The sequence below is a fragment of the Epinephelus lanceolatus genome, chromosome 7 (assembly GCF_041903045.1).
Source record: "Epinephelus lanceolatus isolate andai-2023 chromosome 7, ASM4190304v1, whole genome shotgun sequence".
NCBI lineage: Eukaryota > Metazoa > Chordata > Actinopteri > Perciformes > Serranidae > Epinephelus > Epinephelus lanceolatus.
In genome coordinates this window covers 931,214-1,003,302 of record NC_135740.1, presented here as the reverse complement: position 1 = coordinate 1,003,302, position 72,089 = coordinate 931,214, and the positions used below count along the sequence as shown (strand labels likewise).

General features: G+C 42.6%; 1 protein-coding gene and 1 long non-coding RNA gene across 2 annotated transcripts; both read left to right on the top strand.

The window, feature by feature from the left end:
- Positions 1-606: 606 nt before the first annotated feature.
- LOC144463916 (uncharacterized) lies at positions 607-1,959 on the top strand. The gene is made up of 3 exons (XM_078169670.1): positions 607-1,402; positions 1,540-1,708; positions 1,824-1,959. Exons 1-3 carry the CDS (start codon positions 634-636, stop codon positions 1,957-1,959), a joined length of 1,074 nt encoding a protein of 357 aa, XP_078025796.1. The 5' UTR covers positions 607-633.
- A 52,185-nt stretch (positions 1,960-54,144) lies between these two features.
- LOC144463769 (uncharacterized) lies at positions 54,145-64,125 on the top strand. Its single transcript, XR_013491772.1, has 3 exons — positions 54,145-54,619; positions 61,879-62,585; positions 63,473-64,125. It is a non-coding gene; the product is annotated as an uncharacterized LOC144463769 (long non-coding RNA).
- Positions 64,126-72,089: the final 7,964 nt, after the last annotated feature.

The following is a 72,089-nucleotide window of genomic DNA, read 5'->3' as shown; positions in this document are numbered from 1 at the left end:
AGTTAACTGAGCTTTATGCATTTTTTTTATACGCAGAAATGGATGATGCACATCATAGCAGCATACGCAGTGCCATTACCAGAGTGCTGCCAGAACTCCCAACCTCAATTCTAGATATTTTAGAGGAGACCCTACAATCACTGGGGGTGGAGACAGCTGAGGATTTTACCTTTATCCAGGAAAGTGATCTGCTGTCAGTACTCAGACCAGTTCAAGCAAGGAAATTGGTGGCTGCCTGGAAACAAACCAGTGAGTACATTTTGACAAAGTTTACTTTTTATCATAATCAAGGACAAAACATCATTCAGTACATTTTGTTAATGTCATTATTTCTGTTTTACAGCACAGAACACTGAAATCCACAGCCAGTCACCATTATCCTCTCCAGCTTCCTCGACGTGCTCCTCATTCTCTGCCTCTCCTTCACCCAGCAGCATGATTGCTGGTCCAGACTGGACTGACTGCTTTGAGATTCCATGGAAGAATTTTCCTGAAGAACTGATTCAGTGTTTTGAGAGAGAGAAAAGGCCAAAACCACAGTTGCGTAGAGAAATGATTCGGATTGTCGTTTCTGAGATGATGAAGGTCTGCCCGTCTCCTTGCAAGAAAGCCTCTGTAGAAGTTGCCAAGAAAATGTTGGCAAAGTATCCGAAGTCACTGCAAGATGTCATCGAAGGTGATGTGGTGGGACCAGGCTATCACTCCCTGGTTAAGCAGTTACAAACCAGGATTGAGAATGTAAAGCGGTCCTCAACACCAATGATGATGAAACGACAAAAGGGGTCAGATGAGTATGACACGGAGGAGATCCCAGCTGAGAAAAGAGCAGCAGTTCAAGACACTTATGGCTGCGTTAAATGGAACATGAAATTTCTTCCAGTCAGTGAAACTGCAGAAACCCAGCAAAAGAAGAAAGATGAAATGAAGATGCTTAGTGAGCAGTTAAACCCCAGTCCCGACGAGGTGAGAAGTCTCATGAAGAGCACTTACTACTCCCAACGGAAAGAAATAAACAAGGGGACCGATCTGCAAACCCTCTTGGAAGAGTGGCCCTTCTTGTTCCAGGAGATTGGCATGGGAGTCCACTTTGAGGAGCTAACTGGAGTACCACTGAAGGAAACTTTCCTCAGTAATGTCGAAAAAAAGGGAGACCGACTTCTGAACTTCATGAAAACCGTTTGCGCAGACAAGAGCAAAAAAATTCTGCAGCTTGTCACAAACCTGCAAGTTTTGAGAGGACGAAAGGAGGGCTGCTCAGAAGATCTAAAAGACATGTTGCTCCTTCTTCTTTGCTACTTTGATGAAAAAGAAGAGAATCTCTTTCATTATGTGGAAGAAACATGTCTGCCAAAAGAAGTACATGTGGAAAGCCTGCCAGTGACACCATGCATCATTGTATGCGGTAAGACGATTTTGAGTTTTATGGTAAGAAACAAAGCTAAATATGATATGGAATGCACTGTCTTGTTTTTAAGACCACTTTTGGATGGTAATGGCTGGTGTGCTGTTAAGTATTTTCTACTTGTATTTTCTTTGCAGGAAACTCCTGCTATGCCGCAAAGCAGTTCATGCTGAGTGTAGACCACAAGGTTGTGATTGACCAAATCCCCACCTTCGTCTCTGCCATTTGTTTGATGCTTGGAAGCTATTACTGCCTTAATATACATTATCCCGTGGAACTGGGCTCCACACTTGAGTTCCTTCAGAGGTACGGGGAAATACACACGCACACACACACACACACACACACACAATTTTCTCCCCTATAACAAACTACTGTATTTAGATTTAGTGGTTGAATATAAATTCTTGTGTTCATAAAGGTGTTTCCTCAACATCAATCCAGAGAAGGGCACAAAAGTTGAAAAAAAGAAAAACAAGAAGCAACTACCAGTGAACCCAAGAGTCCTCACCCTCATCGCAGATCTCTCCAATCACGAGTGGAGAGAGACATGTTAAAGATGGACTTGATCATCTGAACTGGTAATGGGGACATTTGCCTTTCTTTATTTTACATCCTATGGGCGTACATAATTTCACAATTTTGGATGTTCATATTATGTATGTTTTAAATGACTGGCTGTCATTTGTATCTGTCATTGTATGGAATGCTAGGTTTCCATTTTTTTTTCTGTTTTGAGCCCAAGCTGATGTCAGCAGATTTTTATACATGTTCATCGACTCTGTATGCAGCACCACCCCCACCTACCTCAGTCTGCCTTGGCATTGCCACTGCTCAGGAGTTTGTTCCAAGTATTTTCATGTCATTTAATTTTTTCTCTGAGAAAGTGTTTTGTGGTTATAGAGGCAAGTTAAAGTGTTTGCCTTTCCTTTTTCCTTTCTTTTCTTTTTTTGGAGGTGATGTTTGTTGTTCATGGTCAACTGTTAGCCATTTTTATTCAGAACAATATACTTTGATACGCTTTGATGTTATAAGCTTATAATGTCATAAGCTTTTTTGTTTTACGTTGAACTGGCTAAAAAATGTGAACTGGCTTTTTGTAGCAATTTGCTGCAATTATGAATGGTTAAGTTAATAAAACTGCCTGTTAAGAACATCTAAGCTTTTGTTTCAGTGCTATTGTAACACTTCAGTAGGTTGAAGGCTCTTGGCATCACTAAGATCTAGAATCTCTTTCAAGGTAAGTAAGCTAAACAGATATCTAACAAATATTTTAATGTGTTTAGAGTAAATGTCCTAATTATCTGTACACACTGCTCTTATAGAAATTATTTTTATAACAATTGTAAAACTTGATGTCTTTTGCTCCTACCACCTTTCAAGCATTGCATTCAAATTCCTGAGTGGTCACCGAACAACTTGCTGGCCTTTGTGATGGTGAGATTAGAATCCATGTTAATGCCATAAGCAAGCTTTTATTTTTGTATTTTTTTTTAACTTTTAAGAGTGTTTTTCTTTTAATATTTTTTTCAGAGACAGCAGAGAAAGAGGGACAGGAAAGACAGGGAAGAGAGAGGAGATGACATGCAGCAAAGGACCCGAAGTCTGGCTTGAACCCAGGTCACCATCACAAGGACCCAGCCCCAGGTACGTGCCATGTGCTCCACCAGTCAACCTTTATTAAACATTCAGGGCATGTACATGGTCTGAATAAAATGATCAAGTCAAAAAGATACTTAAGTGGGTTGGATATACAAGAGCTATAAAAATCACAATAACAAATGAGCATTTTGTGACATAATGCTCAGTATCGAAATAAGTACATGAGAGAGCCAGTATAGATGAACAAGTCTTTGAGGATGTTCACTCAGGCCTACAGCTAAACTATTAATGTATCAAGGATAGTCCAAGGACTGCACAGACGACAATACCTTAGAACTGTGATAGTAGACAGCACTTAAACAGGTCAGCCGGGCCTGGAAGAAGTACTTTGCTACATATTATTATTATATTATTGTTGCTGTTATTAATATTATTGTCATTATTATTGCTGTCATTAGTAGTAGTAGCAGTGGTTGTAGTGGTAATGTTTTTTTTCACAGTTGTTTTTTTTTCTGGCTGCAGAGAGGTTCTTGCCTGTCCACAGTGGACACTGATGACAACTCTTCAGGCAGAGGTTACAACACCAGTTCAAAGTTCCAGTTCCCTAAACATCGTACCATGTCTGAGACTGTCCTAACTGTCTTCAGTCAAGTCTGGACCCAGTGACTTGGACACCAGTCTTGTAAAGCCCAATTAGAGGTAAGCAGTGGTACAGCTCAAAGGGTTGGGTGGCATCCAGTTTTTTAATACAGTTTTACAGTTTACAGTTTAACCCTCCCCAGATTTTCCCAGGGTATATGGTTTTACCAGCCGTGTAGTTACTGCTGTACACTTCTCTGCCACAAGGTGTCAGTGCACTATGATTCAACTCAGAATTTAGATGCAATGGCTGCTGCTCCAACTGTCTTGCTATGTTAATTTTAATGGGGATATCCATCCTCCTCATCAAATGTCTATGCTCCAAGTGCAGGCTGCCATCTTAGGAAACAAACTTGCCCAGGTGCCAAAGAGCACCTGTGCTATGGTAGTAAATTAATATTTCACACAGACTGATTTTTTTGGTATTCACACTGTAGAGCCTTCTCTGGCATGTCAGCCAAACAGAATATGGAATTAATAACAAGTTGTCTGTGGGCATTTACCACATCAGTACAGTTTTTTCACCCCACAGTTTCCTTTTTTTAATATTTCCAACAATGCATCAGTTATTAATGCTGGTTGTATAGAAGTAGTGATGGTCCTGCTTGGGCAAACATAACAGCAGCAGCAGGGGCTGGTGAACTTGAGGTCCCTAACCTGGCAGCAGTTGGTGTGTGATTGATTTTGAAATATTTGTAGATCCTTTTATAATTAGTAGACATATAGAAAGTGATGTGTTTCAGCACTGAGCCACTAAACACCCCGTCAACTTGCAACATAATTAGTCAGAGGCCTCAATTCAGTTAATCAGACAGTCAACACGCTTGTTACAACACTGACCACAATTCAATAACTGAACATCTGGTAGATTGCCACCAATTTCTTGCCATTGGATTTTACATAAATATATTAAAATTTATGAATAACCCTCTGGCTACATTAGAAATCCACTACTGATTACAACATTAACCCTTATACCCTACTAGGGACAAAAGTGTCCTTTGCAAGTTCTGTTTTCTTTATATCTTTGCAGTGGTTATGTTTTTAGCCATGATATTTATTATTATTATTATTATTATTATTATTATTATTATTATTATTATCATTATTTATACTTATTTTGGAATTTCAAAGACAAACCCTATATTCTACTTTTCTGCACTGTGTAGCAAAAATAGTCACACTCTTCCTGTTAAGGGACATAAGTGTCCTCTTCCAAAACAGCATAAAAATATCATACGTTAATATTTTTTTCCACTTTTTTTTCATAAATCTTTGAATCAACTTCAGTCCTAATCATAACTACCAAATATTCAATTATTTTCTGAATTTTAACCCTTTAAATGCCAGTGTTTATGATGACATCGCAGATTTTTGTAAAAAAAAGAAAAAACACACAAAAATTGAAATATTTTCAGTATTTCAAATGCAAAGTGGAATTTTCTTTGGGGGATTATTACAGGCTAGGATATGTCAATGATCAGTAGCAACACTGATTTTGATGGAATTTTAATTTTTTTGCAGTGTCAGTTTTAAAAAAAAAAACTCACTCTTACTATTGAGGGACAAATGTGTTCTCTCCAAAAACATTATATTATTATTATAATATTATATGTTAATATTTTTTTCCACTTTTTTTTTCATAAATCTTTGAATCAACTTCAGTCCTGATCATAACCACCAAATATTCAGAATTTCTTAACCCTTTAGATGCCAGTTTGTAGTGCAGAGTCATATTACCTTATTTTGCACTAGAAATGAATACAACCACTTAATGTGTTTATTTTCAGCGTTCAAGAAAGCAAAAATGTGTGTGTGTGACTGTGTGCGTGCATCCCTGTGTGTGTGTGTGTGTGTGTACGTGAGTTCAGTTCTGTTTTATGCACAGGAGCTGCAGCACAGGGATGTGTGGGCTTTGCAAACATACTTTCCACACTTGCAGCAGGTGTTAGAGGCCCTCTTTTGCTGGCCAGTGTACTGCACACACAGTCACCTTTTTGGGGATCTGGAGGGCACTGGATCCAGTACTGGCACTGGCACTGTCCTTACCTCGCTGTGGCCCTCGTGATTCGGCCACCCTGGCAGCGGAGCTTGGTTGCGTGGGGGAGGCGCTGTCGTTGCTGCATCTGCGGAGTCACCAGTGCTATTCCCAGCTCCTCCAGGAACAAGTGGCGCTTGTGCAGTTTACCCTGCATCCAGGTTGGATCCACAGCCATCCACAGCACAAAGGAATTGAAAGCAGAGGTGTTGTGGACAACCTGGATAAGGTATGTGTCACTATGCATCAACTACGCACAAACTTTATTACTGAATTTCTTTGCTTGTCTACAGAAAGACCTGCTGGTGGCCACTGACATTTTACAAGACCTTGGAGTCTCTGCTTTCAGTTCCTTTGTGCTGTGGATGGCTGTGGATCCAACCTGGATGCAGGGCAAGCTGCATTAGTGCTGCCTGTTCAGCCAACCACAGCACAAAGGAACTGAAAGCACAAAGGTCCAGGATGTTGAAAAACAACGTCAGTGGCCAATGGCAGGTTTTTCGGCAACAGCTGTAGGTGCCTACACACTGCAAAAAAAGAAGACAAAAAAAAATGAATACACACAGGCTATTTTTTCTTACCACATCCAAATATATCATTCATTATATAAATGCAAGAATACTGAATAATAAAAACACTAAATGCATCTCAGACAAGCAAAGAAATTCAGTAATAAAGTTTGTGCATAGTTGATGCATAGTGACACATACCTTATCCAGGTTGTCCACAGCACCTCTGCTTTCAATTCCTTTGTGTTGTGGATGGCTGTGGATCCAACCTGGATGCAGGGTAAACTGCACAAGCGCCACTTGTTCCTGGAGGAGCTGGGAATAGCACTGGTGACTCTGCAGATGCAGCAACGACAGCGCCTCCCCCGCGCAACCAAGCTCCGCTGCCAGGGTGGCTGAATCATGAGGGCCACAGCGAGGTAAGGACAGTGCCAGTGCCAGTACAGGATCCAGGGCCTTCCAGAACCCCAAAAAGGTGACTGTGTGTGCAGTACACTGGCCAGCAAAAGAGGGCCTCTAACACCTGCTGCAAGTGTGGAAAGTATGCATCCCTGTGCTGCAGCTCCTGTGCATAAAACGGAACTGAATTCACACACACACACACGCACACACACACACACAGGGATGCACGCACACAGACACACATACACACAAAAAAAACACACACCAGTAATAATCCCCCCAAGAAAATTCTACCTAGCATTTGAAATATTGAAAATATTTCAATTTTTGTGTTTTTTTGTTTTTTTACAAAAATTTGCGATGCCATTATAAACACTAGCATTTAAAGTTAAAATTCTGAAAATAATTGAATATTTGGTAGTTATGATTAGGACTGGAGTTGATTCAAAGATTTATGAAAAAAAATTGGAAAAAAATAAAAACGTATGATATTTTTATGGCATTTTGGAAGAGGACACTTTTGTCCCTTAACAGGAAGAGTGTGAGTTTTTTTTAAAACTGACACTGCAAAAAAACTAAAAATCCATCAAAATCAGTGTTGCTACTGATCATTGACATATCCTAGCCTGTAATAATCCCTCCAAGAAAATTCCACCTAGCATTTGAAATATTGAAAATATTTCAATTTTTGTGTTTTTTTTTACAAAAATCTGCGATGCCATCATAAACACTGGCATTTAAAGGGTTAAAATTCAGAAAATAATTGAATATTTGGTAGTTATGATTAGGACTGAAGTTGATTCAAAGATTTATGAAAAAAAATCGGAAAAAAATATTAACGTATGATATTTTTATGGCGTTTTGGAAGAGGACACTTTTGTCCCTTAATAGTAAGAACGTAACTTTTTTTAAAAGGTGATACAAGGGTTAAGGACCAACATTTAGTAACATAAAAAATGTTACTAAAAATTAATAAAAATATAAATTAATGATTTTTTTATGTGCGTGTGTGTGTATACATATATATATATATATATATATATATGTATATGTGTGTGCATGTTTTATTTAGCTTCTTAGCTTTCATTTTTTGGCTTTTTTGCTGTTTTGGCCTCTTTTAGTTATTTTACTGTCATTTTGGCATGGAATGTCTTTGCTTCTACACAACCGATTTCTTTCAGTCAAAGACTGGTATGTCTAGTAAATATTGGATTACAAATACAAGCAAGCTGTTTTTGTGTTTCTTGAAGATTTTGGTTCAGGAAACCGGGGCAGCTCAGCACTAGAGTATGAAAAAGCCCCATTTCATACAAAAATCATCCAGTAATACAGAAACAACTTCCAGATAAAATGAATAATGGACTGCAAGCTACACATTAGTCTTTGTTAGAACGAAATCAGTCAAGCAGAAGCATGTTGTAGAAGTGACCTGCAGAACTATATTCCAGATGGCTGGTTCTATGGTTAGCTCATTGGAGCTCAGTTAAAAAAACAGAAGGCAGAGTTTTTCTCTGTGTAGTCATGATGCTCAAACACTGCATCAATCTAACTTTTGCTTTGTTTCTATTTTCTGGCTGCAGAAATGATCATGCCAAGTCCACAGTGAAGACCTGATGGACAACATGAGACTCTACAATCAGAGCTGGTGACTGGTGAATGCTGAGTGACTCTTTACCCTTGATCAACCCAGGTCAAGTGGCTCATTTTTTTATGTTTATTCATGGACTATCCCTCATATGGACACATGATGCTTTGTGAGTACACTTGACATGTTGGATCAGTTCCATCTTTTTTTCAGAGAATGTGTTAATGCAAGAACAGTTTCTTCAGGTTTGTCAATGATAGCTGGCACAATGGGCTTTATTTGTTATTTTGTTTACAATCACTATAAGGTTTTAGGCTGTTGCTGACTGGAAAATCTGTGCCAGCCAACTGTAATTCCTCATGTGTTGTACTGTATCTTTTACAGTGAAATTCTGGCAACCACAGCTGCCAGTAATTTACCGTAAATTTGGAAAACCAACTGTAATTGCTAATATGTTGTACTGTATTTTTTACAGTGAAATTTTGGCAACCACAGCTGCCAGTAATTTACCGTAAATTTGAACTAGCTGCAATAAAGTACCGTAATATATCATACAGTTTCTCTCGTGTTTATTACTGAGATAGACTGTAATTTTGACAGATTATCGTAAACAGGTTTATGTTGTAACTGTTATTTTTACAGCAAACTACCGTAAACAAATAACAGTTATGTTCTGCAAAATTTACCGTCGCCAAAACAGCATACCGTAAAGTCCTCTACATTGTCACCGTAATTTTTACAGTGAATTTCTGGCAACCACAGCTGCCAGTATTTCACCGTAAATTCTACAGATTTTTTCTTACAGTGTAGTAAGTCCTTAAAAACTCTCCAGCTAATTCAGAATGCAGCAGCACATGTACTAACAGGAACTAAGAAAAAAAGATCATATTTCTCCTGTTTTAGCTTCTCTGCACTGGCTCCCTGTAAAATCCAGAATTGAATTTAAAATCCTACTGTTAACTTATAAAGCTCTAAATGGTCAAGCTCCGTCATATGTTAGAGAGCTCATAGTGCCATATTATCCCCCCAGAACACTGCGCTCTGAGAACGCAGGGTTACTCGTGGTCCCTAAAGTCTCCAAAAGTAGATCAGGAGCCAGAGCCTTCAGCTATCAGGCTCCTCTCCTGTGGAATCATCTTCCTGTTATGGTCCAGGAGGCAGACACCGTCTCCACATTTAAGAATAGACTTAAGACTTTCCTCTTTGATAAAGCTTATAGTTAGGGCCGGCTCAGGCTTGCCCTGTACCAGCCCCTAGTTAGGCTGACTTAGGCCTAGTCTACCGGAGGACCCCCTATAATACACCGGGCACCTTCTCTCCTTCTCTCTCTCTCTCTTGTATCCTATTACTGCATCTTGCTAACTCGGCCATTCTGGATGTCACTAACTCGGCTTCTTCTCTGGAGCCTTTGTGCTCCACTGTCTCTCAGGTTAACTCATATCGCAGCGGTGCCTGGATAGCGTGACGTGTGTGGTTGTGCTGCTGCCGTGGTCCTGCCAGATGCCTCCTGCTGCTGCTGCTGCTGCTGCCATCATTAGTCATACTTCTACTGTTATTATACACATATGATTATTATCACACATGTATACTGCCAGATACTAATATATCCTTTCAACATATTGTACCACAGTAGCCAGAACTATAACGATAATATTATTAATTTCATTAATGTTGTTGTAAGCTACTGTCATTACCGTCTGTCCTGCATCTCTCTCTGTCTCTGTCTCTCTCTCTCTCTCTCTCTCTCTCTCTCTCTCTCTTTCTGTCTCATTGTGTCATACGGATTACTGTTTTACTGTTAATTTATTATGCTGATCTGTTCTGTACAACATCTATTGCACGTCTGTCCGTCCTGGAAGAGGGATCCCTCCTCAGTTGCTCTTCCTGAGGTTTCTACCGTTTTTTTTTTCCCTGTTAAAGGGGTTTTTTTGGGGGAGTTTTTCCTTATCCGCTGTGAGGGTCCAAAGGACAGAGGGGATGTTGTATGCTGTAAAGCCCTGTGAGGCAAATTGTGATTTGTGATATTGGGCTTTATAAATAAAATTGATTGATTGATTGATTGATCTTTTGTTGTAATTAAGTTAGACCTAACCATTTTAAATAGGTGTAAACATTAAATATTTAGAATTATTAAATAAATAATTTTAGAAAATGTTTCTTCTGCAAAAAAGTTGGCTTTTGTGTGTATTGCCTGATGTGTGGTCTACTGGGTCTTAAATTTTGATCTTACCTAAGAACAAGTGGGAAGTACGCAATATTGATAAATACCACAATTTAAAATCAAAGCTGTGTGTGTGCATGATTCATGCATGAGGCCAATTATGTTCTAAGAACATCAAAACGTGCCCCAACATCAGCTCCTGACATCAATGATACACCTTTACTTCACTGTGCTGTACATGGACCTAGGGAGATTACTAGGAGTTTAAAATCAAGCAAGCAGACTGGAGCTGCCCTCGTCCATTTACATCCACATCACCTATGCAACTCACCCTTTTGCCTATTTAAAGGGGAACTCTGCCAATTTTATAGTTTTCGAGTCTTGAGTCATACACCATGTGTCAAAGAAGCCTTTTGTGTCTCCAGAGGGAGCTGTGTGAAGATAAATTTCCTCAAGTGACAGTAGCTCTGGTTCTGCTTCACTGACTTTTGCAATTTTTTAAAACTGTTCATCACTAGTCTAACAATGTTGTAGGGGTGTAATGCGAAATCTGTGGAGAACTCTTTAAAGCTTCCCCTCTGGCCAGCTCTCCCCCTGTTCTGCCAAAGCTGCTGCTGCCCATTTCGTTAAAAATATCTATCCTCTGCATAATTCAACCACAGCACCACTATCTCAGCACCCACCTGCAGGCTCCAACTTTAGTCCTGGGGGAAAATATCTCCTATTGTCACTACCAAATCCATCTCTGTGCAAGTGTATGTGGCAAGGAGTGATGAGGTCATAGCCAAGACCAACTTGATCTCACAGAAATACGTGAAATGACCACGACCTCTTAACACCGCATTCCGTGGTGGCAGCACGTAATGGGTTGAAATTATGTGCCGGTACCACAGAAACAATGCCAATGTAAAGTCAATTAGGATCCTTTGTCCTGGGGCCTGTATCACGAAGCAAGATCAACCTTTCCTGGGTTACCCAGACCTATCCTGGGTTGACTAACCCTAACAATGGCAATCAGGATAATCGGTATCACGACGCTGGATATCAACTTGGTAACTCAACCCAGGGTTGCTTTATCAAGAGCCGTGAATGCGCACGCAGCAGACCAATCACAATCATGAGAGAAGCGCAGCATCACTGAGCGTCCTCACAGAGTGCCGTATGTGAGGGGAAAAAAAGTATTTCTCATGTGAGGATCAGAGATTAATTCTACTAAAATATGAGGAGGAGAAAAGCAACATTACAGAAAAGGCCAACACCGTGGCAGCTGCAGGAGGAGTAAACATGTGTGGCAACGCATAACGGGATGAATAATGTTTAGTTTTAGTTTAGATTAGTTTATTTGCCCATAATGTTAAAAACAGACAGTATAACATTTACAAGATTAAAAAAAGAAAAGTGCCGGAGAGGTCAGAAGCCACTAAAAGCTTATCAAAGAAATTCCCCTGTCAAAACATCAATGAAATCACATAATAGACAAGAAAAAAAGAAAAATGGGTGAGGAAAGAAGAAATAGAGGAGGAGAGAGGGAAAAATCAAGACAAAACAAGGTAGCAAATAAAATGATGTGTAGGTTAAATTACTCATCACTGGTTCAAGTAGCTGCAGTACCTGTACCTGTACATCTGACACTGATCACACCCTTGAATCCCATGAAATCAATGCTGCGCAGATGAACTGCGTGTATTACAATTATCGTCTAACATCATTGCGTCTGATAAATTGGTCTTCTTTGTCATAACGTTATATATGCTACAATAAAGCTTAAAGCTGACGCCACAATTAAATCATATCAACACCAAATTGATAGTCTCAATAAAATCATCCTGATATTGAGCTGTGTTAGAAATTAACAGCTGCGCAGAAATATACCTAGTCTCCCTCTTTAAAAAACAACCCTAACCCTCAAACACCATGAAGTGTAGACATAATAGGCTACTTTCCACATTTCCAGCAGCAAAGCTGTCAATTCGGCCCATTATCTTTAACAGGGATCATTTCCTCCAACAACAACAAAATGTTGGCACTAATTAATGGTGCTATTAAGTGTCCCAAAATTATCAGTTTCTTTCTTATGAAGGGGTGGGATGAAAGTTCGACTTCTTTCCACTGCTTTTTGAACAATCTTTTCATTGTCTGTTGTTGCTTTCTTTTCTTTTTTAATGTTCAAAATAAACTTTCAAATCAAAATCAATCAAATGAATTAAACTTCCCGTCATGACTGGGCTGCATTTCTGTCAGCGGAGTTATTTTTTTCCGAACAGCTAATTGGCCAGTGGATGGTGCTTTTTATAGGATCAGATTCAGCCCTGAACTTACCCTGCTCCAGAGCAGGATAGCCGTTCAGAGTGAGTTACCATGGTGATCTACCCCGATAAGAACTGAACCGGCTTCTTGAGACCGAAAACCCAGGGTTAACCCTGAAGTTACCTTGCTAAGACATTAATCCTGCTTCGTGATACAGGCCCCCAGTGTACACACGAATTCCCTGATTCAACAACATCACGTCAACCTCGTTCTCCTCAATGATATCTTTAACATTTTTGTATACACACAAAAACACTAAAGTGTTCTTGCTATTAAAATGGCAAATATATTCCTCTGTCATAATTTCCCCTCAATAATAATAATAACATGACACTCTTTGACAACTGGAAGATCTACCATCCCAAAAATGCAGTTTCTAGAGCACTAGCTAAAATATCTGAAATTAACCAACATCCTTACTTTTTCTTAACATAGTTCATCTAGCTGTAGTGTAATTACTAGTTCGGCTTTACTAGATATGAGATATATTCAGTAGATATATTTTTTTACAACTCTATTTTACAACTCTATTTTACAAGCCGCAAAAAATTACTGTCCCAAAAATGCTGTTTCAAGAGTACTAGCGAAAATATCTTAAATTAAACAACATCCTTACTTTTTCTTAACATAGTTCATCTAGGTGCAGTGTAATTACTAGTTCGGCTTTACTAGATATTTGATATATTCAGCAGCATATATCTTTTTATGAGCCTCTTTAGAACCCTACTTTGCAAATCAGAAGAACTACAACTATGTTGCTGACATGGTTGAAACTGCATTATGAAGTTGTTAAAACTGAATTGAGAGTACACTGTGGACTTTAAGGGGATGGTAAACACATTTGTCTTATCTTATCTTCAACTCCAACGTTAAATCAGTCTTACTATATGGGGCAGAAACATGGAGAACTACAAAAGCATCATCAAACAAGCTCCAAACATTCATTAACAGATGCTTACGACACACCCTGGGAATTTACTGGCCTAACACCATTGCAAACAAAGAGTTCTGGCAAACCACACAACAAGATCAAATTGAAACCCAAGTCAAACGCAGGAAATGGGGCTGGATCGGGCACACCTTGAGCAAGCCATCCTCCAACACAACCAGACAGGCCTTAACCTGGAACCCACAAGGGAAAAGAAAGCCAGGAAGTCCAAGAAACAGCTGGAAAAGGTCTGTTGAGGCGGAACTCAAGGAAACAAGAACATCCTGGAAGGAAGCAGAGAAGACCACCCAACACCGAACTAGTTGGAGGAAGTTCATGAATGACCTATGCTCCCCAAAGAGGAAAACGGTTTAAGTAAGTAAACAGATCAATTTTATCAGAGAAATATTTCAAAGCAGGAGCCATGTAGAAGCTTCATACTGACATAATCAAGTTGAGACCTTTCCAACGATGTATTTGGTTTAGCGCTACGACAAAGTTTTGGAGCCATGCCAGGTCTAGTTTCAGAGAGCACTTTGAAGGCCCAGTGTATAAAATGATTTTTTGTTTTTGTTTGTTTATTTGCTTGTTTTTTTCTTTTTTAAAGTAAATAGTTACTAAAATGAGTCATCCTCAGAGAATACAATACTACTAAAAAGTAAACCAATAATGAAATAAGCAAAAATAATATTAAAATTGTATTGAAATTTTATTTACAGAGTGGAATGGTAGCCTAATAGATAACTTAGATAGGCCTACTGTTTATCATTGATTAGATACTAATTATTATTTCGGCTCTTTATTATTGCTTAGATACTAAGCTATCTATTATTGTTTAGGCACTATTAATGCTGAGATACTATTTAGGGTCCAAGCGAGGACGACAGTTGTCCGCAGGATCCTATTGAAATTGCATTGTTTATTATTATAAGGGCCTGAGCAGCTGGCGGTGTGAGGACCCTATTGTATTGTTATTCTTTACCCGACTTCGTGCCCCAATTTCGCCCCTTTCCCAAATTTCAAAATGCTTCTAACTTTCCACATTCGTCCGGCCACATCCGAAATTCAATATTTTTGGGGCGGTTGCACATGGTTGACGCAAAATGCCGAAATAGCGCCCCCTACAAATTTTCAAAAACCCCTCCCCATTGGGGTTAGTTTGTCGTAGGCCAACGAAATTTGGTACGCACATGTATCATACCGAGACGCACAAAAAGTCTCTTGACGTCATGGTAAAATCCCAACAGGAAGTTGGCCATTTTGTTTTGAATTTTTTCGTTACGGCGATTTCCACAATTTGAAGGAACTCCTCCTAGGGATTTCGTCCGATCGACTTCAAATTGGCTACAGATCATTCTGAGAACATGCTGATCAAAAGTTACTAAAAGCTTTTCTCTATGTCAAGGGGCATGGCTGCTAAGGCATGACACATTTTGGCGACTTTTTGTTTTCTTGTCATCAAATTTCGAACGGCTCACCCGCCCACATACTTGATTTCAGCAGCTTCAAACTTCCTGGACATGATTATGGCTCCGCCCCGAACGCCCCGATATGTTAATATCCCACCTTACTCATAGCGCCCCCCGGTGGTAACAAGAAGTGACCAGTTTTTACTTTAACATGTACTAATGCCACAAAGTTGACAGCATCAACTTCATTCCACTTGTAATGCATGCAGAACAAGTTGGTAAAGCTACCATTTGGACGCTGTGAAGCTACGTCTCATGGTGTCCATGTGGTGGTGTGGCGACTATCAATCCCTCGCCACTAAATACATTTGGCATTTTGATGGCTTCAACGACCTCATATCCTCATGAAAATTGATACACAGGTCAAGAATGACGAGCTCTTGCATCTGATAGGGGCGTCACCCATGGGGGTGACAAAATGCCTCTATAGCGCCTCCTTGAAATTTTCAAAAACACCTCCCCATAGGGTTTTTTTTTGGAGCTGGAACATGAAAATTGGTACACATGTGTATGTTGTCCAGACGCACATAAACGTCTCTGGCACCAATGGTATACTCCAAACAGGAAGTCGGCCATTTTGATTTTGACATGTCATTTTGGCGTGATTTCCACATGTTGTATTTTAACCCTATGGGCCCGTACAACACATAGTCCGTCCAAATTCACACCTGTTCTTCTCTGTGGATTTTCTCCGTGACCGTGCATCATAGTGAGAAGCCATGCATATCACGTGAAACAGCGGCATCATAGCTTTCCACCAAGCACTTGTCAGTAGTCCAATGTTTTCACAGCGAAAAACAATGATAAAGTTACACTAAAATGATGTATAACAGCTTTCGTACAGCTTTGCACACACATTACTCTTGGATGGATTACTCGCGAATGCAGGCTCGCACAGAAATGCCACGCATATCACATGAAAGTGCAGGAGCAGAGCTTTCCAATGACACCACACACATCATTGTGCTGTTATCCCATCATGCTATAAATCCAGATTGTCTACAAAATAAAAACCTGATGAATTTCTTTACAATCCATTATACAGATCTTGTTATCAGTCACTTCATATAGTGAGGAATATCGTATCTTACCACGTTTTAGGCCTGTCTATCCACATTTGTAGTCCGGCTTTCAAGATGCAAATATCTCCATATTGTCCAGTTGACACCATCAAACTTTGTATGACAAGACCAGCCACTTCACCTTTGCACACCCAGACAACTGTAGCCTAATTATGCATGCATGACAGGGCCGTAGTCACCATGTACATTGAGGGGGACATGTGTCCCCCCAATACCCAAAATGCCTCCCAATATGTACCTGAAACTGAAAAACAACAAACTTTGTTTACTGCAAACAAAGTGGCAAATATTATCTTGGAGGACATCACTGCACTTGGGTGACTATTTTTCTGTTATCTTAGATCTTATCTTAAATATTGCATGTTTCTTTCAGATAAAACACATTTTTGACTTGTGAATGAGTCAATGGACTTTCTCGCAATAATGAAAAAATACTGGTAATCATGTCCGCCTGGCACAAACCACATGTTTTGGACAACTGTGAAGTGACAGAATGTCCCACCATCATCGTTCTTATATTGCCAGATTCCAGAGAGTCTCCCCTCTGCATATATGGCAGAATATGTCTTCTTCCAACTTGCTATGGTGAGATGCATGTAAAAATGTAAGAATTTAGTAACACGGATTTGTTTTTTTCATTGATATAAAAAATAACATAAAATACAGGCACATAGAAGGACATGAAATGATGGCAAATCTGGTTAGCCCAGATTGTCCTGAAAAAAAACAAGATATAGCATGTGTATCCAGCCTTTATAATGACTGTGATATGAGCTTAAAAGTAAAGGCAGTAAAAATACCCCCCAAAATGCCTAGGGCCCATAGGGTTAACGAACTAGTCCTAGGGATTTCATCCAATCGACTTCAAATTTTTTCCAGATCATCCAGAGACCATGCTGATCAAAAGTTATTAAAAGCTTTTCTCTATGTCAAGGGGCGTGGCTGCTATGGCGCCTCCCTCTCCACCAAATACGTTTGGCTTTTTGATGGCTTCAGCGACCTCATATCCTCATGAAAATTGATACACAGGTCAAGAATGGTGACCTCTTACATCTGATAGGGGCGTTGCGCATGGGGGGGGACAAAATGCCTCTATAGCGCCTCCTTGAAATTTTCAAAAACCCCTCCCCATAGGGGTTTTTTTGGAGTAGGAACATGAAAATTGGTACACATGTGTATGTTGTCCAGACGCACATAAAAGTCTCTGGCACCAATGGTCTACTCCAAACAGGAAGTCGGCCAATTTGATTTTGACTTGTCATTTTGACATGATTTCCACATGTTGTATTTTAACGAACTAGTCCTAGGGATTTCATCCAATCGACTTCAGATTTTTTACAGATTATCCAGAGACCACGCTGATTAAAAGTTGTGCTCTGCATGTCTGTAGGTCAAAGGGCATGGCTGCTATAGCGCTGCCACCTTTGATGCATCGCCATGCATATTCAAGCAGCTCTCTCCCACATAATTCATCCAAACTGCTTCAAAATTTCTGTACATAAGAGCCCCGCCCTCAACGCCTCCATATGCTCATTGGCAATCTTGCTCATGCCGCCCCCTTGTGGAAACAGGAAGTGCCATCTTTTACACTGACAAACACCAACCTCAAGCTCCTGACCTGATCAACTAGATTTTGTGGCCACATGACGATCAAGTTGATGAATCTCCACAGTGACACACGTGTCCTGTCATGTTGCAGACTGCCGCGGTGGCCTCTTTTCATCCTTCGCCACGGAACATCAACTTGGTATAAATCCTTCATGCATTGTCCGATTTGCTCAAAATGTCACATGTGTGATGAGGGTCAAACCCCTGAATGCATCTGGCCACATGTGGTTACGCTCGTAGCGCCACCTGGCAGATGAACAGAATATTGCGTTTTTTTGCTCCTGCCAGGTTTTTTCTCCCTTCTCGCCCCCACGTCCCTCAGGCCCCCACGGTTGCATGGGGGAGCGAGGGCCTGATCACAGCTGCTTGCAGCTTTAATTAGGGCCCGAGCGACGACGAAGTCGTCCGAGGACCCTATTGTAATCGCGTTGTTTATTATTATTATTATTCCGACATTTCGTGTCCCAATTTCACCCCCTTTCCCAAATTTCAAAATGCTTCTAACTTTCCACATTCGTCCGGCCACATCCGAAATTTGATATTTTTAGGCAGTTGCACATGGTAGACGCGAAATGCCGAAATAGAGCCCCCTACAAATATTCAAAAACCCCTCCCCATTGGGGTTAGTTTGTCGTAGGCAAACGAAATTTGGTACATACATGTATCATACCCAGACACACAGAAAAGTCTCCTAATGTCATGGTAAAATCCCAACAGGAAGTCGGCCATTTTGTTTTGAATTTTTTTGTTCCGGCGATTTGCACAACTTAAATTTTAACAAGCTCCTCCTAGGGATTTCGTCTGATCGACTTCAAATTGGCTACAGATCATCCTGAGAACATGCTGATCAAAAGTTACTAAAAGCTTTTCTCTCAGTCAAGGGGCGTGGCCGCAAGGGCGTGACAAATTTTGGCGACTTTTCGTTTTCTTGCCATCGGATTTCGAACAGCTCTCCCGCCCACATTCTTAATCTCAGCAGCTTCAAACTTGCTGGACATGATGATGGCTCCGCCCCGAACGCCCTGATATGTTAATATCCCACCTTACTCATAGCGCCACCTGGTGGTAACAGGAAGTGACCAGTTTTTACTTTAACATGTACTAATGCCACAAAGTTGACCGCATCAACTTCATACCACTTCAGATGCATGCAGAACAAGTTGGTGAAGCTCCCTTATGAACGCTGTGAAGCTACATCTAATGGTGTCCATGTGGCGGCGTGGTGACTATCGATCCCTCAGCACTAAACACGTTTGGCTTTTTGATGGCTTCAGCAACCTCATCTCCTCATGAAAATTGATACACAGGTCAAGAATGGCGAGCTCTTGCATCTGATAGGGGTCTCGCCCATGGGGGAGACAAAATGCCTCTATAGCGCCTCCTTGAAATTTTCAAAGACCCCTTCTCCATTGTTTTTTTTTGGAGTAGGAAGATGAAAATGTGTACATATGTGTAAGTTGCCCAGACGCACAAAAAAGTCTCTGGCACCAATGGTCTAACTCCAAACAGGAAGTCGGCCATTTTGATTTAAACTTTTCATTTTGGTGGCAATTTTGTGATTTCCAAGTTTGTATTTTAACGAACTCCTCCTACAGATTTTGTCGAATCAACTTCAGATTTGGTACAGATCATCCTGAAACCATGGTGATCAAAAGTTATTAAAAGCTTTTCTCTATGTCAAGGGGCGTGGCCGCTATCAATCAATCAATCAATTTTATTTATAAAGCCCAATATCACAAATCACAATTTGCCTCACAGGGCTTTACAGCATACGACATCCCTCTGTCCTTATGACCCTTGCAGCGGATAAGGAAAAACTCCCCAAAAAAAACCCTTTAATGGGGAAAAAAAACGGTAGAAACCTCAGGAAGAGCAACTGAGGAGGGATCCCTCTTCCAGGACGGACAGACGTGCAATGGATGTTGTACAGAACAGATCAGCATAACAAATTAACAGTAATCCACATGACACAATGAGACAGATAGAGAGAGAGAGAGAGAGAGATGCAGGTAATGACAGTAGCTTACAGCAACATTATTGAAAGTAATAATATTATAGTTATAGTTCTGGCTACTGTGGTACAATATGTTGAAAGTATGTATTAATATCTGGCAGTATACATGTGTGACAATAGTCATATGTGTATAATAACAGTAGAAGTATGACTAATGATAAGAGCAGCAGCAGCAGGAGGCATCTGGCAGGACCACGGCAGCAACACAACCACACACGTCACGCTGTCCAGGCACCGCTGCGATATGAGTTAATCTGAGAGACAGTGGAGCACAAAGACTCCGGAGAAGAAGCCGAGTTAGTGACATCCAGAATGGCCGAGTTAGCAAGATGCAGTAATAGAACACGAGAGAGAGAGAGAGAGAGAGAGAGAGAGAGAGAGAGAGAGAGAGAAGGAGAGAAGGTGTCCGGTGTATTATAGGGGGGTCCTCCGGCAGACTTGGCCTAAGTCAGCCTAACTAGGGGCTGGTACAGGGCAAGCCTGAGCCAGCCCTAACTATAAGCTTTATCAAAGAGGAAAGTCTTAAGTCTAGTCTTAAATGTGGAGACGGTGTCTGCCTCCCGGACCGTAACAGGAAGATGATTCCACAGGAGAGGAGCCTGATAGCTGAAGGCTCTGGCTCCTGATCTACTTTTGGAGACTTTAGGGACCACGAGTAACCCTGCATTCTCAGAGCGCAGTGTTCTGGTGGGATAATATGGCACTATGAGCTCTCTAAGATATGACGGAGCTTGACCATTTAGAGCTTTATAAGTTAACAGTAGGATTTTAAATTCAATTCTGGATTTTACAGGGAGCCAGTGCAGAGAAGCTAAAACAGAAGAAATATGATCACGTTTCTTAGTTCCTGTTAGTACACATGTTGCTGCATTCTGAATTAGCTGGAGAGTTTTTAAGGACTTACTAGAGCTACCTGATAATAGAGAGTTACAGTAATCCAGCCTTGAGGTAACAAAAGCGTGGACCAATTTTTCTGCATCTTTTCGGGTCAGCATAGGCGTAATTTTCGCAATATTACGCAGATGAAAATATGCAGTCCGTGAGGTTTGTTTTAAATGAGAATTAAAAGACAAATCTTGATCAAATATTACTCCGAAGTTTCTTACAGTAGTGCTAGAGGCCAGAGCAATGCCATCTAGAGAAACTATGTCATCAGATAAAGAGTCTCTGAGTTGTTTGGGGCCAAGAACAATAACTTCAGTTTTGCTATGGCGCCGCCCTCACCACCAAATACGTTTGGCTTTTTGATGGCCCCTCCCCATAGGTTTTTTTTTTGACATAGGAAGATGAGTTTTCACATAACCGCTTCAGTGATGCGTGCTGTCGGCCCCCTGCAGTGGCGCGAGAGAGCGAGCACCCAATCACAGCTGCTTGCAGCTTTAATTATTATTATTATCACGAACATGTAAGCTCCAATTTGGCCACTTTCCCAAATGCAAAAACTCACCAAATTTGGTATATGTGTCTTGTCTGGTGAAAAATTTGATATTTTGCCAGTGTTGTATGTGGACGGGGTGAAATGGCGACAAAGCGCCCCCTAGAAAATTTCGTGCCTCGAGCCCCGCTTGTGGGTTTCACCTATATGCATGAAAATTGGGGGGCTCATAGAACATACCAAGACGCACAAAAAATCCTTATGGACCCATGTTGTAAACCCAACAGGAAGTCGGCCATTTTGATTTGAATTTTTGATATGTTTGAACGAATGGGACTTTGGAGGAAGGCGGGAGTTGTGGAAGTTCAAGTTTTTTTCTAAGTGCTGTGTGAAATGCAAGAAAGGTAAGAGTAGCTTTGATTTAAGTTTTACGATGTGCATGATGAAGGTGATATCACACGTATGTATGATACCATCTTCATCTTTAGTAGGTCCTATATAAGTGGCTAAAGTGGCTGGCAACATCTGTGTGACTTCTGGCAGCCGTTAGACACGAATGTCGACTTTATGAAACTCAGGCATCACACATTAACCTCTCCTGTCATTTCAGATACCTGTCTTTTCCTAACTTCCCTGTGATTCCCCTCAGTGTTCCCAGTCATCTAATCCCCTCAGATACTGTGTTCACAAGAATGAGAAAGATGTGGTGACACTGACCTTAACCTTTGACCACCAGATGTTTTTGCCAAATTTGTAGAAATTCCTTAAAGGTATCGAAATATTGCATTCACGAGAAGGAAATGGATGCAAGGTCGTGTTGACTTTGACGTTTGACCTTGACCACCAAACTCTAATCAAGTCCAAGTTCAAGTTCAAGTTCACTTTTATCAGCCAAAGTGCTTTACAGTGCAGAAGTAAAAAATATACATATATAAAAAATACATACATGTATATATCAATATGCACACACACATACATCCATACACATGTACACACATAATGTACATACACATATACATATATATGCGCATACACACACACATACGCATACGTGCAAAAACACATCAGTACAAGATTATATATTTAAAAAAAAAAAAAAAAAAAACTAGGCTAAGGTAGAGGGTCCTGTGGATCCGAAGGCCAGGGAGAATAGATGGGTCTTTAAGGCAGACTTAAACCGCACCACAGATCCCGCATATCTAATATGTAGTGGCAGGCTATTCCAGAGCTTGGGAGCAGCTACAGAGAAGGCATGGTCGCCTTTAGTCTTTAATTTAGATCTTTGTATATCCAGCAACAGTTCTCTGGACGAATGTAGAGCTCTGGCTGGATTTTGGACCTACATAAGTTCTGCAAAATATAGGGGAGCCAGACCAGTTAAAATCTTAAAAACAATTAATAACACTTTAAAATCAATTCTAAAATGGATGGGAAGCCAGTGGAGGGAGGCCAGAACAGGGGTGATGTGTTCACATGTTTTTGGTGCCAGTCAAAAGGCGAGCAGCAGCATTCTGCACCAGCTGCAGGCAGCGGAGCGAGGTATGGTCTAGACCAACATTTAAAGAGTTACAATAATCCACCCTGCAAGATATAAAAGGATGGATGACCCTCTCCACGTCATGAAAAGATAAATAAGGCTTGACTTTTGACAGAGTACGAATTTGGTGAAAGGACCCTTTAACCACTGTGCTGATTTGTTTTTTTAAAATCAAGGTTAGAATCAAAAGTTACACCAATGCTTTTTGTAAAGGGGGTGGTTTTGATAGCAAGGAGATCCTGACCATTAAATGAATTAAAACAGCCTTCTGGAAGGCCAAATACAGTAACCTCAGTTTTATTGTCATTAAGGTTAAGTTGGCTCTGGCTCATCCAACTCTTAATGTCGGCAAGACAAGCTAATAGAGGTTTCAGTAGGTCCTTAGAGTACAACCGAAGAGGGAGATAGATCTGCACATCATCCGCATAGCAATGGAAGGATATATTGTGCTTACAGAAGATAGATCCCAGAGGCAGCATATACGAGGAAAAGAACAGGGGGCCTAAAATCAACCCCTGAGGTACTCCACACATGAGGGGGGCCACAATAGAGGAGAAACTGGCTATCTGCACAGAGAAACTCCTATCAGTCAAATAGGACTTAATCAGCATGAGGGCTGCCCCTTTAATACCCACATGATGCTCTAAACGTGACAACAAGGTCCCATGGTCTACAGTGTGAAATGCTGCTGTCAAGTCCAGGGTCATTAGCATTGCTGCACATCCTGAGTCTACAGTTACAGCAATGTCATTAAATACTTTAAGCAGGGCAGTTTCACAGCAATGACGTGGCCTGAAGCCAGACTGAAATTTTTCAAAAATGTTGTTATCCTCCAAAAATGACAACAGCTGGTTAGCCATTACCTTCTCCAGCACTTTTGATAAAAATGAAAGTTTGGAGATGGTTAGAGAGAACAGTGGGGTCAAGGTTGGGTTTTTTAATGAGTGGCTGTACTATAGCATGCTCTAGAGATGCTGGGAAACACCCTGAGCTGAAACAAGCATGGACTAACTTTAGAATGAAAGAGCCAGTAGAATTAAAGACATTCTTAAAGAGGCGGGAGGGAATGCAGTCAGACGGGCAGTTTGTGGGGCAAAGCTCTTTAACAACATCTGACAGCTCCTCTAGTGCTATCGGCTCAAACTGGTTAAAAATAGCAGAGCACAAGTGGGGCTCAGAGGGGTCAGGGAAAGCAACAGGTAACACTGATCGTAAAGCAGAGATTTTGTCAATAAAGAAGTTAACAAAGTTATCACAGAGAGCAGGTGTAGGAGTTATTCGGTCAATATTACGAGGGTTGACAATGGAATCCACAACATTAAAAAAAACTTTAGGCCTGTTAATGTTGCTAGACACAAGATGGGAAAAATAGGTCGTTTTTGCAGCTTTCACCATTTTCTGGTACTCTTGTAGACAGTCTCGCAGTATACCATATGACACCTGTAATTTGTCCTTTTTCCATTTCCTCTCAGCACGCCTGCAAGAACGCCTGAGAGAACGGATGGAATCATTGATCCAGGGTTCAGAGGGAGTCTTAAGGCCTCTACACATGATCAGCTGTAAAACTGCTTTGCGCTGGCTGTCCCATTGTTTGTCTATGGAGAGGGCGGCAACGCCTGACAAAGCGGCACCGCTACCCTTGGCGTCGCGCACCGCTCGGATTTTCCGCCCAAGTGCTGCGCTCAGAGTTATTATTTATTATTATTTGAACTTTGACTGTGCCGCTGTGCCACACCTGGCGGTGAGCGAAGCGCGTTGCTCTTATCATGTGAAGGCTGCTTTAGAGGTTCTGGTTCGAAAAGGAGCAATAGAATCCAGTATGGTAGTGCATTTGGAGTTAAAAAGAGCTACAAGTTCCTCAGGGCAGAGAGTGCTGTACTTATTCAAAGATGAATTTGCAAAATCCTCAAAGGTGGTGCAGAATTTCAGAGAAGTATCTGAGTTTATAACCTGGAACCAATGAATTGGTGGATGAGTAGGAGCAACAGAGAAAGGAATCGTAGCAGAAAACATAACAGGCAAATGATTTGAAATGCAGGCACTATTACAGATTTCATTTATACTGACAGATAAGCCATAGGACAACACCAAATCAAGTGTGTGCCCCTTTTCATGTGTTGGACCAGAGACTCCAGAGAGAAACTCCTTCACCATTGGTTTATCTCTACAACAAACATGAATATTCAGATCTCCTATGATCAGGCACCTTTCATATATCACGAGAATATTAGACAGGAGATTTTCAAAGTCCTGAATAAAGTTTTTGTTATATTTAGGAGGGCAATAAATTAATGCAAGTAGCACAGGAGGAGACGAGTTCAACTCAATGAGCTGCAGCTCAAAACTAGATTGAGTGATATGTGGAATCCGTTGGCATTGAAAGCTGGATTTAAACACACACACCATCCCACCCCCTTTACTAGTTGTATGTGGACAACTAAAAAAGTTACAGTCAGGAGGGAGAAGCTCAGAAAAACATACGGAAACACCATCTTTCACCCAGGTCTCTGTGATAAACATCATGTGTAGATCACAGGAGGAGAAAAAATCCTTTAATTAAATAGCTTTAATTAAGGCCATGTTTAGAGAGACGTGGGAGTGTAGGTCAGGAGTAGTGCCATCAGTTGTCCCGGACACTTTTTGCAATGGGCGAAGGTTCTGGTAACTGACACCTTTAGAAATGTTGATAGAACAGTACTTGGGTGGCGGTGGTCTATTACTAATTATGATTGGAATGGATGAGAGGGATACTGGTGGAGAATGAGCTGCTGATGTATTTAAGATAGGCCCATCTGGGCAGCCAAAACAGTGGGGGAGGTGAGCATGGGCTCAGTGCTGGCCTGAACATAGGAACTGTTAGAGTGAGAGGGCATTGAAACAGAGTGCAATGTCGGCGGTGGCCTGTTGGGGGCGATAGTGAGACTGTTATTGCAGCGAGAGGGCACAGAGGAAGACGAGGGGGCGTGTGATGTAAACACGAATCAACATGGTGATGAGTGGATAGCATGCTGCATGTTAGCCATTAGCACTGAGCAGCCCAGTTTGTTTGGGTGAACTCTGTCTGACTGGAAAAAAGAGTGTCAGCGTCCTATCGAGGAAGGAGAAGTCGACTTCATTGCAGGCATGCTGGAGCCGGGTGTTGAGAGCCTCGAGCCTGCTGAAGCGTTCAGAGCTGGGGGATAGCAAGGGCAGAGGACCGCTAATCCAGACAGACAGACCGCATCTTTTGAGCAGACTGAAGAGGGTGTTGAAGTCTTTTTTTGTCTGCTCGGAGTGTCATTGTGCTGTGTTGTTGCTACCCACATGTACAACCAGACGGGTTACTGAAGGTGGAAGGGATTTCAATAGATCTGGAAGGACTTCAACTATGTCCGTGACTTTGGCTCCCGGATAACAGCGCGTGATGGCATTATAGAAGCGGAAATGCCTGATGATACTATCCCCCACTATCAGAGTGGTGAGGGGGAACAGAGGGGGCAATGGAGGAGTACAAGAGGGGACACAGTTCTGAGGAGCAGCATCCATCTCATCAGTTTGGCCCGGAGAGTGATGCGAATGAGGCTGGTTGGCAGCGTCGGAGGCCGATGGGGAGAACATCCACGATGCGGGTGAGGTGGGTCAGTATCACCATGGCTGGATGAAGAGTCTCAAGCGTAGGGAGGTGGTTGAGGTTCGGGAAGAGGGACACTGTTTAACTTCATCGGGAACATTTGCACTCTCCACCCCAGCGCAGCCACTGAAAGCCGGCACCGGCTTAGGTGGAGAAGCCGGAGGAGCGGAACTGTCAGCATCCAAGACTGCAAACTGGTTGGTGAGAGCCAGGCGTTAAGGAGAGGATACTCTGATCTTGTTACCCAGAACCACGTCGACACAGGAGGACCCATGTTTCGGGGTAGAGCAGGATGGTCGCGGGCAGGCTGCCGTATCCCACACAATTGTGTCTGTGAGAGGTGCAGTCGTCGGAGGTGATAGTTTTGACTGCTCTTCTATGAAGAAACTGGACAGTTTTGGCAGACGAGTCATGAAGCTGGAAAGCAGAGACTCTTTTTTCTGGAGTTCATCTGACAGTTGGCGGATGTCTTCCTGTAAGTCCGCCATCTTTTTATTTGCTTCTTCCAGCAGCTTCTTTTCCTCATTACAACTTTCTGGCATTGTGTCTGTGGATAAAGAAGATGACAGGCCAGCACAGGTACCAAAAACACAGAATTGGCTGTAGCGTGAGGTTTGGGAGACAAGCATCAGCTGGTGGAGATGAGCATTTACACGCAGGGGCTCCGTCACGGAGCCCACAGCGTTTAATTCTCTTATTGAAGTAAGCCGAGTGCAGGTAGAAGCAGGGTAGAAGGTCTACAACTCACCGGCAAGGGCCCATGAAAGGGCCCGCTGTTTGTATCGGGCAGGATCAGTCACACGATATGTTGAGGAATCAGCTGAAACTTCAGAGGTTTGAAGGGCTAGCTAGCGCCGCTGCTAAAAACAAACCAGTGCTAGCAGCTTGAAGCCAAGAACATTGACACAGTTCACGGAATGTTCAGAAGCTAACGTCAGGTAAAAATAGATAGTTATAGTGCCTCCAATGTATTCTGCTAAGACCACTAAGGAGTGGTATAAAACAAAGTTAGTCTATTTGTTCGGGAGCCGGCTCACTCTTAAGTCTCTAAAGCTGACATGTGTATTCCGGCAAGTAGAGAAAAAATTGAGCCCACATTAGCCCACAGGTTATTCTTTAGTCTACGTGAACATTTATGCCAAATTTGAGGAAATTCCTCATTGCATTCTTGAGGTATCATGTTCACAAAAATGGGATGTAGGTCCATATGTACGTACATTAGGACGGACATATGTACATACAACCTGAAAACATAATGCCTCTGGCCATGGCTATTGCCGGCACAGAGGCATAAACACAGCAACACATAATTGTGTGTGGCCAAAGTACAACCACATGCTTACATGTATGTTCCAGGCATCAGTCAGCCATCACATTCCACTCCCTCATCAGCAGTTGAACACCTGCTGCTCCCTGTTGTCTCAAGGAACACTTACAGATAAAGCATGAGCCTCAGCCTGTCCACACACACGCACGCATGCATGCACCCACCGACACACACACACACACACACACACACACACACACACATACACACACACAAACACAGCTGAATACAGACAGAATTTACACATTTACACACCCAGACGTGTAGACATACTCAGACACACCTTGGTCTGTGTACCGTGGTGTTTGTAAATGCACATAATTGCCCACATACACACAGTCAAACACACAGTGCTGCAGCTTCAGTAAGGCAGGATAGAAGTGCTGAAGTCAGACAGGGAAGGGGGGGGGGGGGGGGGGGGGGTGATGTTGAAGGTTAAACTCCAGCTACAGTATGAGAGCTGACCAGAGAAGACTGGTCAGTGTGTCTCTGTCAAAACCTTTAATCCTCATTCCCTCCAGTTTAGCTTTCCCCATAGGCTCTGACAGACTCACTGTTAGTCCCTCCATCTGTCTGGCTCTTCATTGCACCATATTTACCACCATGCAGGGAAAGGAAGAAAAAACAGACAAAAACAGAGGTGTAGTGAAAGAATCAGTCTGAGTCAGATTTGAGGAAAAGAAGCAAGTTAGTGTTGAAACCTTGCTTTAAAAATGAGAATATATCCTCCTAAAAACTCCTGTCTTTGCGCCTTTTGCTTCAGTCTCTCTTTTTACAGGTCTTATAGCTGGTGTTATTGTTGTTCTCACTTGCAAGATCTTTCTGACAAAGTGCAGAACAGAAAGAGTGAAGATAAGGGAGAAAATAAGAGTCACAGCACAGAGACAGGCAGAAAATATGAGACCATTTGTCAAGTAGAAATTGTGGTGCTGAAACTGCACAAATCTGTCCAGTAGAAAATCTCCTGCTTCCTGTCCTTTATGCCTGTCTCATTTGCAGCCTGTTTTCTCTTTTACCATCCCTGATTCAATACCTTTCTGGTGCTTGTACTGTGATGTTCATGCGACGATGGAGAGAGGCAATTTGTCAGCTAAGAGTTATGGTGTTGAAACTCCCGGCTCCTGGTGGGTGCGAGTGGAGGAGACTGTCCAATGTGTCTCTGTCAAAATGAACCAATGTCCATAAAATCCTCTCATTTCTCTCATGCACTTTGTCTTGTGGTCGAGGGACATTTTGTTTCTGTCTGCCTCCCTCTTTCATGTTTTGGTTTTAATGATGTCGTTTCAGTCATCCATCCAAAAATTCAAGTCATGGGAAGCTCCGCCTTTCTAAAAGGGCCATGTAAAAAAGCATTAGACTGTGTGTAAATATCCTGAATACCTTTCACACTTTTTAATGTCACTTGTAAAAACTGTGACACCTTTGAAATGATTTATCTGTCTCTAACTACAGTTTGTGATATTTACATTTGAGTAATACATAATGGTCCCTGGTTGGTGACTTCAGAATGGCATCTCTGCTTTTTGCAGATGATGTAATTATGTTGGCATCATCACACCATGACCTCAAGCATGCACTGGGGCAGTTTACAGCCCAGTGTGAATTGGTGAGGATGACAGTCAGCACCTCTAAGTCCAAGGCCATTTCTCTGCCAGAAGATGGTGGATTGCCCAGTATTGGTTGGGAGAGTGAAGGAGTTCAAGTATCTCAGGGTCTTGTTCGTGAGTAAGGGTCAAATGAAGCGTGAGATGGATAGGCTGTTTGGTGCAGTGTCTGCAGTGATGTGGGCGCTGTGCCCGACTGTGAAGAGGGAGCTGAGTCGGAAAACAAAGCTTTGGATTTACTGGTCCATTTACATTCAAGCCCTCACCTGTGGTCATGAGCTTTGGTTAGTGATCGATTGAATGAGGTGTCTGGGCTCAGCCTTAGGGATAGGGTGAGGAGTTTGAACATCCAAAAGGAGCTCAGGGTAGAGCTGCTGCTTCCTTGCGTTGAAAGGGGTAAGATGAGGTGGTTTGGGCATCTGATCAGCATGCCACCTGTTAGAGGTTGTCCGGGCATGTACAACTGATAGAAGGCCCCAGGGCAGACCCAGAACTCACTGGAGGGATTATATATCCAGCCCATTCTCATTTCAAAATCATCAAATACAGCCACTTTGTCATTGATTTCAGTGCCACCTTTGGAAGTGTTATGATATGCCGCTGGGGCGGCATCAGTTTGTAATGTGGCCAGACAGAGCCTTTTACTGTTTTATGATTTGCTGCCAGTCGTCCAGATGGCACCTGTCACGGCATGATATCCTGACACATGGCATTAGGTCGTGAACCTGCTGGACAGCACCTGCCTTGGCAGTATGATATGCCACAGGACAGCGTCAGGTTGAAACGCTGCTGGTAATGACATAATTTAAGGAGCTGAAAAGTCCCTATTGGGCGGGTAGGGGGGTGGTGGATGGGTCCAAAAAAAACCCCCAGACTTTCACTTCAGACCCCTGTGTTTGCTTCCTGTATGAATGAAGAGCCAAACCATGATATTTGACGAGCCCGGTCCCACTGGGCAGTGACTTGCAGCATCAGAAACCAGGGGAAAAAAGCGTCCTTTAAGGTTGGCATGATGCGGGGCCGCTTGCTGTTGTAGTTTAACAGTGCCCGGTCGCATCAGGGGGAAACATTGCAGGACAAGGATGAAAGTTAAGGCGAGGAAAGTTAAGGCGACAAAAGTTCAAGTGGGGAGGGCGGGAGGGGTGGTGGATGGGTCCAACAAACCCTGACCTTCACTTGAGAGAAAGATGTTCACGTCTGGCAAGATTCTAAAGCCAAACCCTGTTCTTTTTTCCTAAACCACATGCTTTTGTTGCCTAAACCTAACCAGGTGTTTTGGTTGCCTACACCTAATGTTTGCCTAAACCTAACCATATGTTTTTGTTGCCTAAACCCAACCATGTGTGTTTGCTGATTGACTTTCTTCTGAGAGAAAGGTGTTCGCATCCTGCAAGATTCTAAAGCCAAACCCTGTTCTTTTTTCCTAAACCACATGCTTTTGTTGCCTAAACCTAACCAGTTATTTTGGTTGCCTAAACCTAATGTTTGCCAAAACCTAACCATGTGTTTTTGTTGCGTAAACCCAACCATGTGTGTTTGTTGTTGAAGGAAAGAAAATGTCAATTCGAGGTGTACCGACATAGTGCCAGATGTTTAGTTATGTCCCTGCCTCCTTTAGTGACAGTGGTAATTGTAATAAGTGTAGTTTATTTGCTGCGTTGGATGCGAGGCTCAGTGAATTAGAAGCGCGGCTCTGCACCATGGAAAATCACTCGGTAGCTGCGGTAGTTAGCCAGTCCCCTGTAGCCGGTGCAGAGCCACATAGCATAGCCTTTGCTAGCAGTTCCCCGGTAACCCCGTGGAGCCAGGAGGCTGGGTAACTGTCCGGGAGAAGTGTAGCTCCAAGCCGAAGCCCACGGTTCACCACTAGCCTGTTCATGTTTCTAACCGCTTTTTCCGCACTCAGCGACACACCCGCTGAGGAGAAAACTCTGGTTATTGGCAGCTCTATTCTGAGGAACGTGAAGTTAGCAACACCAGCGGCCATAGTCAAATGTATCCCTGGGGCCAGAGCAGGCGACATTGAATCTAATTTAAAACTGCTGTCTAAAACTAAACGTATATTTAGTAAGATCGTTATTCACGTCGGCGGCAATGACACCTGGTTGTGCCAATCGGAGGTCACTAAAATTAATGTTGCCTCGGTGTGTGAATATGCAAAAACTATGTCGGACTTCATAGTTTTCTCTGGACCCCTCCCAAATCTGACCACTGATGACATGTTTAGCTGCATGTCATCATTTAATTGCTGGCTGTCCAGGTGGTGTCCACCAATGTGGGTTTCGTTAATCACTGGCAAACTTTCTGGGGAAAACCTGGTCTTATTAGGAGAGACGGCATTCATCCCACTTTGGATGGAGCTGCTCTCATATCGAGAAACCTGGCAAAGTTTATTAGTAATTCAAAACCCTGACAACCCAGAGTTGAGATCAGCACTCAGAGTTGCAGTTCTACACGCTTCTCTTAGCTTCTAGTGCAGTGACCCACCCATAGTTTTATACAAACCGTGTCTTTCCCCCGACCACCTAAATTATCTAAATCTAAAATTAAACAAAGCAAAGTTGTGCATAACAACCTCATAAAAATTAAAACATCTTCTGTCACAGAAAGGCAAAACAGGAGAATTAAATGTGGACTGTTAAGTATCAGGTCTCTATCATCTAAAGCAGTGTTAGTAAATGAATTAATGTCACTTAATCATATTGATTTACTCAGCCTCACTGAAACCTGGCTGTGTCAAGATGAATATGTTAGTCTAAATGAATCCACTCCTCCCAGTCATAATAATACCCACATTCCTCGAGGCAGCGGCCGAGGAGGGGGAGTTGCAGCCATTTTTAACTCTAGTCTGTTAATCAGCCCTAAACCTAAACTAGACTATAATTCATTTGAAAGCCTTGTTCTTAGTCTTTTACATCCGACCTGGAAAACCTTGCAGCCACTTTTATTTGTTATAGTGTACCGTGCTCTTTGTCCGCATTCTGAATTTGTATCTGAATTCTCAGAGTTTTTATCCAGTTTAGCTCTTAAATCAGATAAAGTTATTATTGTAGGCGATTTTAACATTCATGTTGACGCTGATAATGACTCCCTGGCTATCGCGTTTATCTCATTATTGGACTCCATTGGCTTTAGTCAGGGTGTACATAAACCCACTCACTGTTTTAACCATAACCTCAATCTAGTTCTGACGTATGGAATTGAAATTGATAACCTAACAGTCTTTCCACAGAATCCCTTGCTATCGGATCATTATTTGATTACTTTTGATTTCTTTTTACTCGATTACACGACACTCAGCAACAGTTACTACTCTAGATGTTTGTCAGATACTGCTGTCGCAAAATTTAAGGAAATGATTACTCCGTCGTTAAATTTAATACCATGTCCTTCAGTAACAGAGGTTTTCTGTACCAACTTCCTCTCCCAAATTGATCATCTTGTGGATAGCGCCGTAGGCTCGCTGTGAACAACACTCGACTCCGTAGCTCCTCTTAAAAAGAAGTTAACAAAGCAAAGAAAGTTCACTCCTTGGTATAACTTGCAAACCCGTAAGTTAAACAAATATTTTTGAAAGGAAATGGCGATTAACCAAACTGGAAGAATCTCGTTTAATCTGGGCAGACAGTCTCAAAACGTATAGGGGGGCCTCCGCAATGCCAGAGCAAACTATTACTCAGCTTTAATAGAAGAAAATAAGAACAACCCCAGGTTTCTTTTCAGCACTGTAGCCAGGCTGACTGAGAGTCACAGCTCTGTTGAGCCTTGTATTCCTTTAGCCCTTAGCAGTAATGATTTTATGAGCTTTTTTAATAACAAAATTCTAACTTTAAGAGGCAAAATTCATGACCTCCTGTCCTCAGATAGTACCTATCTGCCCTCAAACACAGCTGTAAGACCTAATATATATTATGTCCGTCCTGGAAGAGGGATCCCTCCTCAGTTGCTCTTCCTGAGGTTTCTACCGTTTTTTTTCCCCCCGTTAAAGGGGTTTTTGGGGGGAGTGTTTCCTTATCCGCTCTGAGGGTCCAAAGGACAGAGGGATGTCATATGCTGTAAAGCCCTGTGAGGCAAATTGTGATTTGTGATATTGGGCTTTATAAATAAAATTGATTGATTGATTGATATTTAGATTGCTTCTCCCCGATTTCTCTTCAACAATTGACCACAATAATTTCTTCATCTAAATCATCAACGTGTTTCTTAGACCCCATCCCAACTAGGCTTCTTAAGCAAGTCTTACCTTTAGTTACCACTGATATATTAGATATGATCAGTATATCCTTATTAACAGGCTATGTACCACAGTCTTTTATGGTGGCGGTAATTAAATCTCTCCTACAAAAGCCCACCCTGGATCCAGAGGTGTTAGCCAACTATAGACCAATATCTAGACTTCCCTTTCTTTCAAAGATCCTTGAGAAAGTAGTCGTAGACCAGCTGTGTGATTTTCTCCACGATAATAATTTATTTGAGGAATTTCAGTCAGGATTTAGAGTGCATCATAGCACTGAGACAGCACTAGTTAAAACTACAAATGACCTTCTGATTGCTTCAGACAAAGGACTCATCTCTGTACTTGTTTTATTAGATCTTAGTGCAGCGTTTGACACAATTGACCATCAAATTCTGCTACAGAGACTGGAACATTTAATTGGCCTAAAAGGTTCTGCACTAAGCTGGTTTAAATCTTATTTATCTGATCGTTTTCAGTTTGTTCACGTTCATGATGAATCATCCTTACATATTAAAGTTTCTTTTGGAGTTCCACAAGGTTCTGTGCTTGGACCAATCCTATTTACTCTATATATGCTTCCTTTAGGTAACATCATTAGAAATCACTCTGTAAATTTCCAGTGTTATGTGGATGATACACAGTTGTATTTATCAATGAAGCCAGAAGAAACTAATCAATTAACTAAACTTCATAACTGCCTTAAAGACATAAAAACCTGGATGAGCACCAATTTCCTTGTGTTAAATTCAGACAAAACTGAAGTTATTGTTCTTGGCCCCAAACAACTCAGAGACTCTTTATCTGATGACATAATTTCTCTAGATGGCATTGCTCTGGCCTCTAGCGCTACCGTAAGAAACCTCGGAATAATATTTGATCAAGATTTGTCTTTTAATTCTCATTTAAAACAACCTCACGGACTGCATTTTTTCATCTGTGTAATATTGCGAAAATTAGGCCTATCCTGACCTGAAAAGATGCAGAAAAATTGGTCCACGCTTTTGTTACCTCTAGACTGGATTACTGTAACTCCCTATTATCAGGTAGCTCTAATAAGTTTTTAAACTCTCCAGCTAATTCAGAATGCAGTGGCACGTGTACTAACAGGAACTAAGAAACAAGATCATATTTCTCCTGTTTTAGCTTCTTTGTGCTGGCTCCCTGTAAAATCCAGAATTGAATTTAAAATCCTAGTGTTAACTTATAAAGCTCTAAATGGTCAGGCTCCATCATATCTTAGAGAGCTCAGAGTGCCCTATTATCCCACCAGAACACTGCACTCTGAGAATGCAGGGTTACTCGTGGTCCCTAAAGTCTCCAAAAGTAGATCAGAAGCCAGAGCCTTCAGCCATCAGGCTCTTCTCCTGTGGAATCATCTTCCTGTTGTGGTCCGCGAGGCAGACACCGTCTCCACATTTAAGACTAGACTTAAACTTTCCTCTTTGACAAAGCTTATAATTAGGGTCGTCTCAGGCTTGCCTTGTACCAGCCCCTAGTTAGGCTGACTTAGGCCTAGTCTGCCGGGGGACCTCCTATAATACACCGGGCACCTTCTCTCTCTCTCTCTCTCTCTCCTTTGCTAACACTCATGTCCTGTTACTGCATCTCGCTAACTCGGCCGTACTGCATGTCACTAACTCGGCTTCTTCTCCGGAGCCTCCTCACATCTACTGTACTGTCTTTCTCTAAAAGGGTTTTACCACTTTTGACTGTATGTTTGCGTGTTTGCACTATTTGAGCTGCTCTTTTATTTATTCTTTGTCTTAATCGAACTTGTCTATTTTATATTTTTATATTTTTTAACGAAGTTGACAAAGAGAGACACACAGGAATTCCAATGTGCCTGGACTGTAACGTACCTGTGCAAATGGCAATAAACTCTATTCTATTCTATTCTGTTCTATTCTATTAATGTTGTTGTAAGCTACTGTCATTACCATCTGTCCTGCATCTCTCTCTGTCTCTGTCTCTCTTTCGTCTTATTGTGTCGGATTACTGTTAATTTATCATGTTGATCTGTTCTGTACGACATCTATTGCACGTCTGTCCGTCCTGGAAGAGGGATCCCTCCTCAGTTGCTCTTTCTGAGGTTTCTACCATTTTTTTTTCCCCGTTAAATGGATTTTTTGGGGTAGTTTTTCCATATCCGCTGCGAGGGTCCAAAGGACAGAGGGATGGCGTATGCTGTAAAGTCCTGTGAGGCAAATTGTGATTTGTGATATTGGGCTTTATAAATAAAAATTGATTGAAAATTGATTGAATTGAATATCTTGCTGAATAGCACTGACAAATGCACTTCTGGTGTGAACATCCAGCAGCTGCTGACAGGCGGCTACACAACAACTGATATACTGTGGCACATCGAATCCTTTTAATCCTTTGTCTCTGTTACTGAAAGTGATTAGTCACTCTGTTGAATAGGCAGCTTCTTCATTTAGCTTATTTTCAAGTTCTTTAATTTGAAGTCTTTCATTGCTGTTTAAATGTAAGCTATGGCTGTGTAAAATGGATGGCAGTTGTTCTTAATGGCAGGAATTCTGGAATATTAACAACCATATTGGCAGTCAAATAAAAATCTAGTGTAAACCCTGTTCCACACCCTGTGGTATGCAAAAAGATAAAACAAACAATATAAGACAATGAGAGGGGAAATTAAAACTGATTATATGGTAGAAGTAATGCAGCCTTTGTCACATTAGCCCCTTTTCCACCAACATTTCCAGGAACTTTTATTTCCAGGAATTTATTTACCTGGGTAAAAGAATTCCTGGTAATCTGTGTGGTTTGCATTTCCACCGCACCTCAATGTTCCGGAAAATGTATTCAAATCAGGCTGATGACGTAGATGATTCAGCGTGTGCCCTATATTTGGCTTCGCCAGCTTGACTGGTTACATGCTGGTGTAGAAAGTTGGGGCTGTTTGTCTCAGCCAGCAACTAAGATTATACGTATTTTAAGATAAAAAACAAAACAAACTAAGTTAGTCTACATACAGACAGCTGTCATTTGCTATCAGCCGTTAGCCGCTAGTGTGCTGTTCTTGTGTAAGACATAACGTTAGCGATGGTGGATGAGAGACTGCAGACAGAGCATATTGAATATCACTGTCTACATGTTGACATGTTCATGCTTGCTGAACACGTATTGATAAAGTATTGGCTTCTTACTCGCTGAGGTTTAACTGCACTTACAGTAACAAGTGTAGCTGTCGTTAACTCGAGTAATTTTTGAGTTGTTTTCACTTTGTTTCCACCGGGGCTGCTCAGCTGTTCACTGGTTGCCGTGTCGTGTAGGCGTATGTGTGTATGTGGAGGAGTTCAGCGCCGTCTCAAAAGAACCGATACAGTTAGTGCTTATCAATATTATGGTCTCTGATAATTCGGTCTTTTGATAATTTAGTACTGGGTTTCGGGGTTCATCCTTAATCAAAACACAAATTAAGTGAAGCTTGTAGAAATGAAATAAAGTTTGATGCCACACTGACACGGAAGTGCGGAACACTGCATCTGTATGTTCCACCAATCAGCATTCTTCAGCAAACAGCCCCGCCCCTCAACAATTCCTGGGAATCTTTAAAGTCCTACCCCCCTACTAGGTACTTTTTTCAGGGAAAGTTTGGGGTTGAGAGAATGTTTTTTCCCTGGGTAATTTCGGTGGAAATGTGCCGAGGCTTTTCAAAATCCCAGGTAAACGATAAAAGTTCCTGCAGTGGAAAAGGGGCTATTGACAACAAAACGACTTTATACCCTATAACATCCATACACATAAACCAGTGCATATCACGTGATACCCATAAATAATATATTTATTCAGAAATAACAGAAAAAAAATTCTGTTGCATTCACGTGATGATCAGGTAGCATCTGTTGCAGCTCAGCCCTCCCTGTGCCACAGGTCAACTTCTCAAGACCTAACCAACCCATTCTCCAAGTCATAAGTGCTATATCATAGGCAAGTGGACTTGCTTGCATTTCTTGAAGACGTTTCACCTCTCATCTAAGAAGTTTCTTCAGTTATAAATGACTGGCGCGGAGTCGCAGACTTTAACCCTTTGGACCTGAACAACGCATAGTGCGTCCAAATTCACACCTGTTCTTCTCTATTGATTTTCTCCGCGACCGTGCGTCATAGCGAGAATCACATGAAACAGCAAAAGTGTAGCTTTCCGACAAGACCAAGCACTTGTCGGTAGTCCAATGTTTTCACAGCGAAAATAAAAAAAATAAAGTTACACTAAAATCATGAATAACAGAGCTTTCAGCTCTGCACACACATTACTCTTGGATGGATTACTTGTAAATGCAGGCTCGCACAGAAATGCCACACATATCACATGAAAGCACAGGACTAGAGCTTTCCAATGATACCACACACATCACTGTGCTGTCATCCCATCATGCTATAAATCCATCAAATCTATCATGTCCGCCTGGCACAAACCACATGTTTTGGACAGCTGTGAAGTGACAGAATGTCCCACCATCATGGTTCTTATATTGCCAGATTCCAGAGACTCTCCCCTCTTCATATATGGCAGAATATGTCTTCTTCCAACTTGCTATGCTGAGATACATGAAAAAATGTAAAAATTTAGTAACACGGATTTGTTTTTTTTTATTGATATAAAAATTAATATAAAATACAGGCACATAGTAGGACATGGAATGATGCAGATCTGGTTAGCCCAGATTGTCCTGAAAAAAACAAGATATAGCATGTGTATGTAGCCTTTATAATGACTGTGATATGAGCTTAAAAGTAAAGGCAGTAAAAATACCCCAAAAACGCCTAGGGCCCATAGGGTTAAACTCTAGGTGGTTGTGAACCCTTACAGAGTTGTTGAGGTCCCATGTGAGTTCTTAGTTTCAGAGTGGTTAAGGTCACTAGGTGGCACTATGAGTATCAGGAAATATGGTTATGTAAATGTGTTCAGGGCAGGACTAATATGAATCATATGAAGTTTGATGGATATCGGACCATTTACGCCAAATTTATAGCAATTTCGTTTTTCACGGCAAGACCTCAAAATTCAACATTGGGCAGATCCTGTAATAACTTTTGGTTGCAACATAGTCAGGCTCACATAAACCAAGTTTGGAGCCAATCTGATTAAATCTGTAGGACAAGTTCGTTAATTTACAAGCCCTGGAAATGGGTAAAAATGCACAAAAATGGCAGAAGAACATTCAAAATGGCGGACTTCCTGTTGGGTTTGGAGCATGGCTCCAAGAGGCTTTTTTGAACGTGATAGAGTGTTACAGGTGTCTACCAAGTTTCATACATGCAGGTCAAAACAGCTTTGGGGGCTGCTTAATTGAAATATTCTAGGGGGCGCTGTTGAGCCATCTTGGTGCATCAAAGCACAAAAATCACATCAGACAACAGGACCTGTTATCTGTATACCACTTTTGGTGAGTTTTCAAGCATCCCTTGTCCCTTCAAAACAACATCGTATTTAATGGCGAACAGGGCGGCGCCACAGTGACAGCGTTTGATGAAAACTCAAGAGCTTCATTTTTAAATATCATCAAGGTCTAAGGATTTAGACCAGCAAGTCTGAGGTGGGTCTGATTAACCTGCTAGAGGAGGGACATCAAAGAATGTATAAAGTAGCTTTCTGTTGCCAGTAGGAGGCGCTATGGTGGTGATTCAAAATTTCTCTGTAGATGTGTTCAGGGCTGGACTATCATCATATGTGTGAAGTTTTGGCAAGATATGCCCACATGGAGTCAAGTTACAGCAATGTCTATCATCACGGCAAAACATCAAAGTTCGCCGCCAGGCCATGGCCACGCCCTTTGACAAAAACTCACAGTTTCCAAAATAAAACGTCATCAACGTCTTATTGCTTTTTTTGACCACGTTTGAGGTGGATCTGATCAATTCTGTAGGAGATGTACATTAAAGTCTAAAACATGACATTTCCTGTTGCCAGTAGGGGGCGCTATATTTATCACTAATTATTGACATGTAGATGTGTTCAGGGTGGGACTGTCATTAATCCTGTGAAGTTTGGGCAAGATTGGACCATGTATGTGTAACGGGCGTGCATTATCTTTAACAGTTCAATATCTTGTTGGATGCACATCCGTTAACCCTTGTATGTTCTGCGTTGTGTTCTATGTTGTGCTGAATGAAGGAAGGACCCGGACCACGACCAGCTACTGGTTGCTCTTTTAATGAAGGCAGGACGGTGGATTTGTCTGTACAAATCAACAAAAAACACAATAAGGCTCTGTAACATGCAGTCTCCTCCACACAACACACAGGTCTCAAGCTCCTCCTCTCAGTGAGTCTGGCGCGGACTGCACATACATACATGACTAATACAACTCTTAGTATTAACAGCAAAATTACTTTTAAATAAAAATGTGAAAATGAATGAAATAAATTATATAAATTCTCAATGTATTTGATAACATGAATTTCTTTTACATGCTTAATACAACCAGCGTAAACACTTGTAAACACCATGTCAGATGAATTATAGTGAACATAATGCACATACCTGTACAAATCAACAAAAAAACACAATAAGGCTCTGTAACATGCAGTCTCCTCCACACAGCACACAGGTCTCAAGCTCCTGTTATCAGATAAACACACAGAAAACGCTGTAACACGTGGAAACATATCTACTATAAAGCCCACAAAAAGTCTGTTTACAAAGTTTATATTCGATTGACACATTAACTGCATGTTCACATCCTTGAGACTAACATTTATACATGCATAAAACAAAGTTTGCATTGTCCAAAAACCGAAATAAATGTTCAAAAGTGACGAGCAAAATAATACGTTACCTCCTCTCAGCGAGTCTGGCGTGGACTGAGAGAAGCACAGGAATGACGGCACAAGGCCTGTGACCTCTTAAAGTGACAGTACAGGTATTAACACTTCAGTCTGAATACAACATTCAGGCATAAATATAAGCAATAAAACACATCTTAAACATATAGAAAACAATACTTATCAGCATTTGGTGAAATTTCAAACGTAAAAGTAAAGATATAATTTCAACCTGGTTACATATGCTGGAGTTATAAACTACTTCCTGTTTAGTGGCGAGTCCCCTAACTTTGACGCCATCCCACGGTCACATGCATTGACGAAAACACAAGCTTTTAATAAGTTTTCATCTTCAAGGTCTTGGAGTGGGACAGACCAAGGTTTGAAGTCGATTGGATGAAATCTCTAGAACTACTTCGTTCATTTAGGACCCCTGGAAATGACCAAAAATGTACCAAAATTGCACAGTAAATTCAAAATGGCCGACTTCCTGTTGGGTTTAGAGCAAGCCTCCAAGAGGCTTTAATGTACATCTCCAAGTCAATCAATCAATCAACAATTTTTATTTATAAAGCTCAATATCACAAATCACAATTTCCCTCACAGGGCTTTACAACATACGACATCCATCACAGCGGATAAGGAAAAACTCCCTCAAAAAAACCCTTAACGGGGGAAAAAAATGGTAGAAACCTCAGAAAGAGCAACTGAGGAGGGATCCCTCTTCCAGGACGGACAGACGTGCAATAGATGTCGTACAGAACAGATCAGCATAATAAATTAACAGTAATCCGTATGACACAATGAGACAGAAAGAGAGAGAGAGGGACAGACAGACAGACAGACAGAGACAGAGACAGAGAGAGATGCAGGACAGACGGTAATGACAGTACCTTACAACAACATTAATGAAAGTAATAATATTATAATTATAGTTCTGGCTACTGTGGTACAATATGTTGAAAGTATATATTAATATCTTAAGTGTTACATAAGCCTACCAAGTTTCATACACGTAGGTTAAACGAGATTCAGGGGCTGTTTCCTCAAACTTTTGTAGGGGGCACAACTGAGCCATTTTTTGGAACCCAAGCATGCGACCCTTAAAATATCAAATTTTTCACCAGGTCTGATATATCTACAAAATTTATGAGTTTTGGGATATGTTAAGGCTCCTAAAAAGGCAATTCATTGGGGTTAAGAAAAATAATAATAATTTAAGCTGCAAGCAGCTGTGATCAGGCCCTCGCTCCCCCATGCAACTGTGTGGGCCTGAGGCACCTGGGGGCTGTGGCGTGAAGCGAGAAGGGAGAAAAAACCTGGCAGGAGCGAAAAAACACAATGTTTCATTCATCCACCAGGTGGCGCTACGAGCGTAACCAGATGTAGCCAGGTGCGTTCAGGGGTGGACCCTCATCACACGTGAAATTTTGAGCAAATCGGACAATGCATGAAGGATTTATACCAAGTTGATGTTCCGTGGCGAAGGATGAAAAGTCGCCACCAACGCAGCAGCAGCCTGCAACATGACAGGACACGTGTGTCACTGTGGAGATTCATCAACTTGATCATCATGTGGCCACAAAATGTAGTTGATCAGGTCAGGAGCTTGAGGTTGATGTTTGTCAGTGTAAAAGATGGCATTTCCTGTTTCCACAAGGGGGCGCCATGAGCAAGATTGCCTTCGAGCATATGGAGGTGCTGAGGGCGGGGCTCTTATCATGTACAGAAATTTTGAAGCAGTTTGGATGAATTATGTGGGAGCGAGAGCTGCTTGAATATGCATGGCGATGGATCAAAAATGGCAGCGCCATAGCAGCCACGCCCTTTGACCTACAGGCATGCAGAGCTAGCCTGGTTCCAGACCATAGACCCCGCCCACTCAACTGAGTAGGCTTGCATCTCTGGTCTGGCATACTTCAATGAATTTGTGATTTATCTTGTCCAAATGATGGACGGACCAATGAACGCCGGGGGTCTAGCGATTAGCCAATCAGCGCCACGCTGATGTCAAGCTGTACGCCGGTGGGTAACTGGTGAGGATAGCAACAATGGCGACCGCTACAGATCCTACAGACCACATTAACGATGCTATCGAGGTATTTCGCCACTACTCGCGTTAATGGAGGACCAAATTAAGGAAGCTGCTAAACTGGATTAAACGGCAATGCAGCTGGGCGTGCACGATGACGGAGACATTTTAAACAGGCATTGTTCGCTTGTTTTCGGCACCCCCGAGGCATGGATACTATTGACGTCAGATTCTGGGTGAGTCATTGATCTCTACTGATTGGTTAGGGAAAAATCAAATTCCCTCCCCCTTGTAAATCGCCTTCAATGGAAGCCATGTCAGACTGAAGGTTCTGGGAGCTTCAGTCTGACACTCAGGCTAATGCAGAGCACAACTTTTGATCAGCATGGTCTCTGGATGATCTGTAAAAAATTTGAAGTCAATTGGATGAAATCCCTAGTACTAGTTTGTTAAAATACAACATGTGGAAATCACGCCAAAATGACAAGTCAAAATCAAAATGGCCGACTTCCTGTTTGGAGTTAGACCATTGGTGCCAGAGACTTTTATGTGCGTCTGGACAACATACATGTGTACCAATTTTCATGTTCCAACTCAAAAAAAAACCTATGGGGAGGGGTTTTTGAAAATTTCAAGGGGGCGCTATAGAGGCATTTTGTCCCCCCCATGGGTGACGCCCCTATCAAATGCAAGAGCTCGCCATTCTTGACCTGTGTATCAATTTTCATGAGGAGATGAGGTCGTTGAAGCCATCAAAAAGCCAAACGTATTTAGTGGCGAGGGATCGATAGTCGCCATGCCGCCACATGGACACCATTAGACGTAGCTTCACAGTGTTCATAAGGTAGCTTCACCAACTTGTTCTGCATGCATTAGAAGTGGAATGAAGTTGATGCAGGCAAGTTTGTGGCATTAGTACATGTTAAAGTAAAAACTGGTCACTTCCTGCTACCACCGGGGGGCACTATGAGTAAGGTGGGCTATTAACTTCTTTAACTTTATTTATATGGCACTTTTCATACAACAGTAACACAAAGTGCCTCACAGAGGTTAAAAACAACAAAGATCCAAACAGAAAACAAAAAGAAAAGAGAAAAGAGAAACCCCAACCCTCCCACCCAACAAAAAGCTATTTAGCTCATAAAATTGAGTTAGTAGCTAGGTAAGAATGATCTGAAACAGAGACATAAAATGCATCAAAACTAAAACCTATAGGCTAACTAAAATAACAAAAGATAAAGGTTAAATGAGATAAGAACGTAAAAAGAGGAAGGGTAAGAATATAAAAAATAAATAAAAAATAGATAATAAATGGATAAATCGGTTATAAGAGGAATTTAAAATATATAAATAAAGAGATCAGTTAAAAGCCTGATTAAAAAGATGAGTCTTGAGCCTCTTTTTAAAAACATCAACAGTCTCTGCAGCTCTGAGGTTCTCCGGCAGGCTGTTCCACAATCGGGGTCCATAATAATTAAATGCCGCCTCCCCGTGTGTTTTAGTCCTAACTTGTGGTATGGTTAAAAGGCCGGTGCCGGAGGACCTCAGGGTCCGCGAGGCTTGATATGGTAAAAGCAGGTCAGATAAATAAGAAGGCCCAAGACCGTTAAGACATTTAAAAACTAATAAAAGAACCTTAAAATCAATCCTGAAGCACACGGGGAGCCAATGCAGCAATTTTAAAACTAGTGTAATGTGCTCCCGCCCTCTGGTCCTCGTCAACACTCCTGCAGCTGAATTCCGTAATAATTGTAGATTTGAGATACTCTTTTTGGGAAGACCAGAGAGCAGGGCATTACAATAATCTAACCTACAGGAGATAAAAGCATGCATCAGCACCTCCGTGCTGGCCTGAGAGAGAAACGGGCGGACTCTGGCTATATTCTTAAGGTGGTAGAAACCTGCCTTTGTTATGTTTTTAATATGTGGAATAAAACAGAGCTCAGAGTCAAAAATCACACCCAGATTTTTTACAGATTGTGTTGGTTTAAAATCCTGTAGTTTTGGCAAAAGTTTCTCTCTCTGGCCTTCAGGACCAATGACTAAAACCTCTGTTTTGTCCTGGTTGAGCTGCAGGAAATATGCTGCCATCCATGACTTTATATCTAAAATGCAGTTAAAAAGGGCATCAATTGGCCCTGTGTCATCAGGAGACACGGCGATGTACAGTTGCGTATCATCAGCATAACTATGAAAGCTGATGCCGTGCCTCCTGATGACGTCCCCCAGAGGAAGCATGTAGAGATTAAAAAGAGTTGGACCTAAAATTGACCCCTGGGGGACCCCAAACTTTATCTCATGGGTTCCTGAGGAACATGTATCCATACTTACAAAGAAGTGTCGATCAGTAAGGTAAGAGACGAACCAGTTAAAAACAGTACCAGAGAGGCCGACCAGGTGCCTCAGTCTATTTAATAAAATGTGATGGTCTACTGTATCGAAGGCAGCGGTTAGATCCAGTAGTACCAAGACTGTGAGTTTATGGTTATCTAAATTGCACCTGATGTCGTTTAAAATCTTTAAAAGGGCTGTCTCGGTACTGTGGTTCATCCTAAAACCAGACTGATACTTCTCTAAAGTGTTATTTGTATTTAAAAAATCATTTACTTGGTTAAAAACCAGTTTTTCTAAAATTTTGCTTAAAAATGGTAAGTTCGATACAGGTCGATAATTATTAAGAATGTTGGGGTCTAAATTGTTCTTCTTCAGAAGGGGCCTCACCACCGCCGTTTTCAAGGAGGCCAGGAAGACACCTGTCTGAAGAGAGCAATTCACCATGTACAGTAGCTGTTTCTCAAAGAATCCATAAAATGTTTTAAAAAATGGTGTGGGAATTGGATCTAAAAGGCAGATTGTGGGCTTTACTTGGGAGAAAACTCCTCGCAGTCCTCGCATCAACCAGGGCAAAACTCTCCAGTGTTTCCTCAGGTAAAAGTAATGATCCAGGTGTGTCGACAGTTAAAATCTGTTGCAATAAGAGACTGGATCTGATCGATTTTACTTCTGAAGTGGTCTGCAAAGTCCTCACAAAGGGCATTGGTTGTTGTTTTAGATGATCTGTTAAAATTACTGTTTGTTAAAATATCAATTGTGGAGAAGAGGAATTTGGGATTGTTTTTATTGTCAGAGATTAGTTTTTTGAAGTGGGAAATTCTTGCCTGTTTGACTGCGTTATTGTAGGTTTTGAGATGTTGACGTAATATTTCGTAGTGGACTGTTAGGTTTGATTTTCTCCACCTTCTCTCAGCACTCCTGCAGTATCTTTTCAGTTGTTTGATTTCCTGATTTCTCCATGGGGGAGTAGGTTTTGTTCTAATTGTTTTGATTAAAAGTGGAGCCACTGAGTTCAGCGTTGACTTGAGTTTGTTGTTAAAATTGTCCACAATAAAATCACAGGGTGCTGATAAAATCTCTGCAGGAGTGCTCTGTAAAATCTGGATAAAATTTGCAGCCACTTCAGAAGTTAGGTTGCGTTTCCTCACTGTTCTCACTGGGGCCTCCTGTTGGTTAAAACTGGTGATGTTAAAAATCACACAAAAGTGGTCGGACACAGCCAGATCCACAACAGAGGACACACCCACAGACAGGCCATAGGTTATGACCAGGTCCAGGGTGTGCCCTCTGCTGTGGGTCGGCTGCGTGATATGTTGTTTAAAATCTAAACAGTTTAAGAGGTTTAAAAATTCTCTGGTGATTTTAATCTACACATTGACAGCACCTCGGACCCAGTATCCAGTTATTAAAATCCTGTTGTAGGTGGAGTGAATGATTGATAATAATTCTGAGAAATCACTGATAAAAGAAGTGGAGTACTGGGGTGGTCTGTAAACCGTTATGCAAAGGATAGGAGGGCTGCTAAAAACAAAGGCATGATGCTCAAATGACGTGTAACTGCTAAAAGAAACTTTATTTGAGGACATTGTGGTTTTTGTTACTGATGCAGTTCCGCCTCCTCTTTTACCTCCCCTAATAGAATATGAAAAGTTAAAATTTGGTGGGGAAGCCTCGGTGAGAACAACAGGTGCGTCGGTGCCAAGCCATGTCTCTGTAAGGAGAATACTGTCTAGGTTATTGTCTAAAATTAAGTCATTTATGATAAAAGATTTGTTTAAAAGGGAGCGCACGTTCAGCACTGCCATTTTAATGTTTGTGCTGAACGTGCGCTCTTCGTGACTTTTCAAATGGATGTTAAAAACACGGTTAGGTCTAAAAACATTCCTGGGTTTCAACTTTCTAAGTGTAATGATAGTTTTTATGGTGTGAATGTCGTGTGTTTCCGGTTGCAGAGAAGGTGCTACTGAGGGAGAAGTGTGTGTGGTGCAATGTGTAGTGGAGGAGGGTGGAGGTGGGTGAGCAGTGAGTCAGGAGGTGGCTGTGGTGCAGGATCGGATCGTCAGGTCAATGTTGACTGATAAAAGCCGTGATCCCTCCTGGTTTGGGTGGAGGCCGTCCCGTTTAAAAAGGTGGGGTCTGTTTAAAAAAGCTATAAAATTGTCCACAAAAGGGATACTTTTGGAAAAGCAGTATCCCTTCAATCACAGGTGCAGCTGACGAAGGTGGCTGGTGGTGCCGTCACCATAACAAGGTGGGGAAGCGGGCCAGAAATAATTAGCCGCTTCCCCGTGTCCAGCAGCCGGTCTACCAGGGAGATGAAGTCCTGCTTGAGGACCTCTGACTGCTGGTTCCTGAGGTCGTTGATACCGGCCTCCAGGACCAGCGTGGAGGTCGAGCTGTGCCGTGCAGTCAGCTGGAGGGCGGAGGATGCAACCTCATTGACACGGGCACCAGGGTGGCAAAAGGTGCGGTCGTTGTGCACTTCCATGTGCCTGACCATGGAGGTCCCGATCACTAGCACAGAGAGGGTGCGCTGCTCCCGAGTGCGCGCCTCCGACTGCCTGGAGGTTTGACAGTGAAGGGATGGAGCCCGATGTCTGTGGCGCCGGGCCACAGTTCCTCCTGACCGGGATGGAGGGGAGGGGTCAGGCTGGACAAGCAGACGCCAATTCCTGGACTGGTGAGAGCCACAGCCATCTGGATGTAGGCCTACAGGTTCCACAGGCGAGCTGGACGAAGCATCCACGGGAGGGAAGACCTGCAGGCTTAGGATGTCATACCTGTTATCCAGCGGCAGCTCGGAGGCAGAGGAGGAGGAGATGGACGAGCCCCAGAGCCCCTGGCCACCACCGACCAGGGCTCCCTCGGCTTGAGTGGAGTTGAGCTCACCCGTGCTCCCGCTCCACCCTCCATGATGAAGCGCTGCGGTTCCGCGGGGCGAAGGCAGGAGGTGGAGAGTGCCGATCATTTGGGCTTGGCTCCCTGGCGGTGCCAGCGGGACTCGGCTAGTGCTGGTGTCTGAGTTCCGGTGGTTATGGAGCTGGTCCACGGCAGGGTGGTGTTGTTTGTGGCCATCATACTCCGGTCACCAGCGCCGGATGCCGTCAGGTGAGCAATATGTTTCGCCTGGGTCGTGGCGACCGTGGTAAAATCCATGAGGATCTTTTCCCTCTCCTTGAGGTCGGCCTGCAGTCCGGAGATGCTCTCCCTCAGTTTTGACAGGGTTGGGAGGCAGGACTCACACACCGCCAACATACCTGCGGCCTGTGCTGGAGATCCATTCCCCTTGACACAGTATCAACACACGGAGGTGAGTTAAAATTTTTACCCTCGGTCATGGGGCCGAAATGTCCAAGGGGACCTTCCCCAATTTTAAGGGGGCAGTCCGCTTCAGGTGGTGAGTTGTAGGTCTCCCACAGTTAAACGATTTTTAAAAGTTGGCGCCTCGCTAATGCAGTTCGGCTGGCGACTTCCGCGTTCACTTCTGCGGTAGTCTATGATCCGTGACAACCACAGGCCCGATGGCTTAAAACCTTAGTCCATGTTTAAAAAGTACATACAATAAAAGCTGAGAGCAAGTGGTTCGTTAATAAAAGAAGCGAGAAACTGGATTAAAAGCTGTGTTTTACCGGACCGAAGTGGCGGGGAAACCAGTGACGCCACTCTTGCGCATCAACATCAACATTAACATATCGGGGCGTTCAGGGCGGAGCCATCATCATGTTCAGCAAGTTTTAAGCTGCTGAGATCAAGTATGTGGGTGGGAGAGCCGTTCGAAATTCGATGGCAAGAAAACAAAAAGTAGGCAAAATTTGTCATGCCCTAGCGGCCACGCCCCTTGACGTAGAGAAAAGCTTTTAATAACTTTTGATCAGCATGTTCTCAGGATGATCTGTAGCCAATTTGAAATCGATCGGACTAAATCCGTAGGAGGAGTTTGTTCAAATTTAAGTTGTGGAAATCGCCGGAACGAAAAAATTCAAAACAAAATGGCTGACTTCCTGTTGGGATTTTACCATGACGTCAAGAAACTTTTTTGTGCGTTGTGGTATGATACATGTGCGTACCAAATTTTGTTTGCCTACGACAAGCTAACCCCAATGGGGAGGGGTTTTTGAAAATCTGTAGGGGGCGAATTTCGGATGGGGCCGGACGAGTGTGTAAAGTTAGAAGCATTTTGAAATTTGGGAAAGGGGCGAAATTGGGGCACGAAGTCGGGTAAAGAATAATAATAATTAAAACTGCAAGCAGCTGTGATTGGGCCCTCACTCCCCCATGCAACCGTGGGGGCCTGAGGCACGTGGGGGCTGTGGTGTGAAGCGAGAAGCGAGAAAAAACCTGGCAGGAGCGAAAAAACGCAATGTTTCATTCATCCACCAGGTGGCGCTATGAGCGTAACCAGATGTGGCCAGGTGCGTTCAGGGGTGGACCCTCATCACACATGTGAAATTTTGAGGAAATCAGACAATGCATGAAGGATTTATACCAAGTTGATGTTCAGTGGTGAAGGATGAAAAGTCGCCACCGCCGCAGCGGCAGCCTGAAACATGACAGGACACGTGTGTCACTGTGGAGACCCAGAAAGCAAAAAGCCATTGAATCAACACTGAGATATTGTCATGGCTTAAGATTGAATCAACATTGCTGAAAATAACATTGAAAGTGCTCGTTGTGATCAACATTGAAATAACATTGAATTTTCAATGAGTCTCGACATTGAATCAATATTGATTCAACTACGTTATGTTCAACATTGAAACAATGTAGAATTGTCAATCAGTCCTAACATTGAATCAATATTGATTCATCTACAGTACAGGCCAAAAGTTTGGACACACCTTCTCATCCAATGCGTTTTCTTTATTTTCATGACTATTTACATTGTAGATTCTCACTGAAGGCATCAAAACTATGAATGAACACATGGGAGTTATGTACTTAACAAAAAAAGGTGACATAACTGAAAACATGTTTTATATTCTAGTTTCTTCAAAATAGCCACCCTTTGCTCTGATTACTGCTTTGCACACTCTTGGCATTCTCTCGATGAGCTTCAAGAGGTAGTCACCTGAAATGGTTTCCACTTCACAGGTGTGCCTTATCAGGGTTAATTAGTGGAATTTCTTGCTTTATCAATGGGGTTGGGACCATCAGTTGTGTTGTGCAGAAGTCAGGTTAATACACAGCCGACAGCCCTATTGGACAACTGTTAAAATTCATATTATGGCAAGAACCAATCAGCTAACTAAAGAAAAACGAGTGGCCATCATTACTTTAAGAAATGAAGGTCACTCAGTCCGGAAAATTGCAAAAACTTTAAATGTGTCCCCAAGTGGAGTCGCAAAAACCATCAAGCGCTACAACGAAACTGGCACACATGAGGACCGACCCAGGAAAGGAAGACCAAGAGTCACCTCTGCTTCTGAGGATAAGTTCATTCGAGTCACCAGCCTCAGAAATTGCAAGTTAACAGCAGCTCAGATCAGAGACCAGATGAATGCCACACAGAGTTCTAGCAGCAGACCCATCTCTAGAACAACTGTTAAGAGGAGACTGTGCGAATCAGGCCTCCATGGTCAAATAGCTGCTAGGAAACCACTGCTAAGGAGAGGCAACAAGCAGAAGAGATTTGTTTGGGCCAAGAAACACAAGGAATGGACATTAGACCAGTGGAAATCTGTGCTTTGGTCTGATGAGTCCAAATTTGAGATCTTTGGTTCCAACCGCCGTGTCTTTGTGAGACGCAGAAAAGGTGAACGGATGGATTCCACATGCCTGGTTCCCACTGTGAAGCATGGAGGAGGAGGTGTGATGGTGTGGGGGTGTTTTGCTGGTGACACTGTTGGGGATTTATTCAAAATTGAAGGCACACTGAACCAGCATGGCTACCACAGCATCCTGCAGCGACATGCCATCCCATCCGGTTTGCATTTAGTTGGATGATCATTTATTTTTCAACAGGACAATGACCCCAAACACACCTCCAGGCTGTGTAAGGGCTATTTGACCAAGAAGGAGAGTGATGGAGTGCTGCGGCAGATGACCTGGCCTCCACAGTCACCGGACCTGAACCCAATCGAGATGGTTTGGGGTGAGCTGGACCGCAGAGTGAAGGCAAAGGGGCCAACAAGTGCTAAACACCTCTGGGAACTCCTTCAAGACTGTTGGAAAACCATTTCAGGTGACTACCTCTTGAAGCTCATCGAGAGAATGCCAAGAGTGTGCAAAGCAGTAATCAGAGCAAAGGGTGGCTATTTTGAAGAAACTAGAATATAAAACATGTTTTCAGTTATTTCACCTTTTTTTGTTAAGTACATAACTCCACATGTGTTCATTCATAGTTTTGATGCCTTCAGTGAGAATCTACAATGTAAATAGTCATGAAAATAAAGAAAACGCATTGGATGAGAAGGTGTGTCCAAACTTTTTGCCTGTACTGTATATATGCATTGAAATTACGTTGATTCTACATTGAAACAATGTTATTATTAAAGGACCATTTCGGCACTTTTTAACTTTAGTCTATGTTTTTAATATGCCTCATTCAAGCCAAAAATAATCACTTTACTTTTTTGGGTGTTATATAGTTCTGCAGGGGTTGCTCCAAACTTGTCTACCAGTGACATCATGCTCACTAATTCTAATAACTGCCATATGGCTGAATGGCAGTGATGTCACTGTTAAACAAGTTTGGAGCAACCCCTGTAGAACTAATATAACACCCAAAAAAGTAAAGTGATTGTTTTTGGCTTGAATGAGGCATATTAAAAACATACAGACGAAGGTTGAAATGTGCTGAAATGGGCCATTAAGTATGCTTTACTGCAGTGGTTCTCAACCTTTTTATACCAGGACCCCATTTTACAGGGACATTTTTGGGGGGACCCCACACTTGATTATATCTTTGTATCTTATCAAAGTTGCAAATGTACGACCCCACTGCCACCTCTCTGCGATCACACTTAGGGTGCCGACCCCCAGGTTGAGAACCGCTGCTTTACTGCATTCTCGATGAACCAAAAGAAGAGACCAATATTTATTTAGTTCTTTATTAAACTAATTTGAAAGGCAATCCTTTTTGCTGCCTCAACAAATACAGATACAAATACTGGGCACTCTGCACATCACTACCAGAAATGTTTAACCTCTCAGCCAGTCAGTACAAATGTTTTTTTTTTTAAATTCTAGTTGACATCCCAATGTTTCCAAAGATACCAAACAAAAAACAGTTAAAGCAATAGTCCAGTGCCTAAATAAACATTGAACTAGGGTTTTCTTGCCAGAATCATTCCTCCTGTACTGAACGTTAAATCCACAAGCCTACTTCTGTGCAAAAATGTATATAAAAGTTTATCTGGAGCTAATATTAAGCTTCAGCTGCCTGAATTAGCCAAATATCTTTCAACATTACAGTTTTTTTTTAGTCCATCTTTTTGTTACTATACTTCCACTGCAGCTCAACAGGGAATCCTTAAGAATTATAGGACCCAGTTCAACATGTACGAAACAGCTTAGGAGCTAGGATCCAACTAATTTTTTTCTTTCCTTGGTACTCCGCCACTCCTCTCTGGTGCATAACGTAGCCACTTCTTGACTGTCTCACTGTATACAGCACAAAATTTTATTGTAAAGTCCACACAAATGTTCAGGGATGTCAAAATGACATTAAAACTTTATGTTCACTTGACACAAACACTCATCCCTTGTGAGCACAACATGATTTTTTTTATGTTAAGTCAGCAATTTTTGATTTTTGAGTTAATTTCACTTAAATGTATAAAGCCGATGTAGCCTATTTATTTCAAGGCCAATTAACAACACATACTTTGTGCACTTAGCATATATTTTGATAGTTGAATGAACTAAAAAAAATGGTTGTAAAAATATGTACTCAATGTTTTTATGTTCATATGACAAGCAGTCACTTTCTTGTTCAATAAAATGAAAAATGTGTTCACTTTACATAACAAAAACATGTAATATCAACAAGAGTTGCACAGTTATGCTGAACACAAAAAGGTTTTGCTGTCTTAACATAAAACTGCCACAATTTGCTGTGTTTTTACCAACTTATTATTTTCTAGTACACATAATCAAGTAAAAATTCGTCAAAGCAATGTTAAATTTAAAGGTTGAGTACAACTTCCATTTCTTTGTTTTTGTACAGTCGGTCTGAGGTAGGCTGACCATACAGTACATCGCCTAACACAAACCAAAACAATCTTCAGCTATGGCTGCAAGTAAGCACATTTGCCACAAACACAACAAGCATTAAAAACTATAATGACTGTTGCATGTACAGAATAGACCAACATAAAATCACAGTGGACAATCATGGGTGACAAAATTATAGATAGTATGTAGACATGAAGAATATGGATCCCGGAGGATGTCGATGTGGGATAGTCAACATAAGTGTTGATTATGATATAAGTAAGTATAACATACCGTGAATAGATAATAAACATACTGTCAATATGTCAGTAAGCTGACAGTTATGGACAAGACAAAAATAATTTAGTGAATGAAAGCAGTAACCATCTGAGTAGTAACATGAGAATGTGTGAATTTAAGGGCATAGTATTGTTTATAGTCTATAACAGCCAACATGATGATGACAGTTAATGTTGACAGTGGGCTGCATGAGGCTGAGATGAGAATATTATTAACCCTGATGAAATAACAATCAGCCACCAAACAGGACAGGAACAGACTGAAACGGACAATCAGGACTGCAGAAAAAATCACTGGTGCTAAACTGCCCACCATCGAGGACCTATACTCATCCAGAGTCAGGAAACGGGCAGGAAACATCTCTGCAGACCCATCACACTCTGGACACAATCTGTTTGAACTTCTCCCCTCTGGCAGGCGCTACAGAACACCGTACGCCAAAACAGCCAGACACAAGAAGAGTTTCTTTCCCCAGGCCGTCACACTGATGAACACTATATCAGTCACCCAGTGTCAGTAACCCCCTGACCCCCTGACTCCATCCACCCACAGACTTTTACATACAGACTAAATTGCACTACAAATCCACACTGTAAATAAAATATTGTATATATACTTAAATACATATTTATAATAGACAGGGCCTCTGAACACTTGACACTTTACTTACTTATTTACTTATTTAATTTTTTATACCATTCTTTTGTTCTTCAAGTTGAATGTTTGTTATGTTATGTTTATGTTCATGTTTACATCTGTACATTGTGAGCAAAGGAAAAAAACTGAGTCAAATTCCTTGTATGTGTTCACATACTTGGCCAATAAAGCTGATTCTGATTCTGATTCTGATTGATGAAATAACAAATAGATACAGTATGGATACAGTATGGACTAGCCTATAGGAATTTTTGATATGTGCATATATATGAGGTGGTATTTTCTGTGAACTCCACTCCATTAAAAATGATCTACTTTATTAGAAATAATGTGGTTGGCATTGAGTAAACCCTGCATAAAACCAGACTGAGCCAGACTGTATCTAAATGAATGTACTGTTGGGAATAGAATGATGTTATGTGTTTTACTATAAGTTGTGTTTCACTATATAAGTTTTAGATGTGTGAACAATGAGAATACTGAGATGATTTCAGCTGATCTGAATGTGAATGGAAGTGGAACTGCCAATGAGAAGAGGACAGCGCCTTGCGTGCACAATGACACTCTGTTACGCTCAAATATACTGGGTCAGGGAAAGGACAGGAGGTCAGACTTCGTGAACTGACACACCTTTGTTGTTCGTCAGGGACGTGAAGTTGAGACCCAGAGCTCTGTAATTTTATTCCTTTACTGCTTAATAAACTACATTAACTGAGACCGAATATCTTCTCCTATTGCTTCATTAAAGAACACACAGGACTGAGCTCACACATAGCACATTAGAGAGTAGGATGAGACTCTTAGTCCATCAATTGGTGACCCCGACGTGATGAAGCCGGAGGAGTGACGGGACAAAAGACATTCAACAGCGGAGGACAGCAGTATCGTGACAACACTTGCCGCGGCCTAAAAAGAAGGTAAGCAGACGCCTGTTTTATCAAAGTTCTGCAATTGGAAACACTAAAACTTGTGTTGTCATTGTACTAAAGTCTCCTAGTCTAAAATGTAAAGGAATAAAATTAAAACAAAACACAAAAGTGAAATGCCCCGGGGCAGGGTGAAAGGCCCTGGAGCAAATCATAAATTTGACTCCTAAATACGAAACATAGTCAACACCTCGACAGGACAGGGTGAAAGGCCCTGGAGCAAATCATAAATTTGACTCCTAAATATGAAACATAGTCGGGTGTAAGGCCCTGGAGCAAATCATAAATTTGACTCCTAAATATGAAACATAGTCGGGTGAAAAGCCCTGAGATTAGGTTTTCCATCTAATCTCTAAAAAAGAAAAAGACGAGTGTCCTGAGGTGGATAAGCTTGGGGGGAAACCCATAAGGTTGCTCCTTGGACAGCTGAGAATATAGTCTGAAGACACGGGTTGTCTGAGGTTGAAAGACCTTTGTGTAGATTGTTACAACACAAAAAAGAGGTTACAGAGTTCTGCGGGCAGGGGAGCGTTTTCCATGTGATCCCTAACACTGAATACTATCGCTCATGTTGAGACATCTATTCAATGGTCCGCAGAACCACCCTGATATTGGGAGTGTAAATAAATAAGTCTTTTAAGGGGATATTGTTGTGTGGGTGGCTTACCGACAACCAGCTATTTTTACGGGGCAAGAGAGTTGTGTAGAGTCTATTAGAGGTGACTCAAATTCCTGCTCTTTCAGTGCCTGAGCGGTGGTCGTGTTCTGTGGGGAAGAAAAAGAGGAAGCTGTGTAATTTTGCCTTAAGATAGAAGCTAGTTGTCGCCGAGCCATAGGCATCCCGTACCCTCCTAGGAGAGTGGTGTAGAAGCTTGGATGTGTCGGCCTGCAACTGGTGGAACTTAAGCAGCGAAATCACAGCGATAAAAGGGGAATAATAAGCCCGCGTGAACTGCATTGTAGAGCGGTCACGTGGCACAAAGCATTGTGTATAGTTTTGTTTTGTTTTTGTTTTTTATTGTGTGCAGCAGTACCTTACTGGTAGAAACAAGTCAGAGCGGAAGAGGGACAGAGAAACGTGATGATCGGCGAATTCGACAGGGACTGTCGCGAGCAGGGAGGCTGCCCTCCCATGCTGGTAAAAACTCAGAACACTCACAACAGTTGTTGTCAGGAGTAGAGGATAAGCGGAGACAGGAAGTTGGTAGAGAGTTTGATGAGCTGTGGAAGGCATTACAGGCACAAGGTGAGTTGCCTGGGGATGATGAGGAGGGAAACGTCACAAAGAAATTGCAGGCTGCAGAAGTAAAAGCACAAAATGATGTGGAAGAACACGCTAAAAAGGAGAATGAACCTAAATTTATAAAGAGAAAATGGAAAAATCAGAAAGAAATGAAGGAGCGCAAACGAGCTCTGCTCCATCAGATGGCAGTTACAGCCATGGCCTATTGGAAAAACACAGACAAAAGTCACAAAAAACAAAACAGAGATAAGCAACCTCTGTCTGCTCCTGCAAAGGATCCAGCCTCACCCCCACCAGAGCCCACCTCCAATAGGTTGTATCCTGAGCTACCCCAAACACCCACAGCTTCAATTCCCCCACCATATTCAGGGAAGAATATGCAAATGCCAGTGTTGATGATTAAAGACGGTGTGCTTAATACAGATGTGATAGGGGAAGAAGAGTATGTGAAGGCCAAAGAGGAAGTGATGAAGGAAATAAGACAGGGAATACTACAGGTGGAAGCACTGAGACAGGACGTGATGAGTATTGTGGCGGGCGCGCGGAATGTGCATCAGGAGACTCTGAGATCCGCAGACAGTAGTAGGGACATGCAGGATGATGTGCGCAGCATAGAGAGCAGAGACAGCAAGAAAAGCATGAAACAGAGCCCTCTTTCCTCCAGCACCCCTAAAGTGGAAGCAACGGAGGAGTAGCCGAGACCACTAGCAGAGGCAGTGTTTCAGTTGAGGGCACAAAGAGAGAGGTCAGATAGAAGCAACAGAGAAAGGAGAGATGAGGAAAGGATAGAAGAACCAGAGGAGTGTTCTGAGATAGAGGAGATGGAGGATGAGGAAAGTCAAGGATGGTCAGGGTCAGACTCTGAGGGTGACTATGATACAAAGGCTGTAAGACTAACAGGAATAATGAAATCAATCAAAATGCCACACAGTGCTGCGAGCTCACGTTCAGGTCGTCCAGGTTCTCCTTATAATCTCCGACAAAATAAGAACAAGCCAAAAACATTCGCCATGCCACTCCTGGAAAAGACCCCAGGAGGAGGAGAGGTATACCAACCCTTCTCCTTTACGGATATGCACTGCATTCTAGATAAGATGCCCCTGCCATTAGAGGGAGGAGGCCCCTGGATGGAGCATTTCTGTAAACAAACCATGGGTCACAAATTAGCATTAGGGGACTGGAGAGCGCTATTGGGACAACAGCTCTCCAGCTGGGATTAACTGCACTTGAGACGCTGGCAAAAACAGTTAATTTAGCAGATAAAGAGCCATTCGCCCACCATGCGACAACAGTTTCCCATTCCGTCTGGCGCCATGCACACACTCACATTTCACATCAAACCTGACGAAAACACCGCAGCATTCCTTAGCAGATGTAAGAACACATGGGTAGATGTGGCTGGAGTACACCCAGGGTCCTGTGACCTACAAACCACCCTGTTCAGAAAGGCCGTGTTAGAGGGACTGCCCACGAAGGTAAAAGAATCATTAGAGAACAACCCTGACCTTCCTGGCTGTTCCACTGAACAGTGGGAGAAACACCTCACACACCACATGAAAAGACACAGAGCTAAGCAGGCGGAACAGAAGGAAAACACAGACTCAGCACAGGTTCAGCTGCTCAAACTTCAATTGGAGGATGCACGTCGTAAAACGAACGATGTGAAAAAAGACAAAAAATCAACCAATCAAATGATTCAGCAGCCTCAGCCATCACCCACAGTTACCCCAGATCTTTTTCCAACCCCTGAGGGGGTAGAACCTCGCCCTCCCCATTGGAGCGGCTCCCGAGGTGGTACAGGAAGATTCAGAGGCAGGGGGGGAAATCGTGGCGGCCCAAGAGGGGGTCAGGGCGATGGGGGGTGCTTCCTTTGTGGAGACCCATCGCATTGGCGGGAACGCTGTCCACACCAGACCCACTCATGTAACGCTGACCCCGAGTGGTTGGAGGACAGGATGCACCGGATGCGAGGCGGGCAGCTCAGACCTCCCAGGGGTGGTGGAAACAGATCCCCCAGGGGCGGATATCAGGGACCGCACAGGGGAGGTTATCAAGATTATGTGCATCAAGCACCCAATGCCACTGTCGCTCCGCAGGGTCAATATCCTCTGATGACCTGGGAAGATTCCCAAGGATATTGACGGGGCCCAAGAACCCCTACGCGGGAGGGGCTGGCAGACCCCTACCTGCAACTGAAAGTACTGAATCAAGAACTGCCTTTCATGTTAGACACGGGGGCACCGTATTCCACATTAAACCTCCCTGTGTCCACATGTCATCATCAGCGGTTGAATTAACTGGGTTCTCGGGTCAATCAGAAAATCTGCCACTCACAAAACCACTCACCACTACCATACTCCAAGCAGATCAGACATTTCCACACACATTTGTTTCCTCAATGGCATGTCCTGTTAACCTTTTGGGCAGAGATGTGTTATTAAAGTGTGGAGCCTCCATCCTGTGCAGCCCGGACGGACTGATAGTGACATTCCCAAACGGCTACACTGTGAACTGCTCATTGTCAACTGTGCATTCATCTTCACAAATGTTGTTATCTGCAGACACATCCCCCACAGCTGAAGGACAGTGGGCAGATATCTACTGGGGCCTCCTCGAGCCAAACACCACAGCAACTCCTGGGATTTGCGCTCTCTATCAGTCGTGGCGCCCTTGGGTTCAGTCATTAAATCCCTACACACCTCCTCCTGATCCCTTCCATGTAACACTCTATTATGATAGAAAAGGAGATGAAATGTATCAGCAGGCCTTTTATAATGAAATTGAAGGTCACAGGTGGGATATACAATCGTCCTGTATACTGGTGGGTAATGAGGGAGTGGCTGCAGCTGTTGACCTCGATTCAGAACAGCAACAGTGGTATGAGGGGGAGGAAGAAGCCTCCCCTCACATATCTCTGGCAATCCATGCAAAACATCAGGCCAAAGACTTGGGCCCTATGTGTAAGAGGTTAATGCAACTCACTGATTGGATCCGCACCCAAATTCCTCAGGTGGATTTCTCACCCTCTGAGAAAGCATATCGCATCAGGCAGGGAGCTACAGACAAGGCGATCCTGGAACACCGACAGATAGAGAGGTTTCATGGCAGGGAAAAGACTGACCATCCAGACGCAAAACGCATGTTACACACACTTCCTGATTCTCTCTGGTCTTCTGGGCCCACCGATGTGGGCTACTGTGCACAGGTCACCCCCATTACATTTGAGTTAAATGATTGGACACCGATTTGGCAGAATCAATATCATCACAAGCCAGCGGCTGAGGCTGGTATTGCAGACACTATAGAGGGTCTGTTACAGGCTGGAGTGTTGGAGGCCTCAAACTCCAGCTGGAACACACCCATTCTTCCTGTAGAGAAACAGAATACAGGCAAATATCGCATGGCGCATGATCTCAGACGCATTAATGCAGTAATCTCCACGCTCACAGTACCAGTGCCAAACCCATACACCGCCATGTCTAGCCTGTCACCAGAACATAAGTGGTTTTCCTGTATAGACCTTGCTAATGCCTTTTTCTGCCTACCTCTCGCGCCGCCCCTTCGCGACATTTTCTCATTCACTCATCGTGGTAGTCAGCTGCGTTACACTCGCGTTCCACAGGGGTTCATTCTGTCCCCTGGTCTTTTCAATCAGGTTCTCAAACAGCAGCTGGCCGAATTGTCACTACCAGAAGGGGTTGTGGTAATCCAGTACGTTGATGACATCCTCTTGGCTGCACCCGATCCCTCCACCTGCCTAGAGGCCACACGCTCTGTCTTACTACGCCTACACCACACACAGGGTTTAAAGTCTCTAAACCCAAGCTACAATGTTGTAGGCAGCAGGTCTCGTTCCTGGGTCGCATAGTGTCAGCTAAGGGCACGGCTGTGTCCCCGTCACACAGAGAATCGATTCTGCATCACCCAAAACCACATACCGTGAAAGACATGTTGTCATTTTTGGGCCTCACAGGGTACAGCAAGCACTATGTGGCCTCTTATGGCGAACTAACCCATCCTTTGCGTGCCATGGTTAACGCACAGGGCATGCGCAATCTTACTGCTCCCCTGGTATGGACCACTGACGCTGAAATCTCATTTATCTCCCTCAAACAGGCACTCTCTACCGCTACTGATCTAGCCATCCCCGACTACAAGCTACCATTTTTTCTTGACATTTCTGAAAAGGCACACACCACCTCTGGTGTGCTTTTTCAGAAAAAAGGGGGAGGCAGACAGGTGCTGATGTATGTAAGCATATCCTTAGACCCAACCGAGGATAGACACCCACCGTGCACACGACATGCAGCAGGAGTGGCAAAAATTTTGCAGAAAATAGCACACATAGTGATGGGACACGCACTGACTGTACTAACAACGCACAGCATAGTGGCATATGTAAACTCAGTGGCATTTACTATGACATCACTCAGACAGACGAGGCTGGAAAAGATCTTAAATGCACCACACATAACATTCACACATGAAGGTGTAAACATGGCAGATAACATGGGAGAGGGCGAGCCACACAGATGTGAGGAAAAGGTGCAGAAAGACATCAGGGTGAGAGAAGATTTGCAGGTGAAGCCCCTGTCTAACGCAGAGGAAACACTGTTCACAGACGGATGCTGTTTCAGGCATCCAACTGAGGGACTGAAAGCAGCATATGCAGTGGTGAGACAGACAGAAACAGGGTTTGAGGAAGTCCTCACGGAAAGGGTGACAGGGAAAGAGTCCTCGCAGTTGGCTGAGCTCCAGGCAGTGATTGCAGCTCTAGAATGGTCAGAAGGGAAGAGAGTGAACATCTACACAGACTCTGCATATGTTGTAGGAGCAATCCATGTGGAAATGACACAGTGGATCAGATCTGGTTTTTTAACAGCAGCAAAAACCCCCATTAAACACGAAAAAGATATGAAAAGGCTACAGGAGGCTCTGATGAAGCCAGCACAAGTAGCAGTCATTAAGTGTAAGGGCCATGATAAAGCAGGGACAGCTATCGCTAGGGGAAATGAGGCTGCAGACATGGCAGCCAAGAGAAAGGCAGGATATAGTCCACAGTATATCATGCTACAAACAGAGAAAACAGTACATGATCTCTTGCCACCATGTGATGTAAATATGTTAATAGCAGAGCAGCAGAAAGCTTCTCCACAGGAGCTTACAGTCTGGAAAGAGAGAGGAGCAGTGAGAACAGAGGGTTTGTGGAGGTCTCCGGATGGAAGACCAGTGTTACCCCCAGGGCTGATGAAATCAGTCCTCCAGGAGGCTCACGGCATGACTCATTGTGGAAAGATGCAAATGGTGCGAGGTCTCACTCATTGGTGGCACCCTTTTCTGCCAGCCATGATTGAGAATCACATCAGAGAATGTAAAATATGTACAGAATATAATGTCAGACCCACAGTGAAACCACACCAGGGGAAATTTCCTCTCCCTAAACTCCCAGGTCAAGAGGTCATCATTGACTATACAGACATGATAGAAAGAGTGGGAGGACACAGGTACCTTCTGGTGGCGGTGGATGCATACACCGGCTGGCCAGAAGCCATACCTGCCAAATCAGAGGATGCAAAGACAGTAATCAAATTTCTGATAAATCAATATATCCCCAGGCACGGGTTCCCCAAACGAATCAGATCTGATAACGGGACTCACTTTAAAAACAAAGACCTACAGCAGGTAGAGAAGGCATTGGGGCTAAAACACACATTTGGCACAGTCTATCATCCTCAGTCACAGGGCAAGGTGGAAAGGATGAACCAGTCTATTAAGGGAAAAATAGGCAAAATCTGTGCTCAGACTAAAATGAGCTGGGTAGATGCTTTACTCCTAGCTCTAATGTCAATCAGGAGTTCAGTGAACTCATTGACGGGGTTCACGCCATATGAACTAAAAACAGGACACCAGTTCCCGGGACCGGGAGCTGGGATCCAAACTACAGAAGAAGTAGAAAGCCTTATGCAATACAAACCGTATTATGACCAACTAACAGCATTGGTGTCAGCTTTCTCCAAACAGGTGACCACAGCTCAGGAGGGAGCAGAAGTGAAAGAACCCCCAACATCAGAGTGGGTCCTGCTCAAGGTGATCAAACGAAAGTGGTCAGAGGCAAGGTGGACTGGTCCCTACAAAGTCGTGGAACGGACGTCCCACGCCGTCAAACTACAGGGAAAAGGTGACACATGGTATCACTGGAGTCAGTGTGCAGTGGCAGAGACACCTGCCTGAACACTGGAGGACATAAGAGACACTAAAGATTAAAAAAAAAAAAACCACACACACAGCTTACTCACACAGACATTTATTCATTTAGCTTAGCATAAGTACGGAGGAGATATCCTGTGATCAATGCGAAGGTTTGAAGCTCCTTTGAAGCAACACTTTGCCCAGAGTACATTGGAGTAATATAAAGCCAGGATACAAGAAAGACTCGCTTGCAGAACATTTACACTCCATATCTACTCTTATATTTTACACGTTTATATTTACCTTTTTGCAATACAAAATAAAGAAATGAAATTGTTATTAGAATTATTAGGATTAGAACCACGCCACCATAAGTGGTGTGTGTTGGGAGTTGTTGTGTTAACCTGTGTTATTGTTTTACCTCTGTTGTATTATGAGTCTTCTCTCAGAGACAAAGCCGTAGAACCACCACGAAACCGAACCAGGAGAAACACACCAGGGAGTGGAACGTCAGACTCCTGCATAGCTAAGTATGGTGGAGTAGAATTGACATACATAATGGGGCAAAGTACAGGGTTCCAGTTTGACTTGTGCTCCGTAATAAACTGTAAAGGAAAGGATCCAAATTGGAGGGGGTATGACGTGTACATATGCGGATTCTCATGGGGAGGGCCCACACACAATCCGTGGTGTGGAAGATGGAGAGATGTGATGACGTATTCTGGGCTTTGGGACCCACCACCATATAGGGTAGGAGGACAGGACGTTGGGAAAAAGATAAAGATACAGAGGCAGCAGCTTCAGCCTCTCCCAGGCTCCCATAAGCAGAATCCGGTATTGCTAAGCGTGTATAATCTCACAACAAACCCATGGTCAAACTCAATTAGGCACCGCACCAAATGCGGAGATCGCACCAACAACACAATGTATTTGGTGGTGGGAGTAGACCACAGTGGCACTGATACCATGGGACTAATTAAACTAACCTTATTGAATCCTCCCCCTACTAATATCACCGTATCCCCAAGTAATGTAACCAAGGCGCCTGAACCCCAACAGAACACAGGCGTGATAAACATTGACTACTCTAAATTGACCCGCAGTGACGTAGTCAGATTGGCCACAGGCTATGGAGACAGAAACCTATGGTTAGACTGGGTGGCGGCGACAGCAGAATCCATGAACATGTCAAATTGCATCGTATGCTCATCCGCTAGACCTACACTGTTCACCACTCCAGCCCCTTTGTATCCCGACACAGACCCTGTTGGTTTTAACTGTATGATAAATATGACCATGTATCCTGATCCTGCTGATTGTACCACTCTGAGTTCTCTGTTTCCACCCATAAAGAATCACACCATCCCACCAACGTTTAGTCCCAGAATCGCCAACTACACTTGTGTCCATAGGAACCTCTCCACCGGGGTGGTAACTGATATGGGACAGATGCAAGCTGACTGGTGCCAGAGAACACTGAATGTGAGTACGTGGCAGAACGCCAGCAGCATGGTTCAGGCTAGAGGGGACCTGTTCTGGTACTGTGGAGATAAGACCCTCCACTTGTCCCTGCCATCCTCCTGGGTTGGTACGTGTGCACTGGTCCGACTAGCTGTACCCCTGGTCCTGTTAGGGATGAGGGATACCCAGACCAACCCAGGTAGACAGAAAAGAAATGCATTTGATATGAGCCAGGGAACAACCACGTACATGGACGCCATAGGTGTTCCTCGTGGGGTCCCAGACCAGTACAAATTGGCTGACCAAATGGCCGCTGGTTTTGAAAACATACCCATACTAGCTGCACTGTTTCCCATCACCCCTAACAAAAATGTGGACAGAATTAATTATGTGCATTACAATGTTCTTAGACTGGCCAACAGCACTAGGGACGCAGTTGGGGGACTCTCTGAACAACTGGCAGCCACCTCCCTGATGACAGTACAGAACCGAATTGCGTTAGACATGCTTTTGGCGGAGAAAGGGGGTGTCTGCTCTATGTTCCAGGGCCTCTGCTGCACCTTCATCCCAAACAACACAGCTCCGGACGGGTCAGTAACTAAGGCACTAGAAGGGCTGTGCACGCTCTCTGAGGAAATGCATGAACACTCAGGCATTGATAAACCCCTGGGTGGTATCTTCGAGAAGTGGTTTGGTAAGTGGAAAGATTTAGTGGTATCGGTATTCTTGTCTCTGGTGGGAATGCTCGCGGTGTTAGCATTATGTGGTTGTTGTTGTATCCCATGTATCCGGTCACTCTGTGAAAGAATCATAGTGACAGCTGTGGAGAGAAAACATCCACAGCCCCCACCATATCAAATGACTCAAATGGAGACGGCCACCCTGTTAGGAGAGCCGCCTACTGATTCAGATTCGGACTCAGACTCAGGAGAAGACAAGGTGTGAGTGGTCTCATGTGTATGAGACCAAAAGGGGGAGTTATAACTTTTTGTTTCAAAAGAAACAAAATGTGCAGTAATCAAAAGACCTAAAAAGGGGGACCTGGATACATTGAGACTAAAAAAAAAAGTGGCCTCAGTCCTATGAGGCCAAAAGGGGGACTGTTGGGAATAGAATGATGTTATGTGTTTTACTATAAGTTGTGTTTCACTATATAAGTTTTAGATGTGTGAACAATGAGAATACTGAGATGATTTCAGCTGATCTGAATGTGTTTGCTTTGCAGAAGTGGAGAAGTACAGGAGAGGAAGAGACATGAAGTCTGAGGAGCACATACCGCAATGCTTAGATAATTAGTTTCATATATGGTAAAAAGAATAGAAAGTGATATACAGATAGTAAGGTTCAGCACGTGTAGGGAGTTGTGTTGTTCTCTTGTCCTTCAAAACAGTAACCACGCCCCCACCGCCAGCGGGAAGGAGTCAGATTAACAGGAGGCAGGGGCGTGGTGTGGTGAAGGAGGAAGTGGAACTGCCAATGAGAAGAGGACAACGCCTTGCGTGCACAATGACACTCTGTTACGCTCAAATATACTGGGTCAGGGAAAGGACAGGAGGTCAGACTTTGTGAACTGACACACCTTTGTTGTTCGTCAGGGACGTGAAGTTGAGACCCAGAGCTCTGTAATTTTATTCCTTTACTGCTTAATAAACTACATTAACTGAGACCGAATATCTTCTCCTATTGCTTCATTAAAGAACACGCAGGACTGAGCTCACACATAGCACATTAGAGAGTAGGATGAGACTCTTAGTCCATCAGTACAAACTCTGTGAAAGTAACTTTCAACTACCTAACATAATAGAACATAATGTTCATGTCATTTATTATGCATAATATGCAATGTAATGTTAGATAGTACATGGAAATAGATTATTTTTCTAAGGAAAGCCGCGCATTCTTCTAAAGTTGAAGTTTCAGCCAAGCACCAATAGCAGGACACGATCGTTAACGGATGTTGACATTTCGGCGCAATTATTGTGGATTCTGCCAGAGGGGGAGAGGCTCTCACATCGTGGTAAACGGTAAGGTTACAATAATTATGTTTTAAATTGATTACAGTGTATGGCTAAACTTACTTTCTTGACCTCAAACTAACGTTAGCTTTAACGTTAGCCCTTTGACGCTGTGCCAACTTGACGAATGCTAGCAAGTGTTGCAAGTGTTGTTGCATGTGTAAGGCGCACAGATGTACAGAGAATAGTTAGTAGGTTAGAATGTGCTTTGTGAATCAAAATCATGATGAACACGAAATACATGGGACATGGACACGGTGCCACACAGCTGCCTTGGCATGCATGCAGCAGAGCGTGTCCACTATAAGTTAATGAACTGAAGCTGCTAACGTTAGCTAAACTAGCTGTGACACGTTTTGCTGTCATTTGTGGTCGCGCTGCCTCTGTCGGAGTTTCACCGTCCGACACACACACAAAGCGACAGCGAACCAGGTGAAGTGATAACATGTTACTCGGGGCTAATGAGTGTTGTGTAGTGGAAGCTTCGAGTAATAATCAAACGGGTGTCATTCAAACGCAACATTTAACCTGCCAGTATGTTGCAGGTTTAAAAAGAACAAGGTAATGTTAAACAAACAGACTTTTTCACCGGAGGTAACGTCAAACTAATGATTTCAACTTTAAAATAAAAGCAGTTATTGCACTGTCCATAGTAATATTACATAATTACCATTAGCAAGTTAAAACATTTCTCACTTATTTACTGTCAATTATGTAAATAGTATGTTTTGAAATTTCTTCTATAAACTAATTCAAACCAAGCAACATGTCAATTATCTGCCACAGCTTCCTCAGGGGGAAACGCTGGACACTTTGGAAGTGCTCAGAGTCAACATGTTGATGGAAATGGAGAAAATGGATAAAGACAGCATAAATTTCTCAGTGCTAGGCGCCAACATGAGCAAGACCTTTGCTGCAAGAAGGCTGGAGATTGTAAATTCAAGTCCCTCTGTGGAGCATGTTCAGGAAAGATGGCCAGCTCTTTTGCTGGAACACCAGGTACTTAAAGTGTATGTATTTAGAGCTATTGAATGTAGTTCATTTGATTGTTAATTTTTGTACTTGTCACACTGTGTTTTTTCTCATATATTTGTCACATTGTGGATTGTAGCTAGCAATCATTTGAAATCCATAGACTGAGATATTATTGGTATGTTTTTGATGTTAAGGGGGAGTGATTGAGGTCACTTTGTTTTTATCAGGTTCGCACAGAATACCAACGCATCACCAACCAGCAGCTGAGAGTTGAACTGTATGCTGCATCGGATCAACACACAGAACGTTTGCTGGCTATAGCCAGAGAGATGCAGGGAAAATCTGGTCGATGTGCCCAGAAGATCTCTTCCATCTTAAAGGCATACTCTCAGGTAAATTATAGGAATGTCCCGAGCAGATCCGAAGGATCAGTACAGGAGCCGATCGGAACCTATTTTAATGGATCAGTATGATCTTTTCTTTACTGTGCTCTACTTTGTTTTGTCCACCTCAGCTTGCTAGTGTTACAATGTTGCTGTCCTTTACAGCAGCTTGTGAGGATTTTTCTTGTATATTTGAGTGAAAATTAGATTGTGTGAATGTGAAAAATTATTATGACACCCGGGTTGGCAAAACATGGATTGTAACTAATCATTAACAAATCTGTTATCTCTCTTCTTTTTTTAGCAAAGAGCAGTATACCGAGCACATAATAATAGCTTCTCATTTTTAGCCAATGCAGACAGCCGCTTCCTCCGCTTAAAATGGCAAACGTTGCCAATGGCATGTCATATCAGTGAGTTACTAAACAAAATGCCAAAAGCAAACTTTTCTGTGGTCAGTTTGTTTGTACACAGCCAAAGATCATTTGGGAGAGAAGAAGCTCCACTCTGTAACACCTGTACAGTCGTGTGTTTTCGTAGTTCCCACAACTCCAGCACATTGATAGGTCTTCTCTCGAGCTGATTGCTTAAAGTCAATTTCAGGAGTCACATTTCCCCAGTTAAACATTAATTCATATCCTATAAATGATTTAAGCTTATGAACTTTATAGTTTTGGATCTAGACAAATGTGTAAAATAAGGTGTGTCAAATGTAGTTGGCTACAGCTGCATTATTTCAGTGTGTCAGATATATATTTAATCAACATTTAGATAAATATAATTATAGTGGATCAGACTTGGCATTGGCAAAGAACTCAGATATCGATCCAGGCCAAAAAAGTTTATTTGGGACTTCCTTTGTAAATAGAGAGAAAAACAAATCAGCGCAGTAACGTCCACAACAGTGTAAATATATATGGTTGGTATTTAAGCATTTGCATTTTGTTCTCTTTACCCTTACGTTTCACTACAGCAAACACAAGACATCAATGTGGACCAGATTGCAGTTCTCCGGTGTCTACCACTGGTGTTGCTGCAAGAAGACGACTCAGAGCTGTTCTACACCTGCAAGGTGGGCTGACATACATTTTACATGGGCAAGCAATAGTAGGCTGGGCATTGAAAATTGAAAATGTAATTTATCAAAACCTAATTGAAGTCCTATTAATCTGTCTGATGAATAAATTCTCTAAGAAAGGATGTTGCTTACCCCTTTAATATACCAAGAAGTACTGTAACACATCTCAGCTCACCCTAAACAAGGAATCGCTGTCAGTCAGCGTTGTGTGTTGTGTCATTCATACATTCCAGACAGAGAAAGTCAGTCGGCATCATTCAACCTTTCTTGTGATTTATTGAATATAGTATTCACTAGGAATGTACGAGTATTCAGGTGAAAACGAGTATCCAGTACGGAAAATGTACTTTTTACGAGCACGAGTATAATCTGAGTAAAATTTGTCAATATCTGCACTTGAGATGAAGGAAAATCCTCATTGGGTAGCTGTGTCCACATTGTTCGAATGGTATAGGCCAGCTACACACAGAGCTACACAAACTGCTGCAGCTCTGCAGCGCTACACAGACGCAGTCTCACCATCGTCACAGGCAGCCACTCTGTCCAGTGTCCACAGTAGGCCTAGTGATGTGCAAAGCATTTCTTTTCAGTGTCCTGAATCACTAGAATCCATTCATTAAAAAGATTTGTTTAAAAGATTTGTTCATCAAATCGTGAAGTGCTTGATCAAAGATCCGACGTAGTCCCACTCACTGAACTGAAACACACACAGCAGAACGGTGCATGAACGTGCTACACAGTGCACCTGAGTCCTGAGTGATAGTCAGTGACTTAAACTGCCAGAATCAGGCCCAGCAAGTTCGAGAGTAATGCCGAACTGTAGATCAGTTAGAAAGACATAAAGTCAATAAAAACCAGCGTTCATCTCCGATATTCAGCAAGGAAACTTTTAAAATTTCAAGCATTCTAAACAGAGTTTGGCGTGTATGTCAAAGCAAAGCCGGATGTATGGTCACATTAAATTATTATAGAGTGCTCGGAGAAAAAAAAAATCTAATTTAAAAATACGGTCCAAAATTAACACCCACGCGAAAATGCAGGTAGGGGTCCGTGTCTAACTGAAAACACACAAGCGGAACCAAAATTTGGCTAATGCTAAACAGTTAATTTTGTAGGCTGTAGGTCTGTAAAAATATCCAGTATTATCTAATGCTTTCACATTTAGTTAAATTGGCCAACAATGTAAAACAAGTGCAATTTGAAATTAATTACTGAACAACCAGGCTTCTGCCGAGGTGGATGTGGTGGGTCCGGCGGAGTTAGCTTTAAGTGATGGGCAGCGGAGCTGATCCGAGGCGGACAGCCATGAACTGGACTACCTGCAGAAAACGCACTGCTCTCCCCGCTGTTCATACCCGCCTGCTCGGCTTCGGTGTGCCGCCGTTCTTCCTCCTGCAGCCTGCTGCCGGTACGCTCGGTTTCCGCTCTTAAATTTCAACCGTCAGGACTCATTTCAGAATCTGACACAGTTGGTCTGTTTTGTGCGGGGGCTGCCAGCCACTCCCCGCTGCATCCAGTCAGCCTCCAGATCTATCATTTTTGCTAGCAGTCCAGTCCAAAAAATGTAAACTTTTAATATAAAACAGGGTCAGTGTACAGAGTACTTGAACTGTTGAACTGTTGAATGAATCCTGACGTCCAAATTGAGTACTCAAATACTCATGCCCACCCTAATCCCTCATTCACCCCCGCTGTTTTACACAAGCACAGAGTGGGAATATAGAGAATTGTTAAAAAACAAGCATAAACTAAAGCTGTCTTTATGTAGTTTAACTGTTTAGCTTAGTTTGCCACATACAGTACAGGCCAAAAGTTTGGACACACCTTCTCATTCAATGCGTTTTCTTTATTTTCATGACTATTTACATTGTAGATTCTCACTGAAGGCATCAAAACTATGAATGAACACGTGGAGTTATGTACTTAACAAAAAAAGGTGAAATAACTGAAAACATGTTTTATATTCTAGTTTCTAGTTTACCCTTTGCTCTGATTACTGCTTTGCACACTCTTGGCATTCTCTCGATGAGCTTCAAGAGGTAGTCACCTGAAATGGTTTCCACTTCACAGGTGTGCCTTATCAGGGTTAATTAGTGGAATTTCTTGCTTTATCAATGGGGTTGGGACCATCAGTTGTGTTGTGCAGAAGTCAGGTTAATACACAGCCGACAGCCCTATTGGACAACTGTTAAAATTCATATTATGGCAAGAACCAATCAGCTAACTAAAGAAAAACGAGTGGCCATCATTACTTTAAGAAATGAAGGTCAGTCAGTCCGGAAAATTGCAAAAACTTTAAATGTGTCCCCAAGTGGAGTTGCAAAAACCATCAAGCGCTACAACGAAACTGGCACACATGAGGACCGACCCAGGAAAGGAAGACCAAGAGTCACCTCTGCTTCTGAGGATAAGTTCATCCAAGTCACCAGCCTCAGAAATCACAAGTTAACAGCAGCTCAGATCAGAGACCAGATGAATGCCACACAGAGTTCTAGCAGCAGACCCATCTCTAGAACAACTGTTAAGAGGAGACTGCGCGAATCAGGCCTTCATGGTCAAGTAGCTGCTAGGAAACCACTGCTAAGGAGAGGCAACAAGCAGAAGAGATTTGTTTGGGCCAAGAAACACAAGGAATGGACATTAGACCAGTGGAAATCTGTGCTTTGGTCTGATGAGTCCAAATTTGAGATCTTTGGTTCCAACCGTCGCGTCTTTGTGAGACGCAGAAAAGGTGAACAGATGGATTCCACATGCCTGGTTCCCACTGTGAAGCATGGAGGAGGAGGTGTGATGGTGTGGGGGTGCATCCTGCAGCGCCATGCCATCCCATCTGGTTTGCGTTTAGTTGGACGATCATTTATTTTTCAACAGGACAATGACCCCAAACACACCTCCAGGCTGTGTAAGGGCTATTTGACCAAGAAGGAGAGTGATGGAGTGCTGCGGCAGATGACCTGGCCTCCACAGTCACCGGACCTGAACCCAGTCGAGATGGTTTGGGGTGAGCTGGACCGCAGAGTGAAGGCAAAGGGGCCAACAAGTGCTAAACACCTCTGGGAACTCCTTCAAGACTGTTGGAAAACCATTTCAGGTGACTACCTCTTGAAGCTCATCGAGAGAATGCCAAGAGTGTGCAAAGCAGTAATAAGAGCAAAGGGTGGCTATTTTGAAGAAACTAGAATATAAAACATGTTTTCAGTTATTTCACCTTTTTTTGTTAAGTACATAACTCCACATGTGTTCATTCATAGTTTTGATGCCTTCAGTGAGAATCTACAATGTAAATAGTCATGAAAATAAGAAAACACATTGGATGAGAAGGTGTGTCCAAACTTTTGGCCTGTACTGTATATTCTTTATGAAGAGGTGCCCCACAGCCAGATGGTTTTTTCTTCATGTACCTGTGAAATATGTGCAAGGTGCGACAATGTTGTAGGCATTGTACAACGTGATTGGATAGCAATTTTAATTTGTAAATAGTTATTTTTTAAGCCACATAAGTGGCTTGCCAATGTTTACTTTCAATCTATGTAGATGGCATGATGGCATACCCATCAATATCTTATGAGATGTAAGCTTTTTGTTAATTTTAGCATTATTATTCTGCATTTTGCATGCAAATAAATACTAAAAAAGTGGCGCTATTTTTTAAATTTTACCCCTGTCTAATTCTCCAAACAGCAAGTAATACTTAATCAGGATTTCTACTGGGCTTTGAGTGTTTCTCTTCTTTATGCTAAACTAACATGCATTAACATCTCAAAGTTAACATAAAAGTATGAACTGCGTCTTCTCGTGACAGTTCAAATATTAGAGTATGCTTCATTATTACTAAAAGAACTGTTCTAACCATTAAAGTTGATCAGTATAATACATAATGCAGTGTCATCTAAATTAGATTGTAATAGTTTAAATCCTGGCCAACTACCACTGGTCCTTTCCATGAAGAGTTTGCATGATGTTCCCCCCATCTTCAAGTTGGTTTCCTCTGGGTGCTCTGATTGGCTCCCACCTAACCCTCAAAAATATGATGTAGATAACATATAGATGTTCAGTTGGGCACACTTATTGGCAACATGACAAATATTGTAACTATTTCTAGTACAGAGGCTGTGTG

Coding starts and splice junctions, on each gene's coding strand:
- LOC144463916 (XM_078169670.1), top strand. CDS start 634: ATGTTGGCAAAGTATCCGAAGTCACTGCAAGATGTCATCGAAGGTGAT. Junction 1,403..1,539: donor ACCATGCATCATTGTATGCG/GTAAGACGATTT, acceptor TTTTCTTTGCAG/GAAACTCCTGCTATGCCGCA. Junction 1,709..1,823: donor ACACTTGAGTTCCTTCAGAG/GTACGGGGAAAT, acceptor GTGTTCATAAAG/GTGTTTCCTCAACATCAATC.